A 72,089-nucleotide genomic window follows, 5' to 3' on the forward strand; every position below is an offset into this window, starting at 1 on the left:
ATGAAATTATCTTATCCACCAGGAAGGAATTGTATACTTTTAATATAGTTTTGAAAGTTTCGGTTCATGTGCGTAGTTTTTTGTTCGTGGCCAGAACTAGAAGTTCGGGCATTCAACCGAAATCATTAGATCCTTAAATTGAGAAAACGCTAAAAAAAGCGTTTAAAAAAATGCTAAAAAAAGAAAAAAAAGAAGAAAAAAAAATATAATAATAATTTCAAAGTTTGGGATACAGTTCTACTTTTTAATTCCCGCTTGAAATTATTTCCAGGTAAGTTAAAATGGACAAGACCATATTTAGTTGGTAAAAATATTTTGAATATGAATAAGCTACAATTCAAGCAATTGAATTTGTGAACAAGTTCTTTGAAAATTAATTCGCTTAGTTTTCACTTTTAAATTTACATTCTTCTTATTTCTTGTTCATAATTTTTATGTTTATTTGTTTTTATTTTAATTTATTTTTGTTTTATTTTTATTTCATGAGTTTAATTTGTGTATAAACAGGTTTTATTCAATAAAAATTCTTTAAAGTCATGTTTCTAAATCAGTTTTCAGAAAATTAATAAGTATTTGTGAAATTTTAGGAATCTCAGTTGAGATTCCAGGGATTCAATTATTCAAGGAAAGAGAGGCAAATTTTCTAATCTTACTGAGAATATATATTCTTGGCTGAGATCGACAATTAGGGGTTTCGACGCCTGATTTCTAAAAGGAAATCAGCGTGTCGCGACCGAGAATCCCGATTCTCGGTCGCGACACGGGCGTATATCAGACCTGTATTCTTTCTTTTCTTCTTCAGTTAATGCACCATTGCTGAAAATTTCGACAAATTGAGTTTCTTCATATTCAAATGGCGTGAATTTGCATCTTTTTAATCCCAACAAACACATTGATTTGTCCTGGATTAATTATAAATAATTAGAGAGGATCAGAACTCTTTTACTTCCCATTTCTTTTCATCTCTATCAGACTATTCTGATTTCTTCTCAATTTTTCAAACCTTTTCCAAAAAGTTACAGACATTTTTTTTCCTTATTCACCAAACATGACTGCCTCTCTTAAATCTTCCAAGAAAAATGTTTCTACACGCACCAAGCGTACTGATATGCCAGAACGCTACGGAGCACCATTCCTTATTTATAATTATGATGAAGGAATGTATGTGTTGGGAGACATTTTCCTAGGCAACACAGTTAATTCCTCAAAAAAAAAAAAACTTAATGGAGGGATTAGTTGTCGCATCACATTCCAAGAACAGAAAAATTTGATACAGGGAATATAACATGTGGAATTATTTTAGGAACCAAAGACGTTGTTTCGGTTCCATGGCCTGAATAAGAACCATTCCCTATCATTGACTATGAATTCCTGGAAAGTGAGGGACTTGTCAAGAGAATTTTCCAAGTTGGCCAAAGATCTTCGTGCATGCGAAGATTGATCGTTATCGGGTTATGCAAATCCCAATTCAACGGGATGCGCTTTTAGTTGAGATTGATTTGTTTTGATTACTTTTAATCTATTTGTTTGTTTCTGTATATAGGTTTGTTTTTTATTTTCCTTGTATATATGTTCTTGTTGATTTATGTAAATATGTATTCCTGCAATAAGAATTCAATTCATTTCATACTTTAATCTTATGTTCTGGTTTATGCTTGTTAAAATTTATAAAATATTAGCAAATGAATCTGTACATATATATCTTAAATGCTAATAAGTTATAAATGATTATTAACTATTGAACATGATAGTGAATTTTTATTTTAAATTAAATCATCAAGTTTACTTTTTAGTTATTGATTCATCTATGTTAACCATGCTAAATTATTAACATATATCAGTATGCACTTATCAAAATGAAACAGTATATCTTTTCACATGAATCTGTATATCATGTTTGAATACATCTGTGTCAATTTAATTATTTCACATACATTGCAAATACCTAAACTTTAATATGATTAAATGATTACTCGTATTTAAGAGTTGATATACATTCACTATTCATTTATTACCTCTTAGAAGATTAATTTTCATTCAATGCTTGTTCATTTAAACTTATGTGAATTAATGAACATTGATTATACATTAACTCTATTTAAGGCTTTAATTGTTTCGTTATTCCGAATTTAATAAGGATAAACCTTTGGTTTTCCTTGTATTTAATGTTTTAATTTGTGTTTTTAAGTTTCAGGTATACATTTACTTAATTATAAGACATATTTACCCAGCAAAATTGCACAAACAGAGTTTTTACGAGTCGCAGCCAGACACAGATTCTCGACCGAGAATTTAAATTCTCGATAGGTTCAGCGAAAACACAAGTTTTCAGAAGGGAATTCCTCCCTGGAAACACCGTGTCGCGACCTGTAGGGGGGTTTGAGTCCGATTTTTTACAAAAATTACGTTTTTCCTATTCCTACACTAACTCCTAAACACCTAAATTCATACCTATATAACCATATCACTTATACAAACATTACATAAACTCTATTTAAAATGTACACATTTTCTTCTTCCACAATCAATTCCACCACATATCACCTTTCCTTTTTACTTTTTACCATATTTTTACCTATCCCACATACTTCAATCCCTTACATAAACTCCATAACCTAACCCTTTATTTTCTCTATCTTTTACACCAATTGTCTATTTTATTTCTCTCTTAAAGTTCAAAATTTTACACACCATGCCTAAACATAAGAAGGTTACTCTTTCCCATGCTAAAAAGAATGAGAGGATTACATTTAGGGATTTAAGTTAATTTTATGAAGTTGGATTAGATGAATTTAATTCCAAGCACACTTCTAGCAAGCCCATTAAGGATAATTACTCATTTCTATTTCAATAAATTTTTATCCTATTTTCTTTTTGGGCATGTTAAAAAGGTAAAGGATTTGAAGTCAGGATTTATTTGTTCATTTTGGATTCCATCTTCAAGGATTTCGTGGTAGATTAAATTGGATTACCTTTTGACAATTAAGTCCATGTTTCCATTTTCAACCAATAAGCAAGTTGATATACGTACTTTGATTATGGGTATTGTTTTGGATGCTACGAGTATCATGAAGTAGTTTTCAATCACTTACTCCTAATTATTTTCTGATGTTGGATTATGCCACAACTTTTACACATTCATTTGGTGGTTAGCCAATGTTGGTTAGTTTTGCAAGTTCGATGTTGATACTTCAAGTTCACATGGTAATGGTGTTAACGAGGATGGTAATGAGCAGACACATTTTGGTGAAGATGACGATATGCATGAAGATACAGAAGATGAAGAGGGTGCGAAGAGGAGCATCTTGAAGCCCAAACACAAGCACAAGGGCATGTTGGTGACGAGCACAATGTTGCTGATCAAGTTAATTGCAACACATTTTGAACCAAATGCATACACACAACCGTCAAATGAATTTACGGTTAGATGATATTATGGAGAATAATCAAGAGATGAGTTCACGATTAAATGCGGTGGATGCCAATATCCATACTTTGCGGCGAGATCATACATAAACCCGACGCCGGTTATTATCATTTTTCCGTCGTCGAGGCGTTGTGACCACACCTTCTCCACCGGGTTCACCTTCACAAGAATAGGTTTTATCTTATCTTTTCTCAACTCATTTATCTCTTATGTTCTTTTTGATTACGTTTGGTACAATTTCATTTCTATTTATGTTGGATACAATCCCTTTCATATTTATCTATTTTCTTTTCGTATGCTTTATTTCGTACAATTTTTTTCGTGTTTTATCCATTTTTTCACCAATGAGGACATGATCCAAATTAAGTGTGGGAGGAGATATTGCATATATCATTTTATTTTAGTACGAATAAATGCAACGAATAAGAATAATTTTTAAGCAACATTTATAAATGCAACATATATTGCAACACAATTTATTTAACAATAAATCTTATTTTAATTTTCAATTAGGTTTATAGGCATTAAAATTGAACTAACAATTTTTAGCTCGGTTTGAATTTCGTCTTACAATAACACTAATTGAAGTTTTTAAGGAAACTTTAGCCATAATACATGTTGATTTTTAAGTCAATATAGGATGAATGTGCTATTTTCTTATTCCCAATTTTAATTTCATAAAATCAATTAGTCATATTCTTAACTTTTGGCCACGATTGAGACCAACCTTATCACAATTGAGATATGAAAGCGAAAAAAATTAAGTACCGTTTACTTTTGGCCACGATTGCGACCACCCTTATCACAATCGAGGTATGGAAGGAACGTTTAAACAAAAATTAAACGTGTTTAAGTTTAACGTAACGATTGCGTCCACCCATGGCATGGTCGGTACCTCTTAAGCAAACGCAAATAAAAAGCATATAAAGTTACGATCGAGACCACCCTTATCTCAGGCGTAACTAAGCAATTAAATTAACCTAAGTACTTATTCATTCAATATATTTCATATAATAGTTTAGATTTGGGAAAGGAAATTTTGTGCTTTGAAATGCCTTGAGACGAAAGACTCAATAACATGCGTGCTTATACCGTCCCGAATACTTCAATTTAAAATTGGAAATACAAGACGAATTATATATTGCCTTTATACTAAGTTACTTTGATATTTTGCATATAAATTTACCATGCAAAGTTAATCTTTTCGGCTTAACTAATTTAAAAAGGAATACAAAGATATATGTTTTATTTTCATAAAGAGGTTAGTTAAAGAATAAATTCAGTGAAATTTTGCTCGGGACTAGCAAAAGATTAAGTGTGGAGATTTGTTAAGCCCAAAATATACCTAAAATATCATTACTATTTACATCAGTTTTGCTATGAAATCGTGCTGTTTATATCTATTTAGAGTACTTTTACGTCCAAATATGTTTCTTTCATGCAAGGTACCTAAATATTTGGTAAAATCCAAATAGAAACGAAAACAGGTCAAAAACGAAGGAAAAACCCTAAGTTAGGAGCCAAAAGACGAAGAATTCAGCACACCAATACGAGGAGACGAGAACGAAGTCAGAAACAGGAGGAAAATTCTGAATCTCGGCAGGGATTCTGAAATCTCGGTAGAGATTCCGAGTCGCGACCGAGAATCTCGATTCTCGGTCGCGACATGCCTTTTCCTGGCATCTTCTTCTTGCGTTCCGAAGGACTGAAATTTACTTCCCTATTCTCGGTTGAGAATTTCCATTCTCGGTAAGATCAGAAATTCTGGCAGCACTACATTCACATGTTGAAAATCAAAGAAACGCGTCCGTTCGGGTGGATAGAAACGTCTCTTCGCAGCGGACAAGACCCTTAGACACGACTCTTCAACATCTATAAATAAAGTATTGATTTCAGAGTTGAGAGAGAGTGAGATTTGTAAGATTAGAGTGCAGAAGTTATGTAGAAGCTCTGACTCAGGAAAGAGTCAGAGTTTAGATTTCAATTATGTAAAAAGCAATATGATTTACACAAATTGTTCTTAGATTACTTACAAACACGGTAGCATTTAGATTTAGATTAAGATCTATTTATATTAGTTTACATTCTGGTAGTTGATGAACCATCTCTATTCCGAAGATTCAGCGAGAAGATTAAGTAGCGGATTCGACCCTGGAGCTTGACAAACTCTATGACGAGGTTTGAGGAAAGGATTGACGACCCGGAACTCTTATGTCGTTCGAATGCTTCCATGCTTTCTATTCTCTATAAACTTGTATCAAATTCATACTTCATCTAATAAAGTTCATGCAATTCAATATAATTTTATGTAGCACTTCTGTAATTGATCCGAAGTGAGTTCTGGTGTTTTCATTAAAACGTAGTTGAATTCAATATCTTTACAAGGAAACTTTGTTGAACACTTGGGCAAATTCATTCTTACAAACGATATGATCGTTAGATCGGCTTATCGGAAGTAAGAATGAATTTGGTTAAGGTAGCAATCTAACCCGACCGTAGGAGGATTGTCTGCGGTTCAAAGCCTTTTAATTGAAGGAGTTTACGTTATTACACTTTTATAATTTACACAAAGTTTAAAGTTGTTTTCTTTGCTTAATGCAAACGAACACAATTAATCTCTTATTTTAAACACTAAACATTTCAGTTTTGTAATTCATACTCAAAACAGAATTGATTTCTAACATTCTACATATATCCTAATCTGATTCTTATTAAATCAATCTCAAAACCAAATTCAATTAACGATTTTCCATATTATAAACCTAAAACGTGAATCAAACTGAATTAAAATAAGTTTTCGTTAGAAAACGTTCCCTGTGGGATCGATATCTTTTTATTACTACAAGCGAAACTGTGCACTAGCGGAAATCGCTCAACATGGTGTATTCCTGACTGTGTGTTGTCGAGCAACGCCTTCGTCCTTACAGAACTGATCAAACTCAGACGAGCAGAATTCCAGACCATTATCAGTTTGCAACCTCTTTATCTTCTTTCCTGTTTGGTTTTCCACCAATACTTTCCACTGCTTGAAATTCTTGAAAGATTCACTTTTATACTTCATCATGATGACCCAAGTCATCCCTTAATAATCATCAATCAGAGACATAAAATATATGTGACCTCCCAAAGACTCAACTCGAGATGGACCCCAACAATCAGAGTGGATGTAATCAAGTGTGCCTTTTGTTATGTGAATAGCCTTGGGAAACTTGCTGCGATGTAGTTTCCCGAAGACACAGTGTTCACAAAACTCTAGACTCTTGACCTTATGACCACCAAGAAGATCATCCTTTGATAGAATATGCATCCCTTTTTCACCCATATGACCAAGTCTCATATGCCATAGATTTGTCATATCTTCCTGGCGAATCTCTGACGATGCAAAGTATTATGCTTCACACCTTTCAGAATCACATCACAACCTTTACAAACATGTAGAACTCCATATTTTCTTGACCAGCTGAGACACCTGCTGTCTAGCAGACTCAGAGATATCAGATTCTTCATCATCAACGGAACATGCCTGACTTCGTTCAATATGCAGAACTTACCATCATGTGTCCTCAACTTGATCGAGCCTATTCCAACTGCCTTACAGACATGACTATTAGTCATAGAAATGCTACCTCCATTTACCTGCTTATAAGTTGAAAACCACTCTCTCCTTGGACAAATATGATAAGATCCTGAATCAAGAACCCACACATCAGAGTGATGATTGTGTCCCTCAACAACTAGAGCAATATCATTTTCAGAGCTTGTGTCGCCATCTACTACAGGAGTAGAACCTGGTTGATTTTCTGATTTCTTCTTCTTCTTTAGACAACCAGCTTTCCAATGTCCTTTCTCCTTACAGTAATTACAGGTGTCGTCTGGTTTGGGACCCTTTGAGAACTACTTCTTAGACTTCTTCTTTCCACCGTTTCCCTTTCCCTTACTGCCGCTGGCAAACAATCCAGAGGCCTGATTATCTATACCTGTATTGTTCGCCTTATGGCGCAACTCCCTGCTATGAAGAGACGACATAACTTCTTCCAGAGTCACAAAATCTTTACCAACAATAAATGATTGAACAAAATTCTCATATGAAAGCGGTAAAGACACCAACAGAATCAAAACGACATCTTCATCTTCAATTTTCACATCAATATTATGTAATTCTAATAATAATGTGTTTAATTAATCTAAATGATCCCTGAGTTGCGTACCTTCGTGCATTCGCAAGGCAAACAGACGTTGTTTCAGAAGAAGTTTGTTTGTTAGAGATTTAGTCATGTATAAGCTCTCTAACTTCATCCACAGACCAGCAGCAGCAGTCTCTTCATCGGAGACCTCAGTGATGACGTCATCTGCGAGGCACAACATAATTGTCGAATGTGCCTTTTCTTCCAGAATCGCCATCTCAGCAGTGACTTCTCCCGTTGCCTTCTTCAACGGCGTCCACACACCTTGTTGTTTTAACAAATCCCGCATCTTGATCTGCCATAGACTGAAACTATTTCTCCCTGTATACTTTTCGATTTTCATGTTCATCGCAGACATCTTTCTCTCTAGAAAACAAAACCTCGATCAGAAACCGAAAGCTTTGATACCAATTTGTTGTGCGGAATTAACGAAAAAAGATAAATAAATAAAGAATCGAAAAAACACAGATTTACGTGGTTCACCGACGTTGTATTGGCTAGTCCACGGACAGAAGGAGAATAGTATTATTAGGAGGCAGAAAATCAGATTACATGATTAGGTTTACATAATGGGGTATTTATAATACCCAATCTAACCTAATACCACTAGGAACCCATGATCCTAATCCAACTAGGAATCCGAAACTCAATACTACTTCGAATAGGAAACAAGATATACCAATTCAAGGCATTATGACATTATTATTATTTTCATGTCCGTGTCCAAATTTATTGTCTCCATATCCAAATATTAGATTAGGTTATACTTTATAGACCAATGATTAATTGGTTGACTATTATGGATATAGTTTAGAGTTTAATTCTACGCCTTTATATGTGTAGGAATTTGTGCTTCATTAGGATTTTATCAAAGGAGAACTTGTTGACGATACAACTGTTTGGGCTCGGGGTTCAATTGAGAAACGATTAGCTCGACAAGGCAGGTATCAAAGATAAGAGCTGTCAGCCAGATAAAATGTGGTAAATGCTACTGATGGTCCTTGCATGAAGCAAGTGGATTCAGAAAATCTAGTACTTCAGGGAACGCTAATGGCCATCGGAAGAGAATAATATAGGAACCTTCAAAACACATGATGAACCCATTGGCATCCTAGTCAACATTCTAAGTACAATTAGGCTAATTATATATTTCTCTTATTAGGTTTAAGATACTTTTGAAATATTCATACACATCTAAAAATAATATACAAATTACAATCAAAATACGACAACCCTAAAAAAATAAAATTCAATTATTTTCGGGCATTCTCGAGTCTTCAAATATCTTGGATTGTTATTATAAAACCTGTGAAATTCGAATTGGAAGAAAAAAATATTAAATTGGTAAAGAAAATAGTGAAAAGTACAAAGTTTCATAATTTTTGATAGATTTTTTTGGTACAAAACTCGTAGATATCATGTCGTAAGGAAGGGCTTGGGCAATGCGTGGCGCGCACAAGGAGCAATAAATGCCTACCCCGAATTAGTACGCAGTTATGACGAAATTTTAGTTAAGACATATCTAACATGCTCTTTTTCTTAATTAATTTTCATCAGCTTTCACTCATTCATCCCAAAATTTCATAAAACATTTATTATTAGTAATTTCTAAAAAATATAAAAATACAATAGATAGAATGTATGCTGAAAATAATAAAATAAAATTAATTTACTTTAAATGGGATAATAATAGAAAAATTACTTTTAAGGATTAAACTGAATAAAGATAAAAAATAATGAAATTTAGATGGTCAAGACGGGATTAAACTCACTAATTCATCGTTTTAGTATTAATAATCCTAACTTGTACATTATTAAAAAAACTTAATTAAATAGAAATTAATTTTAAATGACTAAATCGAATAAAAATAGAAATTTACAAACTCATGGAATTAAGATGGCCAAAATGTGACTAAACTTCACTAAAGGCCCATTTATATCAAATTCATTGTTCTGGATTAGTAATAGTAAGTTAAATTATATTAAGGACTAAATTGAATAAAATTAGATATAGGCTAATAGGAAAAACATATGAATTGTGGAATCATCGGAATTATTCCACCAATGACGTGTTTTCTGAACTCAAGTAATTAACTAATGGTTTTACTTAGTAAAAATATCAATTGAATTAACTAGCGATCGGATTACTACAAGAAAAATCATTATCATCCGTCGGTGATAACCAAAATTGTGTCGGTAATCATCATCACTGATAGAAGACCGACAAAATGCGATGTGTCGGCGTTGACCTCGTAGGTAAACTGCTGCAACAATTTTTTTACCGAGACAAGATATCACCTACACAATTATTTCGTCGGTTTTTTGTGTCGGAAATTCCGACTACTTTTAGTTGGGAATTTCCGTCGGGCATTCCGACAACATCACCGACCCATATATGTCGGTGATCTATTTTCGGAATATTTATTAAAATAATTGACCGACAGAAATTGCGTCGGTAATTGTGAATTATTTTTAAAATTATTTTTATATTTTATTTTTCGTCAATTTATTTGGATTGAAGAGAACTCATTAATATTTTTTGGTCTAATACACAAATAACCCCCTGAACTTGTCCAAATGTTGCAACTGCCCCCTCCAACTTTCAATTGTAACAACTTACCCCTCAAACTTGTCCAATTGTAACAACTTACCCCTTAAACTTGTCCAGTTGTAAAACACAACCCCAAATTGCTGACATGGACTCCAATTGAAAAAACACGTGAAATACAAAATCTGCAACGCTCGTGGAGTATGATAATCAGATCTTTGGCGTGATACGAATCTGGGAAAACTTTTTGACGGTTGCTTCAAATACGGGGTAAAAAAATTCCCAATTTGGGGTTATGTTTTACAATTGGACAAGTTTAAGGGGTAAGTTGTTACAATTGAAAGTTAAGGGGGCAGTTGCAAGATTTGGACAAGTTCAGGGGGTTATTTATGTATTAAGCCATATTTTTTTATAAGTATTATGATTATATTTTTTCTATTAAGTTTTTTCAGCTTTGTTTACACAATAATGATAATTATAAAAAAAAATTAATAAAAACAAAGCAATAAATTATCTCCAAAGCAAAAATTCAAATGTGCCCGCAATAATATAGTAATACTTGCAACATAATATATCCGATAATAACACCAACAAGTCAAGAAAGAAATGCAAAATTTTGATAACAGAAGTGGACATCATACCCATATCATTTACATTCACTAATTTGTGCTTAAGAGCATGTAGCTGAATGAATTTCTAATGTTACAATGATACTTTTTAAATACAAAATAAATAAATAAATATTATATAAAACAAGTACAAAGAAGTGCACCTGAAAGATTTATAGTCGAATGAAAAGATTAAGTAAAATGGGTTCCACTGTTGCATTGTGTGATGATGCAAGCTTCTATTACTGAATAATAATACATACTATTTAATTAATCATTTTAATCATCCAATAATAAATAAGTAATTTTATAATTGTATAATTATCTAACAAAAAGCATACCTAATATCAGTTTGTGCGAACAGTTTCAACCTTTTTTCCATAGCTTTGAAGGCCTACACACATACTAGAAATCGGCACCAAATAACTTCAGCAAAAGTGTATTATTTCAACTATGCACATATCATGTGGCAAAGGACAGAAGACAGAACAATAAAAATATTATTTGAAAAAGATTTGTATCTTACCACTATCTATAGGCCTCATATGTACCATGTGAGCATCAGGATACAGACATCAGTATATTCCAGCTTCAAATCTGAACACAAGGCCTCAATTCCTTCGAGCTGTTGAAAAACATAACATTCAAAGTTTAGCCTTCCTTTTAAATACATGTACCATAAATCTTCTATATCAAATAAAATGTAACAATTATCCTCTCATTATTCATTAAGATGGCAATTCATAACCATTTATTGACTTCTGAAACTATTATGTGTTTGTAACAAAAGTAACTTTGACCTTGTCAAATTCTGAAACAAAAGTAACTTCTGAAACTATATCAAAACTGGACATGAGATATTTAAAAGCAATAATTGATAATAGAGATAATTAATATTGAATCTCCATCACACTTTCGATATGGTCGCCTCGCGCTGCCTAGTCGGACCATTTTCTCCTCATCAGAAGCAGGCATCTAGCAGGCAAAAACAGCAAGGAGCAACCAATCTGCACGTGTTGAAGAAAAGTAGGATCAAACATCCATTAATCACAAAATAGAATAATGTGAGTTTGTGATCTAGTGGCATAACATAATTAAAAACTAATCATTAGTGGAATTCCAACCTAAAATCTTCAATTATTTCACCAGTGTTAGAAATAAAAGGTAGCAGAGTAAATGAGTTACATTTGTTTAAAGTAACAAAATACATGTAATCACAAAATGGATGTTTGTCATAAATAAGATCCATGTCAATAAGATAATGAATCGATGTATTGTCGTGACTAAGTCATCATAATTATAGTTGTAGATTTGTGCATAAGGAATACAGACTTGAAATCAATTTAATAAAACGAGAAATTACTAGTGTAAATATGAATTTGTACTTCTTATTTCCAGTTGCACAAACAAGAAATGCAAATTTGAACAAGAATATAAAAAGCATTTTTTACCAATTAACAACAATTCAACTAGCAAAACTACATATTACCAAAGTTGAGTAACAATAGAGCAACTAGCAAAACTCCATATTAGAAGCATCATTATATCCTAGAAGGGATGAAATATTATATTCTATAAATGGAAAGAACCATCGAAACAAGCAAAGAATCATTTTACCCTGTGAAGAGATTCCCAGTTTAAGCCCTTTGTTGTTGACATACTTTGCCAAGCTTTGGTACCAGATGGAAACATTGAGTTCTCGGGGACCAAATTACCCTGAAATTTGAATTAGTTAGTGCTGCAAATGCAAGACAAATTTTAAAAAGAACAAGTAGTTGTTTCTCTTTAGCATGTTTGTATGACTAATGCAATAAATGAAAAGAAATCTAAAATATGGTTACCAAGTCTCAGTCCTAAGATATCTCAGAACATAAACCACTTCTTCACTATTGGAAGTGAAAGAGTAATAACATTTCAAGGATAATCATTTGCTTTTCATCTTCAAGAATCAATAAATAATTTTGTTATTCCATTTGAGAGAATTACCTTTTCAAATTATTTCCAACATCTCTAGACAAATAAATTACATAAAGAAGACAGTAATTTTCCAAGATCAAACTCAAAGTCAGAACTCAAATGCAACATATAATTGAAAGACATTCTACAAATTTTCTGCTTACGTGCTATAAGTTTATAACGCATAATCTAGATCAGCACCCATTTGGATTTCAGATTCCAATAACATTGCTCCCGATACTGATAGATAGAGAGATAGAAGAGATCTAAGCTAAGAATATCTCAAAAATGACCATTGAGAACTATAAAAAAACATCAAAAATTCAAGAAGAGAGAGCAAACCTGTCTAGTTTCCCTCTTTTGTTTAAAACCAATGTAGAACTCATGGTTTATAAACTGATCTTTATTTGTACTGACATCAATTGTTACTAGCAAACATTGATAATATTGAATAAAAACATGAATGTTTCACTAATTTGTAAGCAAAAATACTCTTTCATGAAATGTATATATATTCCAAATGCATATCCAAAAACAAACAACTATTCATTCACTATACAATCCTAAAACTTATAGAAAGATGTAAAAAGACAAACTCATAATTTTGTCGAATGACTTCTTATAAGCTGAGGCAGAATCTGTAATTGTTATAGTTACAGATTCATCAGCTCCTTTTTGTAATTTAATCCAACAATCATGACATACTACCAATGGCCCCTAAATTTAATAATAGGAGCATCTGTCACATATTTATTTTCATCCAAATTTGCTTTATTTTTCTCTAAAAAAACATGAGAAGAAATATGCCCTGCTAGATATATGCACATGATTACAACTACTCTAGAAATTACCAAGTTGAGTTTAGGTATTTTATTTTATCTGGTCCATCCAAGAAGAGAAGCACCCAGCCGTGAGTGCTTCAATCTCTTTTTTTTTTTACGGTATAGAACATTGTATAGAGGGCGAGCCTTGACGCAACGGTAAATGTTATTGTCGTGTGACCAAGAGGTCACGAGTTTGAGTCTTAGGAGCGGCCTCTTGCCAAATAAATTGGCAGGGGAAGGCTTGTCCCAGTACATCCTTGTGGTGGGACCCCTCCCCGGACCCTCGCTCAGCGGGGACGCGTAGTGCACCGGGCCGTCCTTTTTTATAGAACATTGTATATTCTTACTATATAGTTTCTAATACAAATCTATCATCAAGTCAGCTCCAGTGTCAAAAATATTATGTCATATATAACTGTAAATTACTCAAAATCAAACTCAAACTCAACAAAATAGAATTGCAATATTAAAGCAAGAATGGAGGATTTTCTTTACTGGGTAGCAGTTGAACTCCTTTTCCCCCAAAGACTGTGAAACTTCTATTGTGGAAGCAGAGCAACATTCTTCAAAGAATAAAGGGTCTTCATGTTAGAAAATAGTTAGTTTGAAGAAGAAGAACAAAGCAAGAAGAAGTCTTACCAGGAGAATAGGTCGTGGAGAGCTGAAATGAGACCGAGGAAAGCCGCACTTGTAAGACCGTGAAGCTGTTGTTGCCTATTTCCCTCTCTTTCGAACAAGTTGTGGAAGCAGGGCAACCTTTTTCAAAGAATAAATGGTCTTCAGATTAGAAAACAATTCTTTTGAAGATGAAGAACAAAACAACAAGAAACCTTACCTGGAGAATAGGTTGCGGTGCGGAGAGCCAAAATCAGACCGAGGAAAGCGATGGCGACGCCGGCGCCGATGAAGACAGCGAAGAGGTCATTTAGGAAGAGAGGAAAATATTAGGGATACTTCTTTAGGTCGAGTTTCCAAATGGGTTACAGCTTCTATTTACTTATATATATTTTTATTTGTTAACTAGTTTTTAAATTTATATTTTCTTTTGTGTACCCTTAATTCTTTTATGTACCATTAATTCTTTTATGTATCCTGAATTACCCTTAATTCTTTTGTGGATGAATATGAATAAATTTAGAATTACTAATAATTAATTTTTCATTTCTCAATTAATTTTTTTTAAATTTATATTAAAAATGAAAAAATGGACTAATAGTATTTTTTAATTTATATTAACTGATGGATAAATGGACTAGTAATTATTTTTTAACACATTTTATTTTTTAATTATTTTTTAAATTTATATATGTATTTTAACTAAATATGAGCAAATATATATATATATATATATATATATATATAATTTAGGCTCCTACATATTTTATTGTCGGTGATGAATCTCATATGTTGGTGATATCACCGATACTAAAAATCACCTACTAAATGTGTTGGTATTTAAGGCAGGAATAATCCCGCCAAAAATGCCCTACACATTCCCTAAATGTGTAGGTCAATGTGTAGGTGATTTCCGAGACATATTTTCCGTCGGTGTTCCGTCGGTGATTCCTACACAAAAACTTCCGTCGGTCGATTGCGTCGGTGATAGCGTTTTTTCTTGTAGTCGATACCTTTGTCATATTTCAATGAATCTCACACGATATAACATTTTAATTTTTTATTTTAATCCAATTGTTTGTATTATCAATAATATTAAATGTTATTAAATTATTCATTAATAACTAATTAAAATAGGTTAAAAAAAACTAATTAAAAATAGTTTTTACTATCTATTATTGAAATTAATATTAATAATTTAATTAATATTTAAAAATATTAAATATACTAGTTGAATAAATTGGTAATAATTTATTCTATTTTGTTTTAAATTCCTTCACGGGGCGTTTGGTATTCTATTGGGATAGGGATAGGGATAAAGGTTGGGATAGAGATAATGATAAATAGTTGGGATAAGGATAAAAATATGATAGTCGAGAATTATAATTCAATGTTTGGTATGTGGGATAGGTATAGGGATAAAATAATACAATTTATGTGAGGGATAAGATGGACTTTTCCATCCTATTAAAATCGCAGGAGCTTATCCCACCTCTATAGGATTTGAGGGATAAGAAGCTTACACGACAACAACGTTTTTACCGTTGAATCAAAAAAAAAAAAAAAAAATCTCGTTTCCATTGGTACAAATTTAGATAGTTTTCAAATCCGGATACAATTATATTTGCTCATTCTAATGGTTTGATGGTAATATATATAATTCTTAAATTGTAGAACTATCCTCTTTTTGAATGTTAGATGTGGAATTACTTTTTATCAGTAATGTTCACATCAACTTTGAATTTGACATCTAGACATTCTACAATCTATGAAAGATAAAACTCATCCTCTAAGTAAATCTGTGCAGGATAAATCAGCAATTTATTTTTGTTATTATAAAAACATCACAGGGTAAATTACACCCATGGCCACTGAATTTTACCTATTTTCACATTATAGCCACTCAACTTCATTTCTTCCCGGTATAGCCATTGAACTTTACACTTTTTACACCGATGGCTACTCAATTTTAACTAACTTCTCAAAATGACCGTTAACGATCGTTAACGACCTTAAAATGAAAATATTCAAGAATTAAAGTTGTTCAGAACGACATTTACCATGAAACCACATTTTTTATTTTCGAAAATCACATTTTTTGAAGCTTTCTCTCTCTAACAATTCACTTTCTCTCTCCTAACCAAACAACACCTAAATGACCTCAAAACGAAAATTTTCAAGAATTAAAGTTCCTTAGAATACCTTCAGACCGATCAGTCTCTGCAACTCAAAAATTTGTCTGGTCCCCTTACGTAGTCTTAATCCCTCTCCTATTGAAAACAAGAGCATAGAAGTAGCTAACTTGCGATTCCTACTCTCGTAAGTTTAGATTAACGCTTTGGATTTTTTATTTTTAGCCGTCAATGGTCGTTTTGAGGCGTTAAGTGGCCACATTTGTTAAAAAGTGTAAAGTTCAGTGGCCATACCGGGAAGAAATGAAGTTGAGTGGCCATAATGTAAAAATTGGTAAAGTTCAGTGGCCATGGGTGTAATTTACCCAAACATCACATGTACACTAAAAGCTACCTGAATGGTACAAAATTTAAAATATATAATATTGTTTTTACTAGTTGCTCTCCAAGAAGTTGCTTAAACTACAATAATTGAAGTTTTTTTCTTTTGTATCTATTGTGCATGTCAGTTCAGTGCTTACCGAAAAATGTAACATATGACCAATTGATCTATGTCTTTTACTCGTGTGGGTCAAAAATGTAACCTATGACCAATGTTATCAGAATCGGACCGAACATCAAACCGGATTGGTGACTAGGTCACGGGTTACTTGGTCGGACCGGATGGCTCGGATTGGTCGAACCGGATGACGTAATAAATAAATAAATAATATTTATATATATTAAATATATATAATTATTTTAAAATTATTTTTATAAATTATATATATCCAAAAAAAATTATAAACAACTTTTGATTTGTTATTTTTTGTCAACTTGAGACTTAAATATATAACGGATAAATAGAATTTGGAATAACTTGAAATATGTAAATGTATTTTATGACATGCGATCTTTTTAACGGTATATTATAAATTCAAAACGGAAAAGTGATGAATGAGAAATTAACGCTTAAAGTTAACTACTTGAAATGTTTTATAATAAACTAAGCATTATTATCCCACATAGGAAATAAATAAGAAGGTTAACTAGTTTATAAGTAAATGGTATTCACAAGCCTTTAAGTAATTACTAAGGAAAATGCTCTCTCACGCGCAGGGGTGCAGTCGTTCCACCATCGGGTTAGGGGCCCACCCTCCTTTTGCTAATTTTTTCCTTAATTCATTGCATAAAACAAACCAGTTTTTAATTTTTTTTCATTGCCCAGCCCAAAATTCATCCCGCCCGCCCAAAAATTCAACCCGCCTAAACTCCCACACAAAAATTCCAACCCGCCTAAAATCCCGCCCAACCAAAAAATTCAACCAGTTATAGACCCGGGGTCACAACGGTTCCCGGCCGGACCGCCGGGTCCCGGTCCAATCCCGGGTCTCCGGTTTTTGGCGCCTTCAAAAAACCGCACAGGCTCGGACCGGCTCCCTCGTCGGTTCCCGGTTCGACCGGTCGGACCGGCCGGTCCGGTCCGAACCTCATAACATTGCCTATGACCATGTGGTCTGTGTCTTTTACTCGTGTGGGTCAAAAAAGAATATTCCAAATCTCTCTTTCTATTCTAATGAATAAAATTCAACTCTCTTCCAAGACTCTCTCTGTAAATAAATACAACTCTGTAAAGTGTTTATACTAAGAATTTCCCTCCAAAGGAAGATGAATCAAAAGTTAATTTCTCCTTTTGTTCCTCATGTTCTCATCTTTCCAGCACCAGGGCATGGCCATGTGACCTCCATGCTTAAGCTGGCTGAGGTTTTATGCCTTTCTGGCCTTCATCATATTACCTTCTTGAATTTCGAGTTCATCCATGAATACCTTGTCGGCAGTACAGATATTCAATCTCGTTTTAGTTCTAAATATCCAGGATTCCAATTCAAAGCCATTCCAGATTGTTTGTCACGGAATGATGGACCAACAGATCCAGCTGACTGGTTAAGAGAATTCTTAGATGTAACAAAGACGAAGAGCAAGCCTATTTTGAAGAAACTGTTAATTGAGAGTAATCCACCTGTTACCTATATCATTGGAGATATGTTGATGAGTTTTATCCATGATGTTGCTGCTGAAGTTGGAATTCCATCTATTCAATATCATACTATTAGTGCTTGCTGTATGTGGGTTTTGCATTGTGTTCCTGACATTGTTGCTGCTCATCAACTTCCTATCAAAGGTAATCTCATCTTCTAAGTGGATTTAGGCCTACTTTACTGTGTAGTATCTATCAGAATTAAATTAATTGTTTTGAAAACTGAAGCGGAAGGAGACATGGATCGGTTGATAACAGCAGTTCCAGGCATGGAAACCATTCTCCGCTGCAGAGATCTTCCAAAGAAATTCTGCCAAGTCAACGACATCACCCATCCAAATCTGCTTATGATCACAAACGAAATGAGAGAAGCAGAATCACTTATCCTAAACACATTTGAAGAACTAGAAGGACCTATACTCTCTCAAATCCGAACTCGGTACCCGAAAACCTACACCATTGGACCTATCCACGAGCTCCTCAAAACAAAATTAGAAAGCAGTCATTGCAACAGTATATGGCAGGTGGACAGAAGCTGTATGGAATGGCTAGATAAGCAGCCATTGCAATCTGTACTTTATATAAGCTTTGGCAGTATTTCATTGATGACAAGAGATCAAATCATGGAATTATGGTATGGTCTTGCTAATAGTAAACATAGATTCTTGTGGGTAACGAGGCCTAATTCCCTAATTGATGATAATGGTAATGTTGTTGAAAATATTCCAGTTGAACTTGAAATGGGGCCTAAGGAAAGAGGGTATATAGTGAGTTCGGCACCACAAGAGGAGGTTTTAGGGCACAAGGCAATAGGTGGATTTTGGACACATAGTGGATGGAACTCAACTTTGGAGAGTATAGTTGCTGCTGTTCCTATGATTTGTTTCCCTATTATGCTGATCAACAAGTGAATAGTAGGTTTGTTGGTGAGTTTTGGAAGTTGGGGTTGGATATGAAGGATACATGTGATAGAAATATTGTTGAAAGGATGATAAATGAGTTGATGGTTGATAGGAGGGATGAGTATGTGAAATCTGCAGCAAAGATGGCTGAGATGGCAAGAAATAGAGTCAAAGAAGGTGGCTCTTCTTCTTGTAATATTGATCGTTTGATTGAGGAAATAAAATTGATGAGCATGAAAATGAAAATGAAAATGAAAGATGAACAAGTTGCAGCATTAGAAAGGTAATTATTTGTCTATTATAGAAACAATGTTGAATATTTAAATATTGTCCATTGTTAAGGTTTGTCCATTTATTGTATGTGTTGTCAATTGAATAATCCAAGATTCATTATTAGGAATTCCAGTATATGTATCCCTCTGAACGTTTCTTTCCTTAGAAATTTCAAAACTCTTTATAATTACATTTAACTTTTTTGTGCGTATGTATTACATTTATAGTTATAATGTAGCCAAGCTTTTATCTGTTTATGCTCGGCTGGTTAGAAGAGCACCAGTTCAACATTCTGTTTGTGACACTAAAAAAAACTTCGAGTTAGACATTCATATATGTTTGGGCAATATTTCAATGAGATCACAAAAGTTCATGTTGTGTTAATAAAATAAACCCCCTTACATATTATTGTACAGATAAAGTCACATATGTATTTGGCTACACTTTTACCGGAATTGCTAACATGACGTCTACTCAAATCATTCATTCCATGTGGAAGCTCCAGTTAACCCTAAAAGCTATGTCCCACTCCTTAAAATTATATTTCTTTGTTAGAATACGAAAAACAGAGATTCAACAAATTATATACCATATAGTTTTACATGGCGCTTAGGTGAAATGGATGGCTTAAGTAAGCATTTACATGATTAATTCTATTAAGAGTGTGGCCGGAAATCGTTCAGTGTGACTTTATCGATAAATACATATCAATGATATATGTGTTATTTTATAAATTTTTTCCTTATTATGGGACATGCAATCCTCCTGACAAGGATGTGATGCTTACAGATTATTTAACATGTTTTCTATAAAATTTATTCCATAATTTATCCCAAAAAAAAAAGGTTCATTCAATTATATTTGCATAAAGAGAAAAAGCAAAGTTAGCAGTAACTTTTTGTATCTATTATACATGTCACTGCTGACCAAAAATGTAATCTATGACCATGTGGTCTATGTCTTTTACTCGTATGGGTCAAAAATGTATTTCGGAGTGCCCATACAGAATATTCCAAAACTCTCTTTCTATTGAATAAAATTCCACTTTATAAATCCAACTCTGTAAATTGTTTACACTCCAAAGAAAGATGAATCAAAAGTTAATTTCTCCTATTCTTCCTCATGTTCTAATCTTTCCAGCACCAGGCCATGGCCATGTAAACTCCATGCTTAAGTTAGCTGAGGTTTTATACCTTTCTGGCCTTCATCATATTACTTTCTTCAATTTCGAGTTCATCCATGAAAACCATGTCCGCAGTACAGATATTCAATCTCGTTTTAGTTCCGAATATCCAGGGTTCCAATTCAAAGCCATTCCAGATTGTTTGTCAATCAATGAGGGGCCGAGAGATCCAGCTGACCGGTTAAGAGAATTCTTAGATGCAACAAAGAAGAAGAGCAAGCCAATATTGAAGAAACTGTTAATTGAGAGTGATCCACCTGTTACTTATATTATTGGAGATATGTTGACAAGTTTTATCCATGATGTTGCTTCTGAACTTGGAATTCCATCTATTCAATATCATACTATAAGTGCGTGCTCAATGTGGATTCTTCATTCTGTTCCTCACATTGTTGCTGCTAATCAACTTCCTATCAAAGGTAATCCCATCTTCTTTCTATTGTAAAAATAGGCCTAACTACATCCCAGAAGGTAACTTTCTAGGGAAGATTTTAAGGTAATCCTGGAGTAATACTCCCCACAAGTGTTATTTCCACCAATCATATCCATATAACAGTTTTCAAAACGATTTTCATTAGAGTATTACTTTCGGAGTTCTGTAAAATTTCTCACCTTTCTTGGTGGAGCGAGAGCCTATGTGTCAGAGATTAGTATAAGTACAATTGAGCCTTAACTATCAGTTCGAGCTTTTAGTTCAATTGGTTCCATGACATGGTATCAGAGCCTCTAGAACCAAACGGTTGAGGATTCGAGTCCTGGCAACCTCAGATGCTAGTTCGAGCTTTTAGTTCAATCGGTTCTATGATACTGTCTATATAGCAATTAACTAGCAATGAATACACCATTTAATAGAGGACAATACATCTATAATTAAAATATGGCCTAATACACAAATAACCCTCTGAACTTGTTCAAATGTTGCAACTGCCCCTCCAACCTTCAATTGTAACAACTTGCCTCTTAAACTTGTCCAATTGTAAAACATAAACCCAAATTGGGAATTTTTTTTACCCCGTATTTGAAGCAACCGTAAAAACGTTTTCCCAGATTCGTATCACGCCAAAGATCTGATTATCACACTCCACGAGCGTTGCAACTTTTGTATTTCACGTGTTTCTTCAATTGCAGTCCATGTCAGTAATTTGGGGTTATGTTTTACAATTGGACAAGTTTGACGGGTAAGTTGTTACAATTGAAAGTTCGAGGGGACAGTTGCAACATTTGGACAAGTTCAGGGGTTATTTGTATATTAGGCCTTAAAATATTTAGTGGGAGAGTTTGATCTCCTAAAAATGTCTTACATGAGAGTGGCGGAATTAGAGACAAATATTTTGGGGTCAAAGGAAGAAAATTGAGCAAGAAAAACAAATGTTTTTGGGGATTAAACATCAGCGACGGTACATTTAGTCCCCAATTCTGTAAGATGATGTCAAATTTGTCTCAATTTCGCGAAATACTGTTGCAAAATCTTCTTAGCGACATAAAATTTCTGTCACTTTTTTCGTCAGCTTCCTAGAGTCCTGGTGCCACTCCTCTATGTGACTCAAATTTGAATTAGTTAGATCTGTTGGTTTAGGATAGTAGAAACTTTGGACCAAAAATGGTTCAGGATGGAAATCATTTTCTTGATATTTAAGTTCTTTTTCTTTTTTTATGAACGACAACACATGATCTTATTCCAATATATAAAGAATGAGCATATATTAAATTAATTGTTTTGTAAACTGAAGGGGAAGAAGACATGGATCGATTAATAACAGCAGTTCCAGGCATGGAAACCATTCTCCGTTGCAGAGATCTTCCAAAGAAATTCTGCCAAGTGAACGACATAACCCATCCAAATATGCTTATGCTCACAAACCAAATGAGAGAATCAGAATCACTTATCCTCAACACTTTTGAAGAACTAGAAGGTCCAATACTCTCTCAAATCCGAACTCAATACCCTAAAACATTCACAATTGGACCTAGCCACGAGCTCCTCAAAACAAAACTAGAAAGCATGAAACAACAATCATATTCAAGCTCCAACAGTATATGCCAGGTGGACAGAAAGTTGTATGGATTGGCTAGATAAGCAGCCATTGCAATCTGTACTTTATATAAGCTTTGGTAGTATTACATTAATGACAAGAGATCAAATTATGGAATTATGGTATGGCCTTGCTAATAGTAAACATAGATTCTTGTGGGTAATGAGGCCTAGTTCCCTAATTCATGAAAATGGTAATGTTCTTGAAAAAATTCCAGTTGAACTTGAAGTAGGTCCTAAAGAAAGAGGGTATGTGGTGAGTTGGGCACCACAGGAGGAGGTTTTAGGGCATAAAGCAATAGGTGGATTTTGGACACATAGTGGATGGAACTCAACTTTGGAGAGTATAGTAGCTGGTGTGCCTATGATTTGTTGGCCTTATTATGGTGATCAACAAGTCAATAGTAGGTTTGTTGGTGAGGTTTGGAAATTGGGGTTGGATATGAAGGATACATGTGATAGAAATATAGTTGAAAAGATGGTAAATGATTTGATGGTTGATAGGAGGGATGAGTTTGTGAAATCAGCAGCACAGATGGCTGAGTTAGCAAGAAAAAGTGTCCGAGAAGGTGGCTCTTCTTCTTGTAATATTGATAATCTAATTAAGGAAAAAAATTTTATGAGCATCAAAATGAAAATGGAAACTTATTGAATATTGTCCAAGGTTAAGATTTGACTATTTACTGTATGTGTTGTAAATTGTGCAATTTTTATAAGATTGTACAAGTTTCATTATTGGCAATTCTAGTACATGTGTTTCAACGTTTTTTTCATTGAAATTTCAAAACTCTCTATAATGGCATATAGTCTTTTGTCCTCTGTAGTACACTTCAGAGAAAAGTTCTAATATGGACAGCCATAATAATATTATTGGTGATTCCATTCAAGCAATGTATGCTGAGCAATTGGATCCTGGAAAAATGGAAAAAATAATAATTATATGGTACGGAGTGTTGGCAGTGAAACACTGGCACATTCATAAGATGTCGGTGGCGGAGATGTGTATGTTGAGATGGATGTGTGGTCATACGAGAAAGGATCGGGTGAGTAATGAAATAATTAGGACAAAAGTAGGGGTCACATCTATTGAGAATAAAATGAGAAAAAACCGACTAAGGTGGTTTGGCCATGTGAGACGTAGAGCACTTGATGCGCCGGTTAGGAGAACCGAAGAGTGGCAAAGGGATGTAGTGGTGAGGGGTAGGGGTAGTGGAATCATTTCGGGACTAAGACTTTGTTGTTGTTGTTAATCCTTACTAGTGTGAAAATTTAAGGCTTAATTATACTTTTGACATGGTTTAGAGTTTCACTTAATAGGAAAGACTTCAAGATTCCACAAATGATATCAAAACCAATGATTCAGTTTGAGATAAATATGATGCATGCTCCTATGGTTGGTCTTGGTCTTCTCCATGTGGAAATAATAATGGGAAAAAAAGACATTATATGGTTACTGATCTTGTATTTTTTTGGTTAAGTAAATTTTTAATTATATTAATTAACCGATAAATTAATATTTATTAATTTAAAGACATTTTTATAAAAACAGCATTCATGGTCTTGAAATCATGACTAATGATCTCGGCTATGTCAATAAAAGGGATGTCAATAACCTATTGGTTACCTTGGTGAAAATAGAGAAATTTTACAATATTCCGAAAGTAATATATTCTACTAATAAAAATCGTTTTGCTTATCACTATGGAAGATGATTGGTGTAATAATAGAAAAAATATATATATGTGACATGAATTGATTGGTAGGAAATATTACTTCCAGAGTATTCAAAATTTTTCCGTGAAACTGATATATGTTCGAAGGTCCAGAGCTTAGAAGAAATTATGGCTACTATCCATGAAAATAATGGTGAGTTGAACACAATACATTATCTTTGGCACGTAAGGGAGCACTTACGGCATTTAAAACTCTTCATAGTTTTTTGGTGCAATTCCACAATACAATAGTAGAAGTTTTTAAGGCAATAAGAAAAATTAGAAATAAGTTCTAATTAGATTTAAATTTTAAGAAAAAAATAAACAACACTGAGTCATATATTCCACTAAATTGTGTTAGCTATATCTGGGTAAGTTTATATAATTAATGGGACCCTGTATTTACAGAGGCTTTTTAAAAATGTATTATCTTTATTATCTTATACGATATTTATTAAAAAAAATTTGTTAACTTAAGAAAGACTAATTCGCCATTTGTTTTGGAGATTTCAGAAAAGGGTAAGGAAATGAAGAGATTTCATTCCTTTTGTTGGTGTTTGTTTTATCAATTCAGATGGTGTTTGTTTCAGCTTTTCGGATGAGCGTTTAGCGTTTCACTCCAAACCGCAGGAAATATAGCGTTTGGTTAGGTTTATGGGCCTGTTTGATTCAGCTGTTAGCTAGTAGTTGTTGCGGTTGCTGTTAGCTGTTTGCAGTTGCAGTAAACTGTTAGCTGTTGATGTTAGCTGTTTGTTATTAGCTGTTTAATTACTAGTATTTGGTAAAATTATATTGAACTGTTGCTGTTTGGATTTAAAATGTCTAAAATGGACATGTTTTAAATTAATCAACGATGAAATTATAAAAGGAAAAATGTGAAAAAATGCACATAACGTTTACGACTAGAAATAATTTTACTCTTAATATCTAAATTGGTACAATTTTACCCATAACCTGGCAGTTAAGAGCAATTTTACCTCTAACATTGGTAAGTTGGGTCGATTTCAGATATTATTAGAAAACATAAATATTTTATTTCTTATTATACACCAATTGCGCATACCAGTATTTCATATTTTTTTGTGATTTAATAATAAAATTGAAAATTAATATTTATAAATTCGATGAAATATCGGAATTTTTTTGTCCAACTTGTACAAAAGATAATATTGGGGTATTTTTGCGCCTTATCCTATTATAAAATAAAAAAATGTGTTACATATATTAATAAAAATAATCTATATAAAAAATAAAAAATTTATTGAACGCAACAAAATCTTGTTTTGCGGTAATTATGTTGTAGAAATATAAATAATGTTAAAGGATAAACATATTTTGTGGAAATAAGAAGGATAATTCTGTCAATAACGACTAACTGCAAACAGTTGTTTATGAAAAGCTCCAAATAGGAGCTTTTCGTGAAATGCTCCAAAACGCTGCAGTTTCCAGAGAAAATGTTAAACGTTGCGGTTATATAAATCTAACCAAACGCTATATTTCCTGCGGTTTGGAGTGAAACGCTAAACGCTCATCCGAAAAGCTGAAACAAACACCCTCTATATAATCGTAGCGTTTAACATTTTCTCTGAAAACTGCAACGTTTTAGAGCGTTTCACGAAAAGCTCATATTTGGAGTTTTTCATAAACAGATGTTTGTAGTTATTTGTTATTGACAAAATTATCATTCTTAATTCCACAAAATATGTTTATTCTTTAACATTATTCATATTTTTACAACATAATACCGGAAGAACAAAGTTTTGTTGTGTTCAATAATTTTTTTATTTTTTATATAGATTATTTTTATTAGTTTGTGTAACACATTTTTTATTTTATAATATGATAAGGTGCAAAAATACCCCTAATATAGCTAGGAGCAATTTTACCCTTAACGTCTAAAATGGTACAATTATACCCTAATGTTGGCAGCTAAAAGCAATTTTATCCCTAACATTAACAAGTTAGTTCAATTTGAGAAATAATTTATTAAATTGTCTTCTTGGTCATGAATATTGTCATCTACACTTCACATATGCACCATTTTACCATTTTATCATCGTTAGTAATAGATTACAAAAATGTGAATTTTTGTTTTTAAGAAAAAAACTATATAATGTCTTTTGTACGGGTTGGTAAAAAAAATTCAACTATTTCATCAAATTTATAAATGTTAATTTTCAAATTTATTATTAAATCACACAAAAATTTGAAATCTCTTTTTTTAGAACTACTGGGATGTGTAATTGGTATAGAATATGAAATAAAATATCTATATTTTCTAATAATATCTGAAATCGACCCAACTTGCCAATGTTAGGGGTAAAATTGCTCTTAGCTGCCAGCGTTATGAAACTGTACAATTTTAGACGTTAAAGAGTAAAATTATTCCTAGTTGTAAACGTTATGGGTATTTTTCACATTTTTCCTTTTATAATTTCATCGTTGATTAATTTAAAACATGTCCATTTTAGACATTTTAAATCCGAACAGCAACAGCTCAATATAATTTTACCAAACACTGGTAATTAAATAGCTAATAACAAACAGCTAACATCAACAGCTAACAGCTTACTGCAACTGCAAACAGCTAACAGCTATTAGCTAACAGCTGAACCAAACAGACCCTCAATCATTCTCTTGACCCTCGTTTAGTTTTGGGTTTACTCTAACTCCTCTAATCTCATTCTCCCAACCCCTATAAGGTTTTCCATTCTGTTTCCCCTCTTTCTTACTAAACATCTACTCTCCTTATAAAATTTCATTTTAGTTTTTATTTTGTTTTTAATTTTATTTTGATCCATATATTTATTTATTCTTACTTTTTTAATCCTTGGATTAATTTCACTTTTGATCTTTATACTTATATATTATTTATTTATTTATTTATTCTCATAAAATATTTTTTTTTACTAATTTTTACTTTTTTATTTTTATTTTGATCCTTATATTTATTTATTTTTTTTATCCCTAGACTAATCTCACTTTTGATCCTTATACTTATTTGTTTCTATTTTTATCCTGAAAAATAATTTTGATAAATATTTTTCTTTTATCATATTATTCATTTTTGGTATTTATTTTTAATTATTTGTAAATAATTATTTTCTTTTTAAAATAAAATATTCATACATTTTCTTTAATTTATTTTATTTCTGTTTTTTCAGTTTCATTGTCTTTTAATTTTAATAGTTGAATAAATTGATTTTCATTCTTATATTTACATGTGATTAATTTATTAATATATACATATTATTGTATAGAAATTATTATTAAAAATACAAGTCTAGATTATTACCTCATTTGAACCAAACAACCATAAAGGGAATTATGAGTAACTAAGTTGGTAGAACAATCAACAAAAGTGGATGTTGTTTATTTATTACTCCCCCTTAGCATCGACTTTTGATATCTCATGCTTCCTTAGCATTCCAAGTTATCTTCTGAACTGTTCAAATTTTGTACCATTAAACCCTTTTGTAAGTATATCAGCAACTTGGTCATCAGTTCTCACATATTGCATCTTGATGTCTCCACGTAAGACCTTTTCTCGTACGAAATGATAATGCACTTCCACATGTTTAGTTATTGCGTGGAACATTGGATTTTAGTTAGGTGAATAGATGACTCATTGTCACAACTGTACCAAGTAATCGACTGGCTACTGTCTTACACTCTGCTTCAGTATTCGATAAGGAAACCGTAAGTTGTCTTTTGTTGCACCAAGATATAGATCATGATCCAAGACTAAATACGTAATCTGTAGTTGAACGTCTTGTGTCATGATCTCCAGCATAATCAGCATCACGGTATCTACGCACCTCACTATTTTCTCATTTCTTGTATAAGATACCATAGTCCATGGTACCTCGGACATATTGTAGAATTCACCGGATAGCTTATAAATGGTGCTTCTTCGGATTCTACATAAATCACCTTACGATGCTTATTGTATCTGATGTGTTTAGCCTCGTTAGAGTGGGATAAATCAGGCTTCCAACTAGTTGCCTATACATGGTAGCATCCTTCAAGTCATTTCTTTCCATAGAACATTATTTTTTGTGTATTTGTATTGTAGTTATAATAGGCTTGCATTCAAGCATTCCGAATTTCATTTTTTCCCTTGATAGTTTTTCACCTAATTCATTTTATCATGTTTTTTCGTTTTCCACGTTTTTTTTTTCGTTTTCACGTTCTCTGTTCATTTTTTCTGTGTTTTCATGTTTTCTTCTCCTTTTTTTCTCTAATGATATTATTCAAAAAATTGGATATGGTATATATTTAAATAAAATTGATTGAATTATTTAATTCAGCTAAACTTTGGATGAAATTGATCCTTAGATTGGTTGTTAATAACCAATCTAATCTAACTCTATGGAATATCTATGGATTGGATTGGTTATTTACAACCAGTCCATGGATTCTTTCCTTTATTGGATTGGTTTTTTTATCCCAATAACCATTGGATTGACCCTTGAACACCTGTAGCGTTTAGTGTTTCACTCCAAATCAAAATAAATATAGCGTTTGGTTAGGTTCATATAACCGGATCGTTTAGAATTTTCTCTAGAAACTACAGCATTTTAGAGCTTTTCATGAACAATTGTTTTTAGTTATTTGTTATTGACAAAATTATCTTTTTTATTTCCACAAAATATGTTTCTTCTTTAACAGTATTTCTATTTCTAACACAATTATTGAAAGAATAATGTTTTGTTCCGTTCAATAAATTTTTAATTTTTATTAATTTGTGTAATATAATTTTTATTTTATAATTTATTTATTGATTAATTTCAAACATGTCCATATTACACATTTTAGATACTACTAACAACAACACTTCAATATAATTTTATCAAATACTAATAATTAAACAACTCATAACAAATAGCTATCATTAGTAGGGATGCAAGTGGGGTGGAGATTCCCCATCCCCATCGGTGACCCGCCCCGACGGGGACGGAGAATCACCGATAAGAATCTCCATGAGACGGGGATGGAGATAATTTTATCCCCCGTGGTGGGGATGGGGGCGGGGATGAGAAATGGTATCCCCGCCCCGTGGGGATTCCCGACCCCGTCCCGTTAATCCCCGATAGGGAATTCCCGACAGATCCCCAATTATTCCCCATTATAATATTTAAAATCATACTTTAAATATTATAATTTATAACATTTAACTTAGATTAAATAGACTTATTTTCAAATAAAAAATTAAATGAGATAAATAAAATATTAACCAATAACTAAATGGGTATTTTTCCTAACTTAAACTAAACTAAAAGCATAATATCTATATCATTCTTTCGAATAAAATCTAAAATTAGAAAGAAGAACAGAAACGGAATATATACTGATTTTATTTTAAATATAAATGGCGATTCCACACGGAAGGACGAGAATGTGGAATAGGAAAAAAATACTTTTAAACGGGGATGGAGATCCCATGGGAACGGGGATTCCCCGCAGGACGGGGATGATGGACAAATCTTTTCCCCGTCTAACTCGCGGGATGGGGACGGGGATAGAAAATATATTCCCCGCCCCGTTCCATTTGCATTGCTAATTGTGAGCAGTAAATATGTTACTGCAATCGCAAACAGCTAATAATTGCAAACAGGTAATACCAACAACATGTGCATGAATCATTTTTTATTTTTGTTATTATAAAACATCACATGCATTCTCTTGTCTTTCATGTACACGAGAAATTATTAAAGTGTTCTTTTACTCGTACAAAATGTAATCTATGACCACGTGGTCTATGTCTTTTACTCGTGTGGGTCAAAAATGTATTTGATAGTGGCCATAATGCCTACTGTAAATTTAAAAAAAATGTGGTTACAATTTTTTGTTAATATTATGTCTGCATTTTTTACCCAAATGAGAATTGAGCTTTTTTTTGCAATTATTTTTTTGAATACTGCAATGATTTTTAGGTTTACATTATGAAAATCACGGTTAATAATTTTAAAATATTAAAATAGAATTTTTTTGAATTAAAGATGTCAAGTACTATTTTTACTATAGAATTAAGTTTTGCCTAATACACAAATAATCCCATGAACTTATCAAAATGTTGCAACTGCCCTTCAAACTTTCAATTGTAACAACTCACCTTTCAAATTTGTCCAATTGTAAAACATAACCCCTCAAACTTATCCAATTGTAAAACATAACCCAAATTGCTGACATGGACTGCAATTGAAGAAACACGTGAAATATAAAAGCTGCAACGCTTGTGGAGTGTGATAATCAGATCTTTGGCGTAATACGAATCTGGAAAAACGTTTTTACGGCTGCTTCAAGTACGGGGTAAAAAAATTCCCAATTTGGGGTTATGTTTTACAATTGGACAAGTTTAAGGGGTAAGTTGTTACAATTGAAAGTTGGAGAGAGTTATTGCAACATTTGGACAAGTTCAGGAGGTTATTTGTGTATTAGGATTTTTTCAAAATAGTCATTTTCCTGGCTTTTTTTTTTCATCTCACCAAACAATATCTAAAGTAAACTACTGTTTGCTGTTGGAAAATTTTGTTTTTCTTAAAAGTACGAATTCTCTAGTTTTATAAAAGGTTACTTTTAAGGTGTAAAAGAAGGCAAATTATTAGAAGCATCAGGTTCTCCATGTCAAATGGAGGACCTTTCATACATATTTTGACACGTGTAATATGGACTCACGTATTATAAGAGACCTCACTATTTTAATTCTTACGTGGAGTCAGAATACATGTGTCCAAATGTGAATTGGGGGTCCTACGAGTGACATGGAAGACCCGGTGCTTAAGAACTCGTAAAAGACAAACAAAATATGACTAATCAAACACCCAAAACTATCCCTTTTGAAATGAAAAGACAAATAAGAGTATGAAAAGTAGCAACGAAACATTCTCTTAATATACTCAAAATTAAAAAGTAGAATAATTAAGATTACTTAAATTATAATCAATTCTTGAAATTTTTTAAATTTTAAGTTATTAACGTTCATTTTAACAAATCATTGTTTTTAGGCTGATGAATATTCAAAACTCTTTCTAATAAATAAAATTACATTCTATAAATAGAGTAAATTGTTTATGCTCAGAATTTCCCTCCAAAGAAAGATGAATGAAAACTTAACTTCTCCTTTTGTTCCTCATGTTCTAATATTTCCAGCACCAGGGTATGGCCATGTAAACTCCATGCTTAAGCTAGCTGAGGTTTTATACCTTTCTGGCCTTCACCATATTACCTTCTTGAATTTCAGGTTCATCCATAAAAACCTTGTCCGTAGTACAGATATTCAATCTCGTTTTAGTTCCAACTATCCAGGATTCCAATTCAAAGCTATTCCTGATTATTTTTCAATGAATGAGGGGCCGAGAGATCCAGCTGACCAGTTAAGAGAATTCTTAGATGCAACAAAGACGAAGAGCAAGCCAATTTTGAAGAAACTGTTAATTGAGAGTAGTCCAGCAGTTACTTATATCATTGGAGATATGTTGACAGGTTTTATCCATGATGTTGCTGCTGAACTTGGAATTCCATCTGTTCAATTTCATACTATCAGTGCTTGTGCTATGTGGATTACTCATTCTGTTCCTCACATTGTTGCTGCTCATCAACTTCCTATCAAAGGTAATCTCTTATACTACATTGTAATTTTTTTTACCTCAAAGGTCTAAAATGGAGTGACTCCTAAGGAAATTTAAATTTGAGAAACAACTCATCAAATTGTTTTTTTTTTTCAATCATAAGTAGTGTCATCTACTGTGTCCTCGTTAGTAACAGATAACAATCATTTGAATAAAAGTGAAAACTAAAAATAAAACTTAAAAATTATATTATATTTTATATAAGTTGAAAAAAAATCAAAATATTTGGTTAAATTTAAAATTATTAATCTCAAATTCAATTATTCAATTATAAATATAATTTTTTTTGTTATTTAGACCCAACTAAAGAAAACTGATAGAATAAAAACTAATGATAACTTGTAGGTAAATTTATTCTTTGCTGCCAAAATCAAAGGTAAAATGCAGCACTTTAAACAATACATGTAAATAGGGTCCGAGATAGAGGGAGTCATCGGGGGCTAAAACCCCTCAGTCATCGGAACTATCCCTACCATAAATGGTTTCGGCGTCCGGCCTAGGGGTGTACAAAATTGGTTGGGTTATTATAACCCACCAAATTTTAACCCATCTAACCCATAAAAGGTAGAGTTAAGTGGGTTATAATGGATTAGAAGAGTTGAATGGGTTATAAATTTTATTTTTGATGGGTTATCATAACTCATTTAACAACCCGTCTTTAAACCACTCAACCCATATAATTCTCTATATTCTCACTTTGTCTTTTATTTGTCTCATTTAAATTTGAAAAAAAATGTGTTTATTAATAATATGATATTTTTTAAATTGAAAAGAAAATTGTAAAACCGGATAATTATTGAGAAAACAATAAAAAAAAATTCTAAAAAGGAAAAAAAGTGTACTCAAATCGAACCTGACGCCCGAATCGGTGGTGAATTGAGCGAGTACACCGATTCTGGTGATTCATGTACTCCATTAAAAAAAAATATGTTTAAAATTTTAAATGCATAAAAAAACAATGTTGGCCTAATTAAAAAGAGTTTTGAAGAAAATTATGAGATTTTTTTCCGATTATGTTGTAAGTAAAGACTCTAAAAATTTTATTACTTCCAATTCTTAACTCTTTTTTTCCCTCTCTCTATTTCTTTCTCCACTTGAGCCTTTTAACCAACCAAATCAACTTTAATTGGTTATATGTAATAAATTTAGTTATTAAAATTTTAACAAATTTTTTGTAGTTATGTTTGTAACGCAGTATATATCTTAGACATAATTAAAGTTTAGAAGGTTCGATATAACATTTAAATAACAGTCAAATCAGGATTTTCAAATTTTCAGTAATGTAAGAGTAAAATTAATATTGTTTAGAATCGTCAGAGATAGTATTTTGTATATTAGAATCAAATCTACACTCTTTTTTTTTTTTGTAAACGTTGGAATCCAATTTAATCTTTATCCTTATATTTTATTATTATTTTTTGTTATTTAAGAATTGTGGTTCGATAAAAGTAAAAAGAAAAAAATATATATTTTAAACCAAATAATATCAATTTAACTTTTTTAATATTTAAGCTACACTATTTGAGATTAAAAAAATAGTAAAGAAATAAAATAAGTTTGAACCCACTATAACCCATCCAATCCATATAACCCAACACATCCAAACCATCTAAAAAAGAATTATTACAACCCACATAACTCATCATAACCCATCCAACCCATGAAGTAATATCCTTACATGGGTTGGGTAAAAATCTAATTGTAACCCATCCAATCCAAGTTTGAACACTCTTATCCCGGCCATCGGAACTATCTTACTATGCAGGGCTCTAACCCTTGTTTCCGATAAATTAAGATTTGTGGTGGTTAATTAATTTATTCGGGGCGTTTGGTATTCTATTGGGATATGGACAGGACAGGGATAAAGGTTGTGATAGGGATAAGGATAAATGATTGGGATAAAGATAAAAAATATGATAGTCGAGAATTAGTATTCAATGTTTGGTATGTGGGATAGGGATGAGGATAAAATAATACATTTTATTATTTTAACCTTATTTAAACTACATAATATTAATTTGAGGGATATGATGGACTTTTCCATCCTATTAAAATCGCAGGAGCTTATCCCACCTCTTTATACCACCCCCTCCTAGGTATAGGATTTGAGGGATAAGAAGTTTATCCCTCATCCGTCTCAGTCTTCTATCTCCCAAACAAACACGAGATAACTTATCTCGTGTTTTTTTATCCCTATCCCACCTCCTATATCCCTTATAACAAACACCCCGATTTGTAAATTAATCATAAAATTTAAGTTCATAAATATATGATAGACCATAAATTTCTGTAGATTTGTTCAAAATGACCAAATTTTACTTTTATAGTCCAAATCTAACTTAATTTTAAAAAGTTTTACGAACATTTGATTCTGAACCACTTAGATAATAACATGTATATATGCGGAAAAAAAAAAATCCAAGTTCGATCTATCAGAAAATCAAAATTTACACACACATGTAAAATTTACCCCGGCTAACTAATCATATATTCTTTTTACTATCAACGAGAGTATTTTTACTCTTTATCCTTTGGAAAGATAAGCCTAACTGCATTTGAACACAAAGTCAAGACATATTTCTATATAGTATCTGAGTCGTCTATTTAGTCTTAGGACCTTTCCAGGTGGAGTTAGCCCTACTTTTATATAGTATCAAAAAAGTCATCTATTTAGTACATGTTTTGGCAATGACATTTATATATAGTCTAGGATAGATGGATTTCATTTTTCTTGAAATTTAAGTTCTTTTTCTTTTCCATGAACCATAAGACATAGTATTCCAATATACTGATTAAATAAATTATTTTGAAAACTGAAGGAGAAGAAGACATGGATCGGTTGATAACATCAGTTCCAGGCATGGAAACCATTCTCCGCTGCAGAGATCTTCCAAAGAAATTCTGCCAAGTCAACGACATTACCCATCCAAATATGCTTATGCTCACAAACGAAATGAGAGAATCAGAATCACTTATCCTCAACACTTTTGAAGAACTAGAAGGTCCAATACTCTCTCAAATCCGAACTCGATACCCTAAAATCTACACCATTGGACCTATCCACCACCTCCTCAAAACAAAATTAGAAAGCAGCCATTGCAACAGTCGATCGCAGCAGTTGGGCAGAAGCTGTATGGAATGGCTAGAAAACCAGCCATTTCAATCTGTACTTTATATTAGCTTTGGAAGTGTTACATTAATGACAAGAGATCAAATCATGGAATTATGGTATGGTCTTGATAATAGCAAACATAGATTCCTGTGGGTAATGAGGCCTAATTCCCTTATTGATGAAAATGGTAATGTTCTTGAAAAAATTCCAGTTGAACTTGAATGGGGCCTAAGGAAAGAGGGTATGTGGTGAGTTGGGCACCACAAGAAGAGGTATTAGCACATAAAGCAATAGGTGGATTTTGGACACATAGTGGATGGAACTCAATCTTGGAGAGTATAGTTGCTGCTGTGCCTATGATGTGCTTGCCATATTATGGTGATCAACAAGTGAATAGCAGATTTGTTAGTGAGGTTTGGAAGTTGGGGTTGGATATGAAAGATACATGTGATAGAAATGTTGTTGAAAAGATGATAAATGATTTGATGGTTGATAGGAGGGAGGAGTTTGTGAAATCAGCAGCAAAGATGGCTGAATTGGCAAGAAAAAGTGTCAAAGAAGGTGGATCGTCTTCTTGTAATATTGATCGTTTGATCGAGGAGATAAAATTGATGAGCATGAAAATGGAAATGAAAATTTAATCAGCATATTAGAAAGGTAATCATTTGTCCATTGTACTATTGTGGAAACAATGTTGAATATTTGAATATTGTCCAATGTTATAAGGTTTGTCCATTCACTCTGTGTTGTCATTGAATATTTGAATTTGTGTCGTTGATACGACTTGATTTCACGGTTTTATATGATGGTTCATGTTAGCCGACCCCGAATCATTTCGGGACTAAGGCTTTGTTGTTGTTGTTGTTGTAATACACTTTAGGGACAAGTTCTAATGTGAAACCACGAACAATATTAGTCTTTTGATGAGTGTCAAATTGACCAAATAAATACAAACGGATAATTGGAAGAAGTCACGTCAAAAAAGCGAAATATACCGAGAAAAAGGGATGACAAACTATGTGAAAAACATAATTCACACGGCCTGTGGAGTTACAACACACCGTGTGAGAAGCCCATATGGTGTGTTAAGAATTGACACAGTGAATTTTCGAATTAGTAATGTTCTTTTTCTCCTCAACTGCCTCCGATTTATAATTGTGCCACTGCTAATTACAACTTCCGTCATTCATTATTTACTAGTTTGTAGGTGACTATACTTTACCTATTTTAACCATTTTAAGTTATGTTATGATAGTTTATTTTTAGGAGCTTTTTTGTATTTTCTATAGGGTTAATTTCAAAAATAACCCATGTGGTTTCAAATTTTAGCAAATAAATACCTGTGGTTTGATTTCGAACAAATAAATACTTGTGGTATGTTCCGTTGTTCAAAATCGCGGAAACGGTGAAAACACTGTCTATATGTTGACGTGGCCGAGGGTACTTTAATCAATAAAAGTTAATTTAAAATAAATTGTTGTGGTTTGCGTATTTTTGCAAATAGGTACATGTGGTTTGGATATTTTTGCAAATAGATACATGTGGTATAACAAACGCTTAATTTAGGCAAATTCATTATTTATTTGCAAATAGGTACCTGTGGTTTGGATATTTTTTGCAAATAGATATCTGTGGTATAACAAACGCTTAATTTAGGCAAATGTCCAAAAACTGAAGCTTAATAACTTTGGCAATGTCATACTAATGAGTTGTCACAAAATAGCTAACATAGAATTTCTCTTTCCATGTCATAATACATATATAAAAATATGTAATCAACAAGTGATCACACATTCTCCAAAAAAAACCTTAACTATGCGGCAACTGACTTCATTATTTATGCCACATAATAGATTACAAGTTCAATTATCAAGGTAAACTAATTATGATGAAATCAAACACAAAAAAAAAAAAAACACAACTTCAATCACTTGTCCAAAGTTGGCCTCTCATATCCAAATCTTTCTGACAGTCCTTCAAGACAAGATACTCTTCTTGGAGGCACACTTCTGCTTGTCTCGGGAATCTCTTGTGAAACGCTTCTCTCAGATGATGATAATGTTGGTGCAACATAACTTGGATTTAGAATTGCTGCTCTTGGATGTCTAAATTGTAGTGGAGGCAATGATGAGCTTGATAGCATAGTCGGATTTGCAGAACCTCTACCTTGATTTCTAGAACCTCTACCTTTACCTCTCCTTGCCTGTGTAAGAACATAATATATCAATGAAGTGTAGACACTTAAAAAATCAACAATAATCCATATGATTTTCTCTTTCAAGGAATTATATCATACCACAAGTTGGCTTTGCACCCTTCTTATTTCAACACAATTAGAAGCATTATGCCCTGGAGCAGGTTGAGAAGCACTAAAAAAAAAAGGAGCAGCTTGTTGTTTAAAAATTGACACACAAGCTTATTGAGTTTACAAACATAACCAAAAAACAAATTGACAAACATAACCAGCAGCAGTACTAAAACAATTATTTGGTTAAATTATGAAACTATTTTACCTGATTACTTATTGAGGCACTTTGACTATTCTTCCTTGGTCTTCCAACCCTTCTTAGTGGACTCATCTACACACAAGCTTATTGATTATATAATTTGACTTAACATTACATAATTTTATTTAACATTCTAACAATAAAAGCTAAAGCAATACAATATTACTTGAACATTTTGACCAGCCTTTCTATTTGTAGTTTTGCGCAACCTTCTTTGCCATGGAGTTTCCCCAGTTATCCCAGCTTTACATCCCCTAGCATTATGTCTTGCTTGATTGCACTTGCCACATTTAACAACACCTCCTGCCCTATTAACCTTGTAGGGATTTCTAGGCTCATCTGGCTGTCTAATCCTTCTCCTCTTAGGCCTACCGGGTGGCTTTTGCACAATCCAGGGGTGGATATCTGGGTATTGAGTCCTCTCCCAATCTTCCTTAGAAGGTACAGGTTTGAATGTATGACTATATATATCTATATATGTGGACTTGTGGACTATATATATTTATATATGTGGACTTGTGGAAGTACTTGTCCACATACATCTCTGGTTTCTCCCTGTTCAAGTAAATGGCAGAAATTGCATGCCTACAAGGCATACCTGACAATTTCCACATTCTACATGTGCATGTCTTAGCATTGAGATCTACTGCCACACATCTACTAAAGCTTCTGACTTCGTACAATTTAGGACCAGCAACAGTACTAAGACAATTCCTATTTAATACTTTCAATTTTTCTAATTTTTCCTGATACTTAGGGCATATTTCCCCAGGGTACCTTTGCATACCAAGAAATTTTATATAATGCCTCTTCATTAAATTTTTCCTAACATTTTCTACCATCGAAACAATAGGCAAACATCTAGCATCTTTAATATACATATTGAAAGCCTCACAAATATTGTTTTGAAGTGCATCTGACCTTGTCCTTGGATTGAAATTGCACCTGGCCCATGTTTTAGGGTCATGTTGCATGACCCAATCATAAGCTTGCTGGTCAAACTCTTTTAGTTTGCTCATATGATGCTCCCAAAGCTGCCTTGTGCCTACAGATGCTGCATCCCATAATAAATTCTTGTATTCGAGACCTTTAAACCGAATCTTCATGTTCTCGTACATTTGTTTAACACAATGTCTATGTTCCACATTAGGCATTAACTCCTTGAATAATTCTAACAGGCCCTACAATACCAAAAAATCAAACATTACATATTATCAACAAATATTTTACATGTATAAAGTAAGTGTAAATATCAAATAATCTGACCTTCTGTTGATCGGACATAAAAACCCAGCCAGTCTCTTCCACACTTCCAAAATCATCTTGGAGAAGTCCTAAGAACCAAGACCCTGATTCTTTGCATTCTGCATCCACAACAGCTAAAGCAAGAGGGAACATGTTCTCATTCCCATCCCTTGCTATAGCAGACAATATATGGCCTCCCATGTAGCTCTTCAAATGGCAACCATCCAAGCATATTAAAGGTCTGAGACCAGAGAAGTATCCTTGTTTTTCTGCAGCCAGCCTATAATATAAATACTTAAACAAAACTATTTCCTTAGGAAGGCTGCTTATATTTGCAGCATCATCTTCAATTTCGTTTATGTCATCATGTACCAAAATTAACTCCGTCTTCATTTTAACCATATTGTAAGGGTTCGTGACTTTCACAGTTTCAGTATAATCGTACAGTCTTTTGTACTGTTCTTTTACCTCACCTTCTATAATTTCCCTAGCAGCTTTTTGTGCCCTATTGGACATTGACACCTCAAACCCCAATATTCTCTTAATTTTCTTCTTAACCACTGTTACTTTCCAATCTTCATCATCTCTAAAGTCTTCTAAGAAACTCTCAGCTATAAATTCATCAGTGATTAATTTAGGGTCATACTCTCTGGCACAAATATGTTTTGAGTGTAAAGATTTAATCCTAAAGGTCTTGTTATCCCTTAATTTTGATGCTCTTATCTTGAAATTACATTTTTTATCCTTACAGCCATCAGATATCACATATGTACAATTTTTCTTAAGCACATAGGAATAGCCAGTTTCAATAGCCCAAGTCCTCAATGCTTTCCTAAATTCTACTGCTGATGTAAATCTCATACCAAGAACCAATTCACTTCGCACTTCTGGCCTATAGACAATATCTGGGTCTTCATTATCAGAGCCATATAAACTGCCTAGTTCATCATCTAAATCAGGTGTAGGCTCATCAAATTCTCTCATTTCTTCTTCTGTCATTTCTAGTGGTGCATTTGGTTGTGCAATCGCTGCTTCTTCATCCGCTAACTCCTCACTTTCATCGTCCTCTAACTCCTCACTTTCATCATCCGCTAACTCCTCACTGTTATATTCTTCAAACTCCTCGCTTTCATCTTCTCTAACCTCCTTATCTACATCTTCTTCAAACTCCTCATTTACATCCTCTATGATCACTACATTCTCACTTGCACTACTTCTAGCTTCAGTTACATTCCCTACGCATTCGGTCCTCTCTACGGTCAAAGGCGATTTTACAGCTTGAGTCATAGTCACTAATGTAGATGGACATACATAAACAATAAAGAGAACACAGTTAATACATAATTGATACTTTTTTAATTAATACAGGACACAAGTTGAAAGCAAGTAAATTTTGTATGCTTTAAAAGGGAGTCAATTATATCAGATAAAAAGTATAATAAAATGATTTTATAAATTTCATGGGGTCAAAACTACATGCTGCAATATTGATGTTCATCCTATTTGGCTTGAAGAGGAACAAAGTATGTTTCTGAACTTGATAACCAGAGTAAAGGATCTCGAGAATACAAATTTGAATGCTTTGAGAGGGCAAGAAATAATTTGTCAAGGAAATTACAAATATGCAAGTACTGATTTTCACAGGAAACCTTTCCTTGGCAATAGGGGGACACTAGGCTAGTCCCTTTAGCCCGATTCGAAGATGTCAAGAAAAATAAATTTTTTGTTATCAGAAATAAATATCCCTACTGCTATTAACTACCTCCGACTCTTTGTTTCTTCAAGATTTCATGACAAACTATGTTTGAAGTTAACAACTAACACCCATAAATTTCATTCTCTTGTTCAACTGCTTCATTTTGCAATCCTATTTGCTAATTAATAGTGAAATCCATTGTATGCTCAGATGGTCTAACACTGACTCTCTAAAATTGGTCGTGCAAACTAATCCAAATATTGAAACGGCAAAGCATTAAAGAAGATTGTTCATGAAAACAATTATATAGCTAATATATTCTCTACATAAAAAAAAAAAGATCCAGCTCCACCCAGGAACTATACAGAGTAGATGGGAGTTTATTATTATGGGGTGAACCAAAGCATTTGTACTTAGGGCATTGAAAGCTTAGAGAAGAAACAAATCACAATGCCTTCTTCCTCTTATATTTCATCGTACAAGCACTAAACCAAACTAGGAAAAATGGCACAAATCTAACAAACTTTCCCAAGATTTCTAGCGTCCAGCTCATCTCCACAAAAATCTCAAAAATCTAGAATTTTTACAGAACTGATAATACAAACTCAAGACTGATAATGCCTAGAAAACCCTAACCTATTTCAAACAAGTGAGACTAAAATTATGAAAAATTATAAAGTTTTTTAGATAACAATTTCATACCTTGTTTTCCACGCTAATCCTAGCCAAAAGCCCCAAAATTCGACCTCTTGATTACTTGCGCTTGGAACATAAGGCTCCAGAGATATTGAGCAGCTTGTTATGTATCATGTAATTTCATTATGGTGAAGAACAAAGTGAAGCAAACAACTGATTGGGATTTTAGGGTATAAAAGTGGGTAAAGAGTTGTTAGAGCAAGAACAAAAGTAGGACAAAGTTGAGTTTGAGTAATCGTTTGTGGGATTTTAGGGTGAAAAAGTGGGTAGAGTTGAGTTTGCAAAGCTTTTATAGTCATTTTTTCTAAAATGACTGAACTATCCTCGCCCACTACCGGTGTTTTCACCGTTTCCGTGATTTTAAACAACGGAGTATACCACATGTATTTATTTGTTCGAAATCAAACCACAAGTATTTATTTGCCAAAATTTGAAACCACAGGGGTTATTTTTGAAATTAACCTTTTTCTATGTTAGGATTTAGTGTCTATTTAAATCTTAATTTATTAAGTTGTATGTAATATTTTTATCAATAAAAAATATAATTTCTTTTTGAGAGTTGAGGTTCATCCTGGTTTCTAAAATTCCTACAAGTTTAGTTTATGAATTGGGGATTTTCATCTCCTTCAAGTTTACCTTTAAAATCTCTTTGTTGGTTTAAGGTTAAAACTTTGATTGATTGTTACAATCAATCACAATCCGCATTAGTTGGTATCAGAACCAACTAAATCAATAATATCATTATTATTAGTTGGTATCAGAATATTATCTCAAATTGGTTTGTTTTATTTCATATCATTATTATAATAAAACGAACCAACTAAATCAATAATATTAATTAATAATATTATTACTTCAAAAAAAAGCTAGTAATATTATTAATATCGGATCCAAATATAAAAACATGAAAAAAATTAATTTGAATAAATTAAAAACTTAAAACAATTGATTTAACTAATAAATTATTTTCTACCAAAAAAAACTAATAAATTATTGCTTTTAGGTTAATTTAAATCAATTGAGAGGAATCAAATATATATGTGTGAAATATATTTCGATATCCTTTTTAATAAAAACTAAAACCGAAATTAAAATAAAATAGGAGAAAATATGAAGAATGTATATTTTACAGTATAAAGAATTAAATAGGAAATATATTGTAGATGAGATATGTTCTCTCAGAAACCTTTATCTAAATTATGAGATTTTTAGAAAATCACGAGTAAAGATTACGAATCATAGATTTCAGAAAATTGGATTTTATTTGGGTCATTTTGACAGAGTTTCGGCCATATTCAGTATAATTTTTGTCCCCTCAATACTGTTGAAACTTGCATATAATAATGTCTTCTGTTCTAAACAGAGAGTTGATCTTACAAGTTTTAGGTATTTTGATATCTAGACAGTTACATGGATCTGGTGGATGAGTTCATTAGGATTGGGGACCCGACTTGAGATAATAAGATGGATGGACTTATCTAGTGTCACTTGGTTCATCTCAATTGTATTAGTAGGTGTAAGTAATCTTCGGACTCAAATAATCGTTAATTAGTGATTCTGGATTCTGGATTGTGGTACTTAGACTTTGTTTAAACACGATCCGTAACAGAGATGACACTAGGGTGTATCCGAGTAGGCGTTGGGTATCACATAAAGTAATTACATGGTAGTTAATGTTAGAATGAGCATTCGTCACTCCTAATAGATAATAGATATATCCATGGCCTCTTATGGGGAATTAATTAGGAATCCTTGCAAGGTGATAGGGTTAAGAGTGAGAATGGAGATTTCACTTAATTTATCTATTCATAGTTAATTCTACCTGGACAAGTAAAACAGTCGTCTCATTATATGTAACTTGATATATTCCATAGTTACAGATTCGTCTAAGGATATTGCTGATGAACGATCGAATTATACTGGACCTAATACGGAAAGGTAAACGTCAGTATCAACCTGACTTCTTATCGCTTTGGGGGAATTTTTACGGTTCTGCTAGTAACAGTCTTCAAACTCATTCTGTTATATATTCAGTTGAAATTAATTTGATTAAATTAATTCCAATAAATATATATGGCTAGTAGCGGTAAGAACGTATTGGGTCACACATGGGACTTAGAGTCGGAGGATGAAAAGGTAATTGAGAATGTGGGGCATGGGGGGCGTAAATTATATTTAAAGGGATTAAATTAATTTAATTGATAATTATAATTAGACTATAGTTATATTTAAATTAACTTATTATGTGATAATATTAACTAGAAGGTTTAGTGTGATTATATCTCTAATTAAATTAATTTCCTAACATAAATCAATATCTAATTTGGATTAGGATTATTATTTATTTATATTAGATATATATAATGATAATAATTGTATTTATTTATTTAATTAGTAAATCTATATTGGAATAGGATCCTAATTAAGAGTTTTTATCTAATATGGTTAGTGTTAATATTTAGAGGCTATAAATAGACCCCATCGGCTTGGAAATTCAGTCAAGCCAACACAAAATAGGAGGGAAAAAATTCTCCCGACCTCCACATGTCTAATTACTCATTTCGTTTACTCTCTCTTTGATCTCATGTCGATTCCTTTAGAGGCAAGCAATTTAGATTGTTATTCATTCGTTGATTACTAACCGTTTTCTTTTCTATTGTTTTCATTGTTCATGAAACACGGTTAAGAAGTTAGTGGACACTTCGTTTGCAATGGTACATAGATCATCAGAAAATATACACTCGTTTAATCCTTTTTTGTATGAAATAATGATTAACGGATCTTCGGAAAAGGGAAATAGAGAAAATAGAGAAAAATTTATATTCAGGCTGCGCCTAGACTTGTCTATTTTCCTTTAGTGTTCTTTTTTATTTCCTTTTCGCACAAGCTGATGAGCTGCACCAACCGGACTTTATAGCTAACTGAACGAAAGTAAACCGAGAAACTGTTTGAGCTTTTCTTTAGATACAAGCTCTTTCCATAACACACATTTGGCTCTCCAAACTAAAGCTTTAAAATCAATTACAATCTTAAATTATCAAAATCATCAATCAGGTTCCTGAAATAAGCAGAAATCATCAAATTAGTTATCATCCTAAGGATACAGGGTACAAATCAATGTAAAGTGATGGTGTGCGGATATTCAAATGGCGATGCAAAACCTTAATGCATTGATGGTAATGCTAGGAGATACAGGCGAATATTCAAATGGCATTTCATACGGTGAAAATTGTCAAGCACAAGTTTCAGAGTGGTTCGGTCCAATCACTAAGTAGTGCTTTTGGTAAAACCCTTAAAATTATATATAAGCATAAACTGGGTTTTATAAATTAGATATCTAGAATATATTTTTTAACATTAAATTTTATATAATAATATACTTAAAATAATTTTTATAATTTGATTTTATTATAATTTTTATAACTAATATAATACTACCTCCGTTTCATATTACATGTCTTTCTAGAGATTTTTTTTGTTTCATTGTATATATCATTTTATATGATCAATACACGTTAAATCATCTTTTTTCCTGCTATAAAACGTGGGTTTATGAAAATTAATTAGAATAATGGACTCTTTTTTTAAATCAAAGAAGAACTTCTATTCAATATCAGAGATTAAAGCATTACAAATAAACTGCGGGGGATTATATTTCCATATCCCATGGTCAGACTCAGAATCAGAAGCTCTAGCAAGCATGTGAGCTACCTTATTCGCTGACCTCCTAACAAAGGAAATTGATAAAGTGTTTAGCTCGTTAATCAGAGCCTTACAATCATCTATTATAATGCCAAAAGGGAAAACTAACTCAGCGGTGCCAGTAATTGCTAGTACCAAGAGTTGAGAATCTGTTTCCAGATGAACCACTTCCGTCTTCAACCAACTAAGGGCTTCTCGACAGCTCATGCCTTATGCTATCAGCGGATCTTGACAATGCCTAATGAGACCATTTCCAGCAACTATGAACTCTCCCGCGTGATTTCTCATTACAAAACCAAAACCAGCCCATCTCTGGATACAGTGTTGCGTCGATGTTCAGCTTCGAGCTCCCCTGTGGCAAACACGACCAACTCATCCTTGCTACTTCTATTCCAGCCGCTATTGTAGCTACTTGGGCCTGCTGCCATTTGCATACAAAAGTTGTGGCACTGCTGTAAGTAATAGCTGGTGGCTGCTTTTTATCTTCCCATACTATAGCGTTTCTGTCGTTCCATATTGCCCAGCACAGTGTGGCAGCCATCTCAAGTGTATTCTTATCATTATTATTTTTATGAATAACCAGAACTCTTGAAAGCAGCTTACCCGTAGGTAGACCTGTTCATGAGCCCATTGGCCCGCCCAATCCGCCCAAGTCCGTCATTCATGGGATGGGCTTGGACATTCATATTTGATGTTTGTCCCGGTCCGGTCCAAGGCCGCTCAAACCCGCACATAAAATGGGTTGGGCTTGGGATTCGTCTCAAAATCCCAAGTGAGCCCGGCCCGGCCCGATTTTATAATATTTTTAACTATATATATATATATATATATATATATATATATATATTAATTATGTGTAATATATTAGAGTAATAGATAAAAAAAATAGAAAATTACAAATTAAGAATAAATTAATAATAATGTATCTTAGTTAATAACATAATTAGGTGGTGCATTCTAACAAAAAAAAAATAATAATAATTTACTCCTCCTGCCCTATAATCTAACAAAAGAAAAAAATACTCTTACAAATTACATGATAAAAAAACTTAAAAAAACTTAATATCAATAAAAACTAATAATCGTGTTGCTGATCGCTTGGCGGCGGCGGGCCATGAAGGGACGTTAGGCGTTACTACCCTTCCTGTTTTCCCTAGTTTCATCTCTCCTCTTCTCTTAGAAGATAGGATTGGGGTTAGCTTCCCTAGGCTAATTCCTGGGTAGTTTGTTGTTGTTCGTTTTTCTTTTCATTTTCTACCAAAAAAAATAAAAACTAATAATAAATACATTAGATTTTTTTTTAAATATCAACATAATAGATGGACGGGCCGGACCGGGCTTGGGAATTACTTTTTATAGTCTAGCCCAGCCTGGCCCGAGCCCGATATAAATATAGGTGGGCTGGGTTGGGCTTGGACAATATAATTATATGTAAAGCCCGATTACGCCCGGCTCGGCCCATGAATAGGTCCACTCGTAGGCTAAGATCCCCTAACTTAGTATAGAATAAATAAATAAATAAAAAGTAACAATATTTTTTTTAATATTATTAATTTCTATGTAACTCTCTAAAATGACATGTAATATGAAACGGGTGAAGTATTCCATAAAAAAAAATTATTAAGAAATCATTTTTAAAATAAATTTAATGATTTGAAATTTAAAAAATTAAATAAATTATTATTTTAAATATTTGAAATTTTTAAATTATAAATTTAGAATATATTTTTTAAATCTAAAATTTATAAATTAATTTCTGTTAAATATACTTTATTAGTCGCATATTGAGAATTATCTTTAAAAATATGACTTAATTGTAAATTCTATAACAAAGATTTTCTGTAAAAAAGGCCATGTTAATATCCCTTTTAGTCAATGGGTCTTGCTTGAAATCCAAATGTATTACTCTGTTGACACGCGTTTCTGTTTGGAAACTGCAATTCAAGACACGTAGATTTTATATACATCTCCATGAGCCATTTGGCCAAATGTACCAACTCGGTTGACACGTAGGACAACTTCGTAGAAACATAGATCCAATGCAAGACGTAGATATTATTTAATCAATTTCAAGAATTCTCTGGATCAGGATGAATACCAACTTAAAAATCTTGAAATATCCAGACTCCATTTTTCATCCTATTTATATGCAACACCTCTAAACATTCAATCAAACAAAATAAAAATCCAGAAATGGCTTTAAGTCTCGGAGGAAGAAGAAGCAACATCTTCGATCCATTCTCACTAGACATATGGGATCCATTTGAAGGTTTCGGCCCTATCTTCACCGGAGCACCTTCAAACGCCCTCAGCTCCGGCGAAAGAGAAACAGCAGCGGTAGCCGCGACACGCGTGGACTGGAAGGAGACACCGGAGGCTCATATATTCACAGTAGATCTTCCAGGGATGAAGAAAGAGGAAGTGAAAGTGGAGGTTCAAGATGGAAGAGTGTTGCAGATATGTGGAGAAAGAACCAGAGAACAAGAAGACAAGAATGATAAATGGCACCGTGTTGAGAGGAGTTCGGGGAAGTTTATGAGGAGGTTTAGGTTGCCGGAAAATGCGAAGATGGATGAGGTTAAGGCGACTATGGAGAATGGTGTGCTTAAAGTAGCTGTGCCTAAGGAGGAAGAGAAGAGGCCTGAAGTTAAGTCTATTCAAATCTCTGGTTGAACAGAATTAACTTTGGACAGCTTGTGTGTGAAACATGTACATGTGGTGTTTTAATGTTTTCTATGTGTTGGTAAATAATCTTTTTTTTTTAGACTATATGTTACTAAATTTGAGTAATATGGTTATGTACTGAATCATATGTACATAAATAAATAAATAATTATCTTTGAGTGATATGGTCGTGTACTGAATCATATGTGCATAAATAAATAATTACCTTTGATTAAAAAAAAAAGAAGGAAGGTGATAGAAACTAAAGATAAAGAGTTTCTCTTAAAATTTTACAAGCAAAGCTTCAACCGAAGAAATCCCTTTAAAAGGTAGAATAAAACAAAAACTATTCTATGAATTATTGAAGCTTTTATTTGATGAACAGAATTATGAAGCCAGACGTGGTTGGATTTTAGAAAATATGAGGTACGGATGGTGCGACGAAAGCGATAAAAAAGAAGATGGAATTTTAATAAAAAAGAAGATGGAATTTGACAAGATAACGATTTGATAAGACAATAAAATAAGACAATAAAAAAGAAGCGATAAAAAAAGAAGATGGAATTTGACAAGACAACGATTTGATAAGATAATAAAAAAGAAGATGAAATTTGACAAGACAATAAAAAAGAAGACAACGAATGATAAGAAATTTAACAAAGAAGATGGAATTTTAACAAAAAAGATGGAATTTGACAAGACAACGATTTAATAAGACAATAAAAAAGAAGATAAATTTGACAAGACAATATTAAATCAATAAAAAAAAAGATGAAATTTGACAAGACAATAAAAAAGATAAAAAAAGAAGATGGAATTTGACAAGACAACGATTTGATAAGATAATAAAAAAGAAGATGAAATTTGACAAGACAATAAAAAAGAAGACAACGAATGATAAGAAATTTAACAAAGAAGATGGAATTTTAACAAAAAAGATGGAATTTGACAAGACAACGATTTAATAAGACAATAAAAAAGAAGATAAATTTGACAAGACAATATTAAATCAATAAAAAAGAAGATGAAATTTGACAAGACAATAAAAAAGAAGAGAACGATAAAAAAAAGATAAATGATAAGAAATTTAACAAAGATAATGAAATTTGATGATAAGACAACGATAAGAAAAAAGGGTTAATGCATATATTTGTCCTTGTATTATTACGAAAAAATAGATATGTTCTTATATTAAATAAATTTATAAAATTATTTCTAAATTTTTTGTAAATCTATAATTATATCCTAATCTAACAGATTTGTGATATGGTATAAACGGTATAATTTTAAAAAAGTAGTTTAATTTTTATTTATTTTCTTATCCAATCAATTAATTACACCTCACTCTTTTAACATCCCCTCTCTCTCGTATCTTTTTTAATCCATTTCTCTTTTTTCTTACAGTCTTCCATGAAAACAGTAAAAAGATTTTCCATTTTTTTTTCTTACATAGTCTTCCATGGAAACAGTAAGGCAAAGCACTCAAATTCCTCCATTTTATCGCTAAATCATAATATACCCTTCCTTCAATCTCATCTAGCTATGTGATTTCTTTCCTATACATGGTATGCTTTCTTCTTTTTTGACTTTCATATTCGTTAATTGCTTCTCCACTCGCAATTTTGTATTTTCTCTTGCGGAATCTTATAATGGATTATGCTGTTGAATTGGGTTGTTCATATATTCTGTTGTATTTTTCTGATTCGAGGATACCCATTTGATAATTTGTTTTAATTTTACCTTTGTATTTCATTAATCTCTCAACCAAAATTTTGACCTTGATATGCTATTGAATTCTTGGGATTTAATACTGACTGCAGAAATTGAGGAACTCTGCACATAAGCTAGGTTCGATTGAAATGGGGGAATTCAATGGAGTTACTTATGTGGATGTTAATGAAGCGCCTTCTTCTCCTAGGTTACATAACTTGAAGAAAGTATCAGTTTTGCCTCTTGTTTTTTTGATATTAATTGTTCATGTTTGTTGTAGAAAGCTTGTGAGATCCGAAGATGAGAAGAAATCGAACAGGATAGAAGAAGAGATGTGCAAATGTTTGATGAAGATGATAGAGAAGAGAGAAGAAACAGCAATATTAAAGAAACGTATGAGAGAGAGAGGGGTAGGGAGGGAAGATGGTGAAAAAGTGATGTGTAATTAATGGATTGGATAAGAAAATAAATAAAAATTAAATTATTTATTTAAAACTCTACCGTTAATACCACGTAACAAGTCTGTTAGATTAGGGTATAATTGTAGGTGTGTGAAAAATTTAAGGATAGTTTTGTGAAATTATTTGATATAAGGGCATATCTGTTTTTTCGTAATAATACAGGGGCAAATATGTGTATTAACCCTAAGAAAAAAAGATAATGATAAAAAAGAAAAAATTTAAATTTGATAAGACAAATGATAAAAAATAAGAAATTTAACAAAGATATATAATAACGATAAGAATGAAGATTTTTAAAGAACGATAAGAAAGAAGATTTTACAAATCAACGATAAAAAAGAATAGAAGATGAAGAAAGAAAATGAAATTTGACAAGACAACTTGATAAGATAACGATAAGAATGAAGATTCGATAAGATAATGATAAGAATGAAGATTTTTAAAGAACGACAAGAAAGAAGATGTGACAAGATAACGATAAAAAAGAATAGAAGATAAAGAAAGAAGATGAAATCTGACAAAACAACTTGATAAGATAACGATAAGAATGAAGATTTTTAAAGAACGATAAGAAAGAAGATGTGACAAGACAACGATAAAAAAGAATAGAAGATAAAGAAAGAAGATGAAATTTGACAAGACAACGAAAATATAGAGGATGAAAAAAGAAGATGAAATTTGACAAGAAGAGAAGATGAAATTTGACAAGAAGATAAAATTAAAGGAAAGAATTGTAACTTATATAAGTCATTCTTTATTCTAAGGATAAGGATAAAATCATAAGAAGTTTGGTGGTGCGATAAAATCTGAATTGTAAAACTTATATAAGTCATTCTCATAACTTATATAAGTCATTCTCTAATGTAAGGATAAAATCGCAAGAATTTTGGTGGTGCATATGAAATCTAACAAGATAAAAGATGAAGAAATTCTTTAATTTTAAGGATAAAATCGTAAGAAGTTTGGTGGTGCGGATGAAATCTGAATCGTAAAACTTATATAAGTCATTCTTTAATTGCAAGGATAAAATCGCAAGAATTTTGGTGGTGCGAATGAAATCTCACAAGACAAAAGATGAAGAAATGATAAGAAAGAAGATGAAATTACAGGAGAATCGCGTATTAGATGTAGTTTAGGTTTTTTATTTGTCTAATTTTATAATTGAACCATAGGTTTTAAAAAGATTTTTAAAAAATCCTAAACTTTTACTACATATTTTCACTATTAGCCTTTTTATTAGCCGTGTCCTACCGAGTTCGTAACGTGTCCCACCAAGTCCGTAACGTGTCACTGTCAAGTCTTATCCGTGTCGACACTGTGAGTTTCATCCGAGTCTCATGTCCCTGCCGAGTCCCTGAGTCCGGCACGGTCATGACGACCCTGAGGAAGAGTCCGTTTAAGATCAAAGTTCAAATCCATTAATAATCATGAAAATAACCAACTTAAATATCATAAAAACTTTTAAGCCTATTAGTATTTGAATCATCATCATCATCCTTAACATTCATCCTTCTACTTTTCTTCTCTCAAAAATGGAGAACAAGATAAAACTTAACTAAAGTATCTTGATGAAACTGTGGTCATATATATACAAAAGCAAGAACAAAACTAGTTTACAAACTATCAATCTTAATCTTCATCTTCATCATCATCAAATACCGTACTATCATCCGAATCATCAACATCAAGAGCCACAATCTTATTACAACCACTAATCCTAGCAGAAGCACATCTTAATTTCAATGGCAATCTTGAATTAGCAACTCCAAAACCCTCTTCTCCATCTTCTTCATCCTTCTTCAAATCACTAGGAGGAAGAAAGCAATCCATTGACAATCCTTTAATGTTAAAATCAATTTCTTCTATAGTCCATGTTTCATCCATTCTTGTTCTTGAATGACTTTCAGAATTCTCCCCAAATCTAAATAAAGACACAGATGTTCTTCCTTGATGAGCTATGTTTATCCCATCAATTGTTCTGTAATCTTTAATTGTGGATTCCATTGTTGTTTCCCAAAAAATGCTATCATTTTCTGAGGCTTTGATTCTAAGTAGATGGCAATCTTCTAAGTGGACTAGTAGGCCTGTTTTTTGGCTGAAGTAACCCCATACTGTGTGCCTTATCATTTCTACATTGCTTGAGCTTCTTGCTTTTAATGATGATGATTCGGCTTCGAGTTTTAGTATGAAACAATCTTCCCCGTTTATCGCCTTTTCGCCTGTGCAAATCGAGTTCGAAAATAAGTTGGCTGTGGTTTTCGGATCAAGACCCTGTAACAGATTTTGAGTCATGATTGTTAGAAACTTTGCAAGAGAAAACTCCTGTAGAGCATTGTACATTCCATGTGCATTCCAAATTTACATTTTTTAAATGTCGGAAAGTAATTCTCTTATATTTGAAAAGGAACAACGCTCTCGATTATGTTAACGACAATTAAAAAATTAATGTGACAAAAAGTAAATGATCTATTAAGATAGAAGATCAAAGACACATTCTAGGCTTAATGCTTCTCCGGCCTTCTTAACTTGTCCAAATTGGTCATTTTACACCTCCAACTCATCGAATGTCCTATTTACCCCATTAACTCCAAAAAAAATGGTATTTCTCACCCCTTTAGCGTGTCCAAATTTGTCATTTTAGCCCTTCTCAACTCATCGAATATCCTATTTACCCCTTAACTCAATAAAAGTGGTATTTCTCACCACTTATGATCTTATTTACCCTCTTGACTCCATAAAAATGGTATTTCTTATCCCTTCATAGTAGTCAAAAAAGTTGAAAAGAGAAAGAACGAATAAAAAATACAAATAACAAGAAGGGGTAAATAGGACATTCGATGAGTTGAGGGGGTGAGAAATACCACTTTTATGGAGTTAAGAGGATAAATAGGACATTCGATCAGTTGAGGGGTTAAAATAACCAATTTGGACAAGCTAAAGGGGCTGGGAAGCATTAGGCCCACATTCTACAAATCAGAATGATTAAGGGTCGTATAGTGCTAATGGAGATGGGCCTTACTATTGTGGGCCTGTGGCTAAATTTTTGGGCTTCATTTATGGGCTTTTAGAATCAGCCCAGAAAATTTATATGGTAACCTACTGAAATCTGAAAATGGGTTGGTAGACCAACCAAGGTATTTGACTTTCTATAAAAAATTTTTTTTTCTCAACCAAGATTGTTGACTTTAAGATTAACTTAAAAAATTATGCCTAATGTCAAATTAAGAATCCAATAATCTTGGTGGAGTAGGTCCCACATTAAAAGTACTAGTACTATGGCAGAAATTAATGAAAATCCTAACATGGAATTCATGCCTAAATGCTTTTGGGGAAGTCCACAATAGATGCCATGATAAAAGGCACAATCATAATTTTTAACCTTTATTTATTAAAAATTTGACATTTAACCTTCACATTCTATAATTAAAGTGCAAGGTTCAATAAATGGTATCAAATTAAAATTTAGAGACTGAAATATCAAAATTTTGGAATTAAGGATCAATTTCACTTTTTAAACTATTAACAATTTAGTCCAAAATGATAAGTATTGTTTTCTCATATTAACACACCTTATTTTAGACTAATTTTAAAAATCAAAATTGATTTTAAATTAAATGGATCATAATAGTCAATTTTAAGGACTAAATTGATTCTTAATTTCAAAATTTTGAAACGAAATACATCATTTTATATAAAAACTTCTAAGTAGGAGAAATTTTAGAATATTTTTAAAGAAATAGACTAGATTAATGAATTGATGTGAATTGTAAACATGTAATTATTTTTCGCATTAATACGTTTTTAATTAGTTGGGTGTATTATTAATATTGTAGAAGTTTTAGATTTTTATAGTCCAAAATATATATTATATTTTATGATAAATAATTAAATAGTGTTAAGAATTGAGTTTGTTCTGTTTCCATCTTTTATCTTCGTTGGCCGATAGTGTTCACGCTTTTTATCTTCGTTGGCCGATAGTGTTCACGTTTTTTTATCTTCGCTGGCCGATAGTGTTCACGTTTTTTTATCTTCGTTGACCAATCACGTTTTTTATGTTTGTTGGCCGATGGCCCCACTAATTAGCGTGAGCGATCCCGGAAAAAAAGGATTACGGTTACTCAATTCGAAGATGGAGAATTTCAAATTGAAACCGCCTACTCGGAAGAGAAATCGAGATCTTCCGATGAGACCTAATTGCTCCGACAAGACAAACTGACTCGGCCATACGACTCGGAAAATAAAACTTGTTTAATATAGTAATATTAATACCTGAAGGAAACGGCGGAGAGGTCTCGGCGGGCCTCTAGAAGCATGAGAATGATGCCAAGGAGTTTGCCTCCAAGCCACCTTACCATCACTGCCGGCACTAATCTTACAACCGGAAACCACCAGTTCCAAACACCACAAATCCGGCCTTTTCTGCCACAACACAAACCCACCCATTTCTCCACCGCCGCCATTCCTCAAATTCTTCGCTTTCACCACTTTATTATTCAACCTCCCTTCACCGGAACAAAACTCCGACGCCGCCATTTTCACCTTCCCCATTGCACACATACTCTCCACCGCATTCAACGCCTTCTCCCCTCCCACTGCTGCTACATACTGCTGCACTATGTACTTCGCCATTGACGTCTCCTGCAAAAAAAAAAAAACATTTAATCAATCAATTAAACAACCTCGATTCAATTAGTCCGATCTACCATTTAAATTAATCAATACTTACAATAGGTTGTTCTTTGATATTCCGGTGAATAAACTTATGATCGGATTGAATCGGAAGAGGGATTAACGGAGCACCGACAACACCGAGCAAGAGCTGAATCTCAGTGTTTTTTCCTCCTAAAAAATCAGAATCGTTACACTTTGGTCTCATCCAAGCTTTCATGTTCTGCCATGTTTTGCTCCCAATTTTATTGGAATTAGTGAACATTTCTTCAGGGATAGGAACTTCTAGAACAGTATCCAATCCATCTTCTCTATCGAAATTCGGACAAAGTTTCCTCATCGGATTTGGGGAAATTAAGGTAAGGTGTTTTGGGGGTTAGAGAAAAGAGGGGTTTTCTAGACTTGGATTGAAAGAGAGGGAGGAGGAGGAGAGTGTATAAGCAGTCACTGAAACAGAAACAGAAACATATTACCAACCGACCATTGGCGAGGCCACTAACGTGGTACACTTTCTCTTATGTCGTGTCTGCACGCTCTCTTTCTCTCTAATTAATTTCTCTTAACTTTGTTTTATTATGCTAAGTATAAAATTAATCATAAGAAATTTTCTGTATATATGTGAAATCTTGGACTTTTTGTTGGTTGTTTTTATTTTATTTTTTCTGTAACGACTTTTGTTTGTTTTGGGTACAAATTAATTTTCACCACCAAACTATGTTGAAATATTGTTCAATTAATATAATCATTTGGGTTATGTCGTTTTAATTGAATTATGGAATGCCATTTTGTCTCCTTTTTTTCATGTATTGTCTTCAAATTGGTTGAATTTTTTTTTCTTCCTTTTTAGCATACGGTCAATTGAATATATGTAATTAATTATGGTTGAGTACAGCTAAAATTTAATTTGATTTTACATTGATTTTTTTCCTTTTTTTTCATCCTACGGGTTTAATTTAAAGATAATTAAGAATCTGATAATCCTATGAAATTGGAAATAAAATCAGGGTGAAGATATGATTTGGTTAAATGATATCTATCTATTTATTTGAAAACAGTTCAGGATGAGTTTGTTTCCATTCCATAACTATAACTTGATATGATAGGACTAAGAATGGTTATTGTGGATAGAAATTGTAGGGATTAATCGATAAGTCAAAGATTTTAATTTTAATACTTAATTTATTTCTTGGTGAGGTTTTCAAAATTTATTTTTGTAAATAATAGTTATTTTATCAAAACACTGTAATTTTTATAGTAGAGACTATAAGGAAATTTGAAAAACAAAAACTGTAATTATTTATTTAATTATTTTCAACTTTATTAATAAATATTTGTATTTCTACTTATCGTCAGAATTTCCAATAATAAATGCTTTTGATATTAAAATTGTAAAAGGAAAAAGCTAAATAGCTTTAAAAGAAATATATCTCTACGCGCCAATTACTTCTGTTTTCTTTATTACAGGGATAATGTCCTGAGCTACTTATAACGTTTATATTTAGGAGTAATTTTATCCCTAACGTCTAAAATGATCTAATTTTACTTTAACGTTAGTAATCAAGAGCAATTTTACCACTGATGATGACAAATTGAGTCAATTGGAATTATTCATCAAATTGTCTTCTTGATCGTTAATTTTGTCAACTACATTTCATATGTGCGTTGTTTTATCACTCATTACTAACAGATCACAAACATATGATTAAACGTGAAATTTAAAAAAAAATATAAAAAAAAACATATTGTATTTTGTACGAGTTTGATAAAAAAAATTCAAATATTTCATCGAATTTAAAAATATTAATCTTCAATTCTACTATTAAATCACAAAAAATATGGTTCTTTTTTAGAATCAACTTATGTCCAATTGGTGTAGAATAAAGAATAAAATATATGTGTTTTATAAATAATGTCTAAAATTGATCCAATTTGTCTACAATATGGGATAATTATTCTTGAATGCCAACATCAGGGATAAAATTGCATCATTTTAGATGCTAAAGGTAAAATTGCTCCTATCTATAAACGTTAGGGGTATTTTACACATTTTCCCTTTCTTTTAAAATTTATTGTCAATTTACTTATTTTATAAGAAATGTTCTATATAATTCATATATACATTTTTTTTCTGTCAAAATTTAGTCTTATTTACATGGTAGACCGCTCATCATTTCAAATTAGTGAATAGAACTTCAGGTCTTCTATTTCAAAAATATTCGATTCATGACTTTTTTTTATCACGTTAAACTTATAATTATCAAATTAGTTAGTTATGAATATCCATTCATTTTATCTCTATTTAAAATTGTATTTTTTACAATTGAAAATAAGGTTTTTATCAATTTTTCTATGTAACTACACCGGTTATTAAAAAAATACTTTTGAACTGTAAAAAATGTGAATTCAAATGCATATAATAAATGACCATATTTTAACTGAGATTCATGGATTTATTGTAACAAAGAAAATTATTAGAGATCTAATGCGTTGAAAAATATTAACAGAAGTAAAATCCATGAGAATGGGAATGACCAAGTGTCTTATGATATTTTTGTTTTGTCATCTTACACCTAAAGAAAGATTTAGTGTTAATAGAAAAAAATATATATAAAAATAGGTCATAATAATAGTTAAAAAAGAATGTTGATAAGAAAAATATAATTTTAAGAGAAAGGTATTAAAGATAAATATTTAAATTTTTTAAAAATCTTTTTATTTTAATAATGGTTTTGATAATAATTTAAATCGATATATATATATATATAAAAAGGGATGGAGTAAATATTAATTAAATTTACAAACTCTAGTAAATAAAAAGATTAAATTAAACCCCGGTTGGATATACATTAAATAAAAATTGATGATGGAATTATAAATGAATGAATGGAGCCGACATTGTAGGTGAGATAGAAAGAAATGGTGATTAATCTATATACCCTGTTTAGCAGTCTTAGCTGGATTTCTATAATTTGCTGATTAATTGAATTCTGGAATTTTTATGTGATCTTTTCTGAATCTATATCCAAGACAAGACAGCAAGAATATTTTAGATTTTCTTAGGAATATATTTCTCATAATTATGTTTAACGTATCTAACAATAATGTTCTGCATGTTCTTTCTATTTTTATTCCTATTCATTATTTTCTTTAAGGATTTACCTTAATATTCGAATACAATTATACCTTTAACTATATGTCTATATGTATATATAAGATTCTTTATGAATCTGTTTTTTTTTTTTTTTTTTGTTACATAATTAATCTACTCAAATTAATTTTGTTTTTTTTAAATAGATCTTAAAATCAGGAGGGTAAATTAGCCACGAGCGGCTCGATAAAAACTCGATTATGTTCGGTTCAATTTATAAACGACTTGAGGTGGCAATGAGGGTATGAATGAACTGAATCGCACATTGAAAATAGAGAGATAATGGCGGAATCATATTATTAAAGTGTGTTTCCAATATATGCACTTTAAAGTCGTGGGGTTCAAAGATTGAGATTTGAGCCAAAGTGATAAGATATATTAGACTAGACTGTTATAATCATATAAAGATTCAGTTTGGAATGAGTGACAACATGGTAGAAGGGGATAATGGATGGCAAAAAAGAGACATGTATGAACTAAATCTCGCATTGAAAATTGAGAGACAGGGTGATCGTGCTATATTTAAAGTATGTTACCTATATATATACACATATTTTAAGGCCATGAGATATAAAGAATATAATTTAGATCAAAGTTGACAAAATATACATGGTATTGGATCAGGCCGATGTGAATAAATCTACACTGAGGGTGCGTTTGGTACGCTGTAATGCAATGTAATGTAATCAAGATTGTAATGTTGTAATGTAATGGAATGGAATAACCATTACATTACCATGTTTGGTTAGTAAAATTTTACAATTGATGTAATGTAATTACCATTACATTATCATTAGGGGTGTGCATCGGTGCAAAACCGAACCGAGCCGAAAAAACTGAATACCAAAATGATCAAAATAATTCATACCGACACCGAACCGAGTAATAGGTAAAACCGAATTAAAACCGAATCGAAATATGCGGTTCGGTTCGGTTTAAACCGAACAAACCGAATTAAGTTAAAAATAACAAATAACAAATAAAAATCACTATATAAATGTAAAATATGTGTAATTCGGTGTGGTTCGTTTTTTTACATTTTCTGTCAAACCTAAACGAACCGAATCGAATACCGAAATAAACTTAAAATTAAAATCGATGTCGAACCGAATTGTTAAAAAAACCGAACCGAAAAACTGAATTCACTCAGTTCGGTATGCGGTTTAAACCGAACCGATGCACACCCCTAATTATCATGTTTGTTTTGCTATGTATAATCATAAATTTCTATTTACTCTTATAAATATATATAACAATAGTAATAATAAAAAATTAATAATAATGTGATGTAAAAAATGAAGGAAATGAAAATGTTAGATTGAAGGAATTAGGAATACATATTGGAATTTAATGGGAATTCCTATTGATTTTTTTTAGTAATCCTCATTACAAAACTTATTGAAGAAAATTAAAGTCATGGAATTCTCATTACATTCCAATAAAACTATAGAGTGCATCCAAACATAGTAATGGGCTTTTAATGTAATGGGCATTCCATTACGAAGTCCATTACGTCTTACCAAACGTACCCTGAATCTTCTCATCGTGATTACTAGGATTCCTCTAATGTCTGTAACACGATAGAAAATGATAGCAAATGAGGGACTAGAGATCGACAATCCCTAAAGTTATTAAATGACGTGTAATGACATGTATACATATAAATATAAATATAAGATATTATATTGGACCCAAAAAACAAAGAACATGCACTAAAAAATAAAAGAGATATGGGTAAATCCTAAGTGATGGTTGTTCCCCCATGTTTAAGCAGATCTTGCACATGTCTAGTTACTCTCAGTGAGAGTCTCTCACAATTTACACTCTCATCATCATCATCATCTTCAATAATATTCATATATTATCTTATTCATAATATAATAAATCCAATGTATCTCATTTATCACAGTCCATAACCCATCCTCAAGTTTCATCATTATTATTATTTTTTTTATGTTTATTTTTTAAGGCTGAATTTGTATATAACATATGAATAATAAGTTATATCCAAATGCATGCTAATACGACTAAAGTTATAATGACCAAAACCAGTAAAGTATTAATTAAATTATTCAAATGATTAATTTATCTTTAATATATTGTTCTGAAACTCTATATTTTCTGCAAATTATCACCTCATTTTTTTAGTTATTATGGTTAAAGTATAGAAATTAATATATAGTTAAAGTATTAGATTAGCTTAATCATTTAACCAAAGTTTACATTTTAGAATTAAGAATGCACCTATGATAAAATAAAAAATGAAATAAAAATTGGTGTGAGAGCTATGCCTCCCAAGAAAGATCTAACCAGCTTTAATTTAAATTAGTTTAGGTTGTCATACTGGATGGTTAGAAAAAAAAAATCTCTAAATATAAATAAAGGGAATTTAAGACAATTGGAATCCTAAATATACAGATTCTGATCATCTTAATTCCAAAATAGCCAATATGCAGATGCAATTGAATATTATATAAGCCAGAATAGATAAATTTGATATTTAAATGATAAATACCTTGATTTGCAAAGAGTGAAATTGGTTCAAAGTTAACGCGGATGGCGCAACGGTAATATGGGAATGGCTTCCGCGGGTGGTATCCTCCGTGACAGTTTGGGTCAGTGGCAGGCAGGTTTTGCAGTTAATTTCGAATGTTGTACGGCTTTTCTGGCAGAACTTTGGGACCTATACTTTGGGATGAAGCTCGCCTGGAGCCGGGGATTGGATCATGTGATTTTTTAGTTGGATTTTAAGGTTGTGGTCCAACTTATGGCGAGGGATTTGGAGGAGTCGCATCCCTATACATGGCTTCTTTTACAGTGCTATTCTCTTCGGGATCAGGATTGGGATACCCGTTTTCCTCACTCCTTACGAGAGGGAAATAGAGCGGTTGACTGCCAAATTTCACGGGAACTCTTCCTGTGGATCATAACGAGTGTGGTGTGCCTCCTACAGACATCCAGGATACATTATTAGTAGATGCGAGTGGAGGAGTTAGAGTTACCACGGAACGACATGTTCGTTTGCAGTAGTTTCTCTCCTTTTTGTTCCCTGGGTTTTTTTAACCTTCGTCTTATCATAAAAAAAAATATTTATTTGTTATAAATATGGCAAATGTGATTTGAAAACGATAGTTAGTTAAGATTATGCGTTATTATTGTAATCTTCTTTATTATAAAAGCCTTAATACATCATTCTACCTAAATTTCTCTAAAAAAAATCTTGATTGGCTTGTGAATTTTTGAAATGTTTTGATAGCCCATCGACTTGCTTAAAATATATAGTTAATTGATTACTCGGTCGTAAAGCTGTAATATCATGTATATATTGTCTGTTTTAGCCCAAATCCAATACATTGAACGTTACGGCTTTAAAACGCGTCTCTATGTATTGGATTCTCATCTTACTAATAAGCCACAATTACTTCCTCTCTATTTTCGATGTGGGATTCAGTTCTTTCCTGCCTCCATCGCTATCTTAAGGCCGCTCTTTGCTCAGACCTTCTATCCCGGCGCCACCCATTCTGGACCGAGTCGTTACATGCCCACCAGCTTCTGTCTGGTTCATCTCTGAACCACGCATTCTACGTGGAGAGTCATCTCTGATACCAGTTGTAACATTCTGGCTTAATACCATGTAGACATTTTCTACTCTGACCCAAATCCAACACATTAGGCCCCACGGCTTTAAAACGTGCCTCTATGTATTGGATTCTCATCTTACTAACAAGCCTCGGTTACTCCCACTCCATTTACGATGTGAGATTTAGTTCATTCCTGCCCCCATTGTCATCCCTAAGAGTCGCTCTTTACTCAGGCCTTCTACCCCATCGTCATCCACTCAAGATCGGGTCGTTACAAAAGCTGCAGTCGGAATGTGTGTTTCACGTACCTTAAAAAAGTCAAACAACTAAGGTCAGAGTATGGAGTTCTAATATCAAAGCCGATACGTTTTATAATTGAGCAAATAAGAACTTTTTTTCTAATATATTTTAATCTATTACGTGAATTGTGATATGGTTGAAGAATTGGTTTGCAAATTTATGGAGAAATTTGATAAGTTTTGATATACTGACAATTTTGTAATTTTCGCCAAATTTTGAACTTTTGCATTTTTTTAATTTCCAAACCCTGTTTTGCATGGAATCAAGCCAACGAGCAAATCTCACCGCTTTGTGGTGATGTATGTTCTTTTTTAGACGAATTCCACCATTTAGACCATTAAATTCATAAATGTTTTTCTGGTTATTTTGTAATTTTCTTTTTTAGTCTTTTCCTATTCCGTTTAGGATTCGTTTCTAGGGTTTTGCTTTTTCTATTTAAAGACTAATTTCGACCGTAATAATTTGTTTTTTATATAATCAATAAATAAATTTCAATTTTTTTCAAAGTTCTCTGAATTTTGAAGGTTACTAATCAGCAATGTTGGAATTACAGCTAGGGGTGTTCAAAAACCGATCAGAACCGAAATAACCAACCGAACCGATGCATTTCGGTTTTTTCGGTTAGGTTTTCGGTCTATTAGGTTCGGTTTCGGTTTTTAATATTTAACAATATCGGTAATATCGGTCGGTTCGATTTTTATGACAAAATAACCGAATTAACCGAACCGACCGAAATAGAGATTAATTAGATTTATAATTTAGGTAGAGACTTTATATGACCTAGACTTTGCATTTTTCTCCGACCATCCAAAGAACGTAACTATTTATAATTTTTTTTTATCAATGTTAAGTCTAATACATTAATATTGTTCTACTAAGAAAAATACGTTAATACTGTTCAAACATTGCACTAATACTGATCAAATCAATAACATTAGTGCAAATTATGGTTGTAATGCTAATTGTGGTCATAGAAGGTTTGTAATTACATTTTAATAAAGTTTTATTTTTAATTTTCAAACTTTGCATAAATTTTATGTTGTATACTACTCAATTTGCGTAACTATTTTTTAGACTTTAGATTAAACTAAATTAATTAAAACTTATAAATATTAATTTATTTTTTATTTTAACTAGTTAGCATGTGTTAAAATCGAAACCCGAACCGAACCGACCGAAATAATCGGTTCGGTTCGGTTTACTAATATTATTCGGTTAGGTTCGGTTCTCATTTTAGGTGTTATTCGGTTTTCGGTTATTTCGGTTCGGTTTTTAGACCGAACCGACCGATGAACACCCCTAATTACAGCATAGAGTTAAATTTTCATCTCAATGGTTATTTTACTTTTTATCCTTTTGTAAGTGGTTTTCCACGTCAGCACACTTCACACGTGTGTTATTTCTGTTTTGCCTATATAAGAGGCTTTCTTTGTAAGTTTCAGCAGTGAGAAATATCAATCTATCAGAAATGCTTTCTAGCCCCAATTTGTTTATGGTATCAGAGCGGAAGATTTCGTTCTACGCAATTCATTTATGGTGAAATCATATCGCCAGATTATGAAGGAATACAGTGAAGACGAGGGCAAAAGCAGCGACTCTGAAGATCAAAGTTCTCAGGAACAAACTCACTCAGATTTCTTCGAAGAATCAACAGATTTAGAGATGGAGATAGATCGAAATGATATAATGAATCAAATCGGATCGCATCATGATAATCCAGGTTTGATTCGTGTAACTACACCTCTTACTGGTAAAAACTACATTCCTTGGAGCCATGCTATGATTCGAGCTCTACGTGCCAAATGCAAGCTCGATTTCATCCTCAAAGCAGATCAGGAGCCGGAATAAGATACAACAGCTCATACACGTTGGGAAGAGATTGATAGTATGGTTTTCACTGAGATTGTGAACTGTATTTCAAAGGAATTCTCTGAAGGATTTCATTATGTGACAACGGCTGGGGAATTGTGGATAGAACTCAAACAGAGATTCGGTGAAAATGATAGAGTGTTATGTTTTCAGTGGAAGCAGGAATTACATTCAATTGTGTAGGGATCTATGTCAGTGACTACGTATTTCACCAAACAGAAGAAAGTTTGGGATGAAATAATGACATTAAGGCCTTTGAATGATGTTTCGACCGAAGCCAAGACTGTTGGTCAGAAATTCGCTGATGAGGATTTGTTGATGCAATTCCTTATTGGTTTGAATGAAGAATATGAACATGTTCGTAATCAGGTATTGCTCATTGAGCCTTATCCTACTTTAAACAAATCTTTTTCTATGATCTTGCATGTTGAAAAACAAAAGAGTACTCATTCTACTCATGACGAGTTATCACACTCTTCGGTTAATGCTGTTGTTACAAACTCTAGCGCTCGATTTGATCCACGAAAGAATAAATCAGATCTGAGCAAATTTGAGAAATATTGTGTGCATTGTAAGAAGTATGGACACATAAAGGAAGAATGCTTTAAAATCATCGGTTATCCTGACTGGTTTAAAGGAGGGACTACAAAAAAGAAGCAACAAATAGCTTATATGTCACATGAAGCAAATTCTCCTTGTGATATTTTTAGTACAGGAGGAGAATCGTCAACTCTTGATTACAAAGGTGTTGATAAGGATATGTTGGAGAAAGGCATACATCAGATGGTCCAAAAAGAATTTCAGAAGTTATACAAGAATCTATATGAGGGAGGCAGCTCAGATTTCACAGCTTTTGCAAATGATTGTGTTGGTAATGATTCTACTCTTGATACTGTATTTCATTCTGCAAATTATTGTTCTGGACATAATGCAGTGTGGATTATAGATTCTGGAGCAACCACGCATATGTGCAATAACATTTCCCTGTTTACTAAGATAAACAAAGTGCTACAACCAAAAGAGGTATATTTGCCTGATGGTTCTGCACAACAAGTCACTCATATTGGTTCAGTTACTATTAATAAGAATTTACAGTTGACAGATGCGTCGTACGTTCCAGGGTTTCAACATAACTTGCAATCAATTGGCAAATTACTTGCAAGTAGCAGCTTGCGTGTTCATTTTTATGCTAAATATTGTGAAATGTAGGACATGGATTCTAGTAGCATTGTAGCTAGAGGGATTTTGTAAGCTGGATTGTATCAATTGAAGCAATATGGAGTAGAACATCAAGGCAGTTCAGAAGTTGCACTAAATGCTGGCAATATTGTGTCAGAGTCTTTGTTATGGCATGTTAGGCTAGGGCACATTGCACCAAGCAAGTTAGTGCACATGCCTGGGATAGATTGTGATGTATCAGCTTTAACTACTTTTTCTTGTGAAGTTTGTCATAGAGCCAAGCAAAGTAGGTTATCTTTTTCTAAGAGTGAAATAAAAACTAAGGCAATTTTTGATTTGTTACATGTGGATGTATGGGGCCTTTATAAACATGTTTCTTTAACTGGCGCTTGATATATTTTAACAGTTGTTGATGATTTCTCTAGAGTCACTTGGAGTTTTCTGTTTCATTCTAGAGATCAAGTGCCAACGTTATTGTCCAATTTCTTTCAAATGATCAAGACACAATTTAAGGCTAATGTGAAAGTGCTGAGAACAGACAACGGACAGAATTCGTTGGTGTTAAAACTCAGCAGATTCTGCATTCTTTGGGCATTCAACATCAGAAAATCTATATCCACACACCACAACAGAATGGTGTGGTGGAGAGAAAACATAGATTTCTTGCTGAAACTACTAGAGCTTTACTGTTTCAAGCAAATTTAAGTTCTCAATTTTAGGGTGAAGCTATGGTGCATGCTATATGGTTGATTAATGTCTTGCCTACTAAATTTCCTGATTGGAAGAGTCCATATTTTGTTTTTCATGGAAAAGAACCTGACTTATCTATGTTGAAATGTTTTGGTTGCTTATGCTACATTTCAGATACTTCTCAACATAAAGATAATTTTGCATACATGGCTTTTAAGGGCATTTATCTTGGATTGGCAGTAAGACAAAAGGGCAGCAAGGTATACAATCTGGACACACACAAGCTATGTGTTTCTAGGGACATTCGTTACTATGATCATGTGTTTCCTGGTTCTGGGTCTGATTCTTTTAGGATACAATTATTGGTGATAGTCCCATGTTCAATTTGGGAGAGAATTCACCAACATATAATCAGCCAATACCTTAATTTACACTTCTAGAACCTCAAAATAGCCTTGATGCAACCAATAGCCCCTCATCTTCTTACAACAATGCTCTTACACCACAAATAACAAATCAGACAATTGCATCTACATTTGTTACTCCTTATTTACCAAAAGGAGTGTCCAAACCTCCTAGCTAGATGAATGATTTTGTGGTAAATCAAGTTTCACACACTTTTGTTGGCACACCTTCTTACACAGCTTTTTCAGCAAATATTTGCAAAATCAAGGAGCCTACTAGTTTCATCGAAGCAAATAAATATGCAGAGTGGCAACAAGCAATGAAGAAAGAGCTTGATGCTCTTGAGGAAAACAATATATGGATTCTAACAATTCTACCACCTAGTAAAAGAACTATCACTTCTAGGTGGGTTTTTCGAGTAAAATATCATGTTGATGGAAGTGTGGATCGATATAAGGCCAGACTAATGGCAAGGGGATATGATCAGAAGTTTGGGGTGGATTACAGTGAAAGTTTTTCTCCTGTCACGAAAACAGCTACAATAAGATTGTTTTTAGCTGTTGCATCAGCTCATGGTTGGTCTATTTACCAAGTTGATGTGAATAACGCCTATCTTCACGACTTTGTAGAAGAAGATATTTACATGCTTCGTCCTGCAGGTTATTCCAAATCTATAGAAGGGCAAGTTTGCAAATTGCAAAAATCATCGCACGGCCTGAAACAAGCAGGAAGACAATGGTATAAGGAGTTCACTAATGCTTTGTAATCATTGGGGTTCTAGAAATCTATTCATAATTATTGCCTCTTTACAAGAGTGCTTGATGGTCATTTCATTGCAATTATCATATATGTAGATGATATGTTACTCACAGGTTCCTCTATAGAACAAATTGATGGGATAAAAGCTTATTTGCACAAAGCTTTTACCATTAAGGATTTGGGGTTTGCAAGATATTTCTTGGGAGTGGAGCTGCACAGATCCAGCCAGGGCATTTTTTTTTCTCAAATGAAGTACATCATAGACATAATTGATGATGCTGGGTTAACAAACCCAAGTCTGTATCCAGCCCTTTTTCAAGTGGAGTTCAACTTGATGATCCAAATGTGCAGAGTGCAAGGTTTTCTTAACCGGACAAGTACAGAAGAGCGGTTGGTAGGCTATTATACTTAGGCTTCACAAGGCCGGATATAACCTTCATAACTCAGCAATTGAGTCAGTACATGACTAATCCAACAAATTTGCATTGGGATGTAGCAATTCATGTTCTTAAATATCTAAAAGGTACTTGCACTTTAGGGATTTCCTATCCAAAGGATTGTGATTTTACCTTAAGAGGTTATTGTGATTCTGATTGGGGCAGGGACAAAATCACTCAAAAGTCTGTGACTGGTTACTGTATTTTTTTGGGGATAGCTTGATCTCATGGAAAGCAAAAAAGCAGAACACAGTTAGCACGTCTTCGGCTGAGGCTGAATATCGTGCAATGGCTACTACAGTATGTGAATTGAAGTGGCTTAGTTATCTGCTTCTAGTTTTCCAGATTCAAGTAGTGTTACCAATACCTTTGAGGTGTGATAATCAAGCTGCTATAGCTATAGCTGCTAATCCGGTGTTCCATGAGAAGGTTAAACACATTGACATTGATTGTCATATGGTTCGTGAGCAAGTTACGGTTGGATTCTTTACAACACCTTATGTTGCTTCACAAGACCAATTAGCTGATTTGCTTATCAAGAATTTGTCAGGTCCTCTGATGAAAACTATGTTTAACAAGTTGCGATTGTTACAGTTAACATCTCCAACTTGAGGGGAGGCTGTTGGAATTACAGCATACAGTTAAATTTTTATCTCAATGGTTATTTTACTTTTTTATCCTTTTGTAAGTGGTTTTCCACATCAGCACACTTCATACGTGTGTTATTTCTGTTTTGCCTATATAAGAGGGTTTCTTTGTAAGTTTCAATAGTGAGAAATATCAATCTATCAGAAATGCTTTCTAGCCCCAATTTGTTCAAGCAATCATGCACGATTCAACTATTAGTAACGAATCTTTTGATTTCTGCTGCGTCAATTATGTAATAACATTTCAAGATGCGTGCAACACATAGTTTGAATGCAACATACTTCTTTACAACCGGGTGATAAATTGCTATATTTTAAACAAGTTGATTGGACTATTAGAACATTTTAAGTAAGTTTTGAAGGTTCGAGGAGACAATCAAATTTTTGTTGACAAGTTCATGTGGTAGATGATGTATTAATAAAACAAATGGATAAGTTACACAAATACTCTTATCATTGTTGCTCAAAAGTAACCCATGCATAATACAACTGAGGGTCCAACATTGGTAAATTAAACCAATTTCATTATTAAGAAAATTAAATATTTTATTCACATATTCTATATCAGATACATATCATTTAGTTTATAAAGCAACCATTTTACGTTATTTGCAATTTTAGAATATGTTTAAAGATGAAATGCCTTTATGCTCGATAAATATTTAGATGTTTTTTTATGTAGATTGCAAAGAGTGCAATATTCTCTAGCTCAAACTAGAAGGTTGAGTAAACCCAAGGATCGGAAATCCAAGCTCTAATGGAGGCTTTTAGTTTTAATTCATCAAAAGTTATCCAACATTACAAAGAAGAGAGTTTAAATACTCTCCCAATTAACAAGAGAAAATACCAAAACCCCATGAATAGGGTTTTTGGTAAAACATGAGTCTAAGGGTAGAATATGGAAGGGAAGAATCCATGGTGGTTTAGTAATACGGGATTGATGACAAAACAGTAAATAAGATTCAACAGAAATGGTCCCCTATTGGTAAGAACTTGGGGAAGAAGTATTCTTCCAGCAGAGTACGCCCGCGTGGGCTTGGGTACGCCCCGCGTAACTCAGCTCCTGAACCTGGAGAGCCTTCGAAGAGGATTTTACGCGAGGCGCTCTAGGGGTCACGCCCCACGTATTGGAGTCTCTGATCTTGGAGACCCTCGTTGATGATCTTCACGCGTAGCGCCCTTGAGGCTACGCTCCGCGTAGTTGATCTCCTGATGGGGTTTCTTCTCGGTCGCCCATTCCACGTCCCGCGTGTCTAGAGGTACGCCCCGCGTTCCCGAGCTTCTGAACAATTCTTCGGAATTTGGATCCTTTACGCCCCGCGCCTTGGCGAGCACGCCCCGCGTGCTGGACTGGTTACCCCCGCTCTCGTTATTCTCGTCTCTTGGCTCCGGGCTCGGGGTTAGATAAGGGATGCCCTCATCATTTTTTGTCCAACATGCACAGACCATAAGATAAAAAAAATCAAGTTTTTTTTTGCATGTATCCACTTATATTTGATCTATTACTGATGAATGATAACACGATGAGTATATAAAACTGATGAATGATAACACAATGAGTATATAAAGTGTAAATAATAATTTTCATTAATGATATCCGAAATTAATCTAACTTGTTAACTATAAATTATAAATTATACTATTTATAAAGAGTGAGGATGTAAAGTGGATGAGAGTAACTAGACAATTAGGAGCAGTGGCGAGTGAGACATTATAAACTACTGCCTCTATATCTGGAGTTGGCGTAAATGGTACTATATGAGGAATGATTAGTCTTTCCAAAACTTATCACTAGTATTGGTTTAAGTTCTTCTTATCTTCAATAATAACCCCTCCTACTATTGATGGGGCATTTTAGGTGTATCATTGGTTAGAAATAAAATTGATTAGAAATCTTGAAATAATTGGAGATCAAAACTCAAATAAAATTTTGTCCAACATATACTTGATTAATTGTTGTATAGATATTATTGCACATGAATAATTGTCTTTGTGTAGGAAGAGCAGGCTACACTAAACAAAATTATTGTCTTTTCGTTATCCCTAGAAACCATTTGTATGCAATACTATGATATACTCACATCAATCAATATATTCTAATCTAAAATCGGTGATTAATTATTACTAATAAATCCAAACTACACTCGTGTCCCTCTAATTTTCAATTCATAATTTTGTTTTATGAAAATAATAATTATTTTGTATGAGAATGGCATTCCATGAATCTGTTAGCAATATAAGTGACCACCCACTCACCATCTCAATCTTGTATATTCGCTTATAAATAATTATATTCTTGAATTATTTTTGCGGCTAGGCCTACATTGATATGATATCATAAATGTTGATTTTCTTCTTTATATATTCTTTTTAAGAAATGGCTGTAAAAATATATTTATAAAAAATCATAGAAGTAATATTTATTCTACTAAGTACATACAAATTACAATCCCTGTAAACTAATACATTTTTCTTCTAAAGTAGTTATTGATAACTGTTTCTTAATCATAATTGCTTATAAACTATTGAAAGGACTAAATGGAAATTATATCTTAAAAATTGAATAAACTATTTCACAAGAGGCAAACATCATTTTAGAACAACTAAATTCAAAAAGCAGACAAAATATAAGCCATGTGTTGATTTGTAAAAACAATTCGCGTTTAGAAGTTTGTAAACATAAGTATGTGCTTTTTAAAATTTATAGTTAAATGATTTATGAGTTAATTTTTCGATCATACAGTACTTATGATTTAGTTAATTTGTAAAGTAAGACATTTATTTTGGATCATTTCCAAAGTTATTGTTATTAATTGCTTCAAATCGCTCTCTTTTAGGTTAAATAGTCTGACAATAATTTTTAACAGAATGATTGAATTTGTAAACTGCACAAAATACAGATTCATATTTACAAACTTTTTAAACTATGAAAATTGTATTTACAAATAGCTAAACCATTCTCAAATTATAAAAATATGTTCATCTATTCGAGAGGTAATTTTTTCGCTTCTCCTACCTTTCAACCTATTATAATAGTTAGTGTTGCATGTTTAAGAGATTGAATGGATGAGGATCGAGAGTTAATATTATGGTTTTTGTATTTAGTTGTTACAGAATAAAAAAGTTTGAGGAGTTGGTGAGACACTTGCAAAGTTCATGGAGCTAATCTACTTTTATGGACAAGTTTTAGAGAGCTGGTGATACGAAATAAACAAGTTTAGAGAGCTGGTGAGACACTTGCAAAGTTCAGGGAGCCAATCTACTATTTTGAACAAGTTTAAGGAGCTGGTGATATATTAGGCCTATATTAATTAATCTGAAATTATATTTTTACCATTAGAGGATTCTGTTCAGCTTTGAGCTAATGGTTGTTGTTGTTGCTATTGTAGTTAGCTGTTTGCAGTTGCTGTTAGTTATTTATTATTAGCTATTTGATTATTAGTGTTTGGTAAACTTATGATTAGTTGTTGCTGTTAGTATGTAAAATGTCCAGGGTAAATAATTTATTACTCCTTATATTTTTATATATCACATTGTTTAGTCCCTTAAAGAATTGTTTAATAATTCAAACATGTGAAAGACTAAACTGTTAATTAAATAAAACAAAAATTAAGAACTAAACGTTGTACTAAAAAATACAAAAATTAAATAGTGTGTTATGTAAAAGTATAGAGATAAATAATTATTACCCAAATGTCCAATATGGACATGTTTTAAATTAATCAACAACAAATTATAAAAATAAAAATTGTAATAAATAAATTAATAAAAATAATCTAAATAAAAATTAAAAATTAAAAATAATTATTTATTAGACGAAGTAAAACCTTATTGTTTAGAAAAAAATTTATAGAAATAAAAATAAACATTAAAGAAAAATGTGTTTTGTGGAAATAAAAAAAAATTGTCAATATCAAATAAATATAAAAAGTTGTTCACGAAAAACTCTTTTTTGGAGCTTTTCGTGAAAAGCTCCAAAAAGCTGTTGTTTCCGTAAAAAAATGCTAGATATCGTTGTTGCGTAAACCTAGCCGAATGCTAAATTTCATGCGGTTTATAGTGAAACGCTAAATGCTCATCCGAACAGCTAAAACAAAGGCCCCAAAGTATGACTATAAAACAAATAACCATATAAAGCACCTTATTTATAGGTATAGTTCCAATAATTTAATGATATTATATCCATAACTTTGACAGTTAGAAGCAATTTTACTCCTAACGTCTAAAATAAAGGAATTTTATTCCTAATGTTGGTAGCCAAGAACAATTTTACAGGTAATTTTTGCAACTTGTATCAATTTCTCATATCATTATAAGATATATATTTTGTTATGTATTTATTTTGCACCATGATGCGGATAATAGTCAAACTAGAGGGTTTTGAATTCACAAAGAGTTTCTTTTCAAGCCTAGTTTGAACGAGTTCATCCCAAAGAACAAGATGAACAAGTTTTAATGAAGACTAAATTTGATTAATTTCATAAAAGTTGGTGATCTTTACAAATTAGGAGGTTTAAATAACTCTCCCAAATGATAATGTAAAATATCCAAATACCCTAACTAGGGTTA

The 72,089-nt window shown here is 32.6% G+C and overlaps 3 protein-coding genes, 1 long non-coding RNA gene and 3 pseudogenes across 5 annotated transcripts; 5 read left to right on the plus strand and 2 right to left on the minus strand.

Annotated features, from left to right (window-relative positions):
* The first annotated feature begins 17,684 nt into the window (after positions 1-17,684).
* Positions 17,685-19,676, plus strand: LOC136227790 (7-deoxyloganetic acid glucosyltransferase-like; annotated as a pseudogene).
* An 837-nt stretch (positions 19,677-20,513) lies between these two features.
* Positions 20,514-23,436, plus strand: LOC136227791 (7-deoxyloganetic acid glucosyltransferase-like; annotated as a pseudogene).
* An 8,077-nt stretch (positions 23,437-31,513) lies between these two features.
* LOC136227248 (7-deoxyloganetic acid glucosyltransferase-like) lies at positions 31,514-35,976 on the plus strand (annotated as a pseudogene).
* Positions 35,977-36,872: 896 nt separating this feature from the next.
* On the minus strand, positions 36,873-41,535 carry LOC136227114 (uncharacterized). 2 transcript variants are annotated; one of them, XR_010687977.1, is made up of 6 exons: positions 41,307-41,535; positions 38,930-40,200; positions 38,585-38,844; positions 37,670-37,735; positions 37,453-37,525; positions 37,296-37,359 (listed from the first exon to the last, which is right to left on the minus strand). XR_010687977.1 is itself a non-coding variant. In XM_066015815.1 (5 exons), the coding sequence occupies exons 2-5, from the start codon at positions 40,193-40,195 to the stop codon at positions 37,084-37,086; spliced, it is 1,875 nt and encodes a 624-aa protein (XP_065871887.1). In that variant the 5' UTR covers positions 40,196-40,200; positions 41,307-41,535; the 3' UTR covers positions 36,873-37,083. The 2 variants fall into 2 exon arrangements, 1 of the variants encoding a protein (XP_065871887.1); XM_066015815.1 differs by lacking the exon at positions 37,670-37,735 and having other exon boundaries at positions 36,873-37,359.
* Positions 41,536-47,080: 5,545 nt separating this feature from the next.
* LOC136227115 (18.1 kDa class I heat shock protein-like) lies at positions 47,081-47,849 on the plus strand. The gene has a single exon (XM_066015816.1). It carries the CDS (start codon positions 47,196-47,198, stop codon positions 47,673-47,675), a length of 480 nt encoding a protein of 159 aa, XP_065871888.1. The 5' UTR covers positions 47,081-47,195; the 3' UTR covers positions 47,676-47,849.
* A 1,178-nt stretch (positions 47,850-49,027) lies between these two features.
* Positions 49,028-49,956, plus strand: LOC136227661 (uncharacterized). Its single transcript, XR_010688172.1, has 3 exons — positions 49,028-49,231; positions 49,487-49,584; positions 49,657-49,956. It is a non-coding gene; the product is annotated as an uncharacterized lncRNA (long non-coding RNA).
* A 1,355-nt stretch (positions 49,957-51,311) lies between these two features.
* LOC136227802 (uncharacterized) lies at positions 51,312-55,068 on the minus strand. Its single transcript, XM_066016556.1, has 3 exons — positions 54,564-55,068; positions 54,107-54,475; positions 51,312-52,108 (listed from the first exon to the last, which is right to left on the minus strand). The coding sequence occupies exons 1-3, from the start codon at positions 54,843-54,845 to the stop codon at positions 51,467-51,469; spliced, it is 1,293 nt and encodes a 430-aa protein (XP_065872628.1). The 5' UTR covers positions 54,846-55,068; the 3' UTR covers positions 51,312-51,466.
* Positions 55,069-72,089: the final 17,021 nt, after the last annotated feature.

This window comes from Euphorbia lathyris, chromosome 4 (genome assembly GCF_963576675.1).
Source record: "Euphorbia lathyris chromosome 4, ddEupLath1.1, whole genome shotgun sequence".
Classification (NCBI taxonomy): domain Eukaryota; kingdom Viridiplantae; phylum Streptophyta; class Magnoliopsida; order Malpighiales; family Euphorbiaceae; genus Euphorbia; species Euphorbia lathyris.

What these genes read in the sequence shown, in the direction of transcription:
- LOC136227114 (XM_066015815.1), bottom strand. Translation starts at nt 40,195, where the DNA reads ATGACTCAAGCTGTAAAATCGCCTTTGACCGTAGAGAGGACCGAATGC. An exon ending in AATTTCAATCCAAGGACAAG is followed by an intron (nt 37,526 to 38,584) that starts GTCAGATGCACT and finishes TTTTTTTTTTAG; the next exon opens with TGCTTCTCAACCTGCTCCAG. An exon ending in GGGTGCAAAGCCAACTTGTG is followed by an intron (nt 37,360 to 37,452) that starts GTATGATATAAT and finishes GTTCTTACACAG; the next exon opens with GCAAGGAGAGGTAAAGGTAG.
- LOC136227115 (XM_066015816.1), top strand. Translation starts at nt 47,196, where the DNA reads ATGGCTTTAAGTCTCGGAGGAAGAAGAAGCAACATCTTCGATCCATTC.
- LOC136227802 (XM_066016556.1), bottom strand. Translation starts at nt 54,845, where the DNA reads ATGAGGAAACTTTGTCCGAATTTCGATAGAGAAGATGGATTGGATACT. An exon ending in ATATCAAAGAACAACCTATT is followed by an intron (nt 54,476 to 54,563) that starts GTAAGTATTGAT and finishes TTTTTTTTGCAG; the next exon opens with GAGACGTCAATGGCGAAGTA. An exon ending in CTCTCCGCCGTTTCCTTCAG is followed by an intron (nt 52,109 to 54,106) that starts GTATTAATATTA and finishes AATCTGTTACAG; the next exon opens with GGTCTTGATCCGAAAACCAC.